Source organism: Haemaphysalis longicornis, unplaced genomic scaffold, assembly GCF_048455015.1.
Source record: "Haemaphysalis longicornis isolate Haplotype H1 unplaced genomic scaffold, Haemaphysalis longicornis Haplotype H1 scaffold_7, whole genome shotgun sequence".
Lineage (NCBI taxonomy): Eukaryota > Metazoa > Arthropoda > Arachnida > Ixodida > Ixodidae > Haemaphysalis > Haemaphysalis longicornis.
Genome location: NW_027526422.1, coordinates 42,713,455 through 42,780,491, shown reverse-complemented (window position 1 = coordinate 42,780,491; position 67,037 = coordinate 42,713,455). Strand labels below are relative to the sequence as shown.

The 67,037-nt window shown below is 45.9% G+C and overlaps 2 protein-coding genes across 13 annotated transcripts; both read left to right on the top strand.

The window, feature by feature from the left end:
- The first annotated feature begins 6,402 nt into the window (after positions 1 to 6,402).
- LOC144145371 (monocarboxylate transporter 14-like) lies at positions 6,403 to 30,847 on the top strand. Of its 5 annotated transcripts, none has more exons than XM_077676953.1 (6): positions 6,403 to 6,572; positions 8,081 to 8,184; positions 11,484 to 11,746; positions 20,523 to 20,666; positions 22,909 to 23,892; positions 24,859 to 30,847. In XM_077676953.1, exons 3-6 carry the CDS (start codon positions 11,524 to 11,526, stop codon positions 25,020 to 25,022), a joined length of 1,515 nt encoding a protein of 504 aa, XP_077533079.1. In that variant the 5' UTR covers positions 6,403 to 6,572; positions 8,081 to 8,184; positions 11,484 to 11,523; the 3' UTR covers positions 25,023 to 30,847. The 5 variants fall into 5 exon arrangements, with proteins under 5 accessions (XP_077533079.1, XP_077533077.1, XP_077533078.1 ...); XM_077676951.1 differs by having other exon boundaries at positions 8,081 to 8,196; XM_077676952.1 differs by lacking the exon at positions 8,081 to 8,184 and having other exon boundaries at positions 6,404 to 6,572; positions 24,859 to 30,846.
- A 5,386-nt stretch (positions 30,848 to 36,233) lies between these two features.
- LOC144145369 (monocarboxylate transporter 14-like) lies at positions 36,234 to 61,340 on the top strand. 8 transcript variants are annotated; one of them, XM_077676944.1, is made up of 6 exons: positions 36,244 to 37,826; positions 44,154 to 44,407; positions 45,525 to 45,668; positions 50,416 to 51,393; positions 55,710 to 55,807; positions 59,253 to 61,339. In XM_077676944.1, the coding sequence occupies exons 2-6, from the start codon at positions 44,185 to 44,187 to the stop codon at positions 59,307 to 59,309; spliced, it is 1,500 nt and encodes a 499-aa protein (XP_077533070.1). In that variant the 5' UTR covers positions 36,244 to 37,826; positions 44,154 to 44,184; the 3' UTR covers positions 59,310 to 61,339. The 8 variants fall into 8 exon arrangements, 4 of the variants coding, with proteins under 4 accessions (XP_077533071.1, XP_077533069.1, XP_077533070.1 ...); XR_013317486.1 differs by lacking the exon at positions 55,710 to 55,807 and having other exon boundaries at positions 36,245 to 37,826; positions 50,416 to 51,172; positions 51,256 to 51,389; positions 59,253 to 59,387; XR_013317485.1 differs by lacking the exon at positions 55,710 to 55,807 and having other exon boundaries at positions 36,246 to 37,826; positions 50,416 to 51,172; positions 51,256 to 51,393; positions 59,253 to 59,390.
- The last annotated feature ends 5,697 nt before the right edge of the window (positions 61,341 to 67,037 follow it).

Here is a 67,037-nt window from a genome sequence, read left to right as displayed (position 1 = left end):
TTTCCAGGTTCGTGTCCAGAGTTGGCCCGCAAGTCAATAACATCAAATTCTATTACTTACGTTTGCTTTTTTGCTATTGTAATTTTTTGCGTTTATTTCTATGTATAATGAACCGAATGAAAGTGCGTTACAAAATATTTTTGTATTTGCGCATTCTTGGGACTTAGGAGGATAAGCGACAGCTCGTGTTGGCTCGTTGGTGGGGTAACCTCCATCATGTTTAATGAGTCCCGCACGATGCGTAGCGAAGCTACGTTGCCTTGGATGAGGCTCACCCGCATAGCATCTTTGAACAACAGCGTGAAAACAAAGACACTAGGGGAAGAAAATGACAAGACGTCCTGTCGTCTCCTTCCCCTTGTGTCTGTGTTTTTACGCTGTTGTTCGAAGATGTTCAACCAATACCAACTCGCTCAAATGTCGAGCCTTCTGTCACCTGCATAGGCTGGCGCTGACCTTTCAAAGTCGTTCGTGGCTGCCCCGCATGAATCGTAAGGAGGAAATTGCGCCCCGTGTCGCCGGCTTCCAACCTGTTTGCGGCTCGTCGCGTCTGCATGAATTGTGTGCGCTTCTCTCGTTTAGATACTTGTTCTGGTACACTATCGCGTCATTCGACATCGTCACTTCGTTTCTTTCGCGTAGCTGCTTGTTTCGCAAACAAGGCCTTAGAAGTCAACGTGCAGCCGAATAAGCCACGAGTGGAGATGTGTTGTCGTTTCGGCCAAGGTGCGCGGAAAGATATGATAACGTCTTGAAGTGTTCCCATTCCCAGTCGTTGCCAATACTTGGTTCTACTTTGCAAGCTACGAATGCATCTCGTCAGCCGTTCGTGGGCTGTTGCGCAGCTGTATGCCAAATCTGGGCACGCATGAGGAAAGGAGGTGGACAGGAGATAAGGGATGCTCGCTAACCATTTACAGCCTGCGATCTCCAAGTCCACAGCCTGCACATATATGCGTCATGCTACCATCTTTCGCCCATCTCGCAAGAGCTTTTTTAGTGGAACAAGTTACGCCTTCCCTCGGTTCAGCACAGGGTGTGCCTTGGGTATCTCAGTTCCACGATGGGCTCGCGTAGGTTAGCGGGTCTTTATAGCCCGGTGCGCTCTACACTCTAAGGAAGTCCCGTGGTATTGCTTCACCACAATTGCTCTCGATAGACCAATTCACGTAGCCAACGACAACATTTGGGCGAATGACGATGTCGAACGTAAGCTTAAACTCACAACTTGGGTCTGCGCTGTGTCATCCCGCTATAGAAGCATGACGTTCTGCATTGCGCAGCGCAGATCACACTGCTGAGTCAAATGGTTACCGGGTTGCTGTCATTTGCTGAGTTTGCTTCATTGGAGTCATGGATTAGTTACTCGAGTGCGCTATGTTGAAGCTTAACCAGGCGATTTTCTTAGAATGCAGGGCGTTTTGTGCTGCCTTTTGGTTCGGCTTGCAGCACTGTTTTAATGCAGTAGCATTCTTTCCCCGGTACCCCTGCGCACCAACTTGCCGCTGTAGAAACGAAGAGCAACAGCCGTGTGTCGTCCCAAAAATGCATAATTTGGGAAGTTGAGACCATCAGACGTCATAACAGGCGAAAATTTTGTAGCGTGGCTACACTGGCCGAGGTTGAGCAGTTTTGCGCGGCGGCTACTGGAGAGCCGTGCTGCGCAAGCGCGGCACATGGTGGCCCGGTCCACTTGATGATCATGCGAGGGGTGGTCGGGTGTGGACCCGATGGCTCGTGCGTCGCAGCAACACGGGCGTGCGCCTGTGGAACCAGCTTAGTTCTGGGGCGATTGGTGACGCTGCGCCGGAGCCGCTTGATAAATATACATGTGTCACAATGCGTATGCCATGTGTGTGTCAATGAAACAGCAGTAAGCATGATAATCAAGCTAATTCTAGACAACCAGGAAAGCTAAGAATGACCAGCTGAACCTTAAATCACGCTACGTATATCCTGGCATAGCCGGTCTAAGTCACGGCTAATTCTTTACCATTGGTTTCAAGAAAGAAATGTGACGAAATGAAACGTGCAATAGAGTCTAATCTAAGTCGCCCAATAAAGCCTAATCTAACACGCAACAGCCAAATTTAGCCCAATCCTTAACCGCCCTATGGAACCCAACTGGAACAAAAAATGGCAAAACTAGTCTATTTTGGCTTTCAGAGCTAAATCTGGCTACCAAAAAAACTGAAAATCAAGAGAAGCTGCATAAGAATGCGTGCGTACCAGTAGAAGTGTCTAGCAATTTCCGTGTAATTCTTTAAATGGTATACCGAAGGTCTATCGTCTTACGATATTTGCAGCGAAGCAAGTACATACGCAGCCAACGGCCAGGTTAAAGCATAACTTAACAATAATCCATTTTCTTGCGCCGAGTAGTATACATATTTTTAGTTGTTGTTATCGTTATCGCGATCAGGTGACTTTTACAGATCATCGCCCCTCCTCTTATTCTTTAAAAGAACCATGATGATAAAATACTGAGTTGCTTCATTCGAGATAGCGCCACATCAGAAAAGCACGCATATCGCGTTTAACGCAACATTTTAAAAGTTTGCAACATTAAAAAGAATTAAAGCCGTTCCACTAAACGTGAAAGCTGTCAACGTGGAGCAGTGAATCGCCATTGGGGCTGTGGCGCCATGTCATGATTGTTCAACAAAAGCCTGACGTTGATACCGCAAGTAGTCACGAGAAGGTGCCGAGTCCCCTGAAAATGCCCGTAAAGAGACACTGGATTGAGTTTTTAATAATGTTGGGTAATTAATGCGTTAATTCTTTTTTTTCGCTATTATATATTGCCGCGAACTTGCGTTCGGCTCAGCAACGACAGCCTCCGTGGCAACGGCGCAGCGCGAAGATCACTCCAACCAACATGCCCCAACACTTTGCACAAGGGGAACGTGTGTCGAGGGGAAAGACGATAGTCGAGTGGTGCTCCTGGCAAGTAAATGCCTCCCTTATGTTTTCCGCTGACCTCTCATGCTGTTTCTCTTCCGTCTCCTTCCTCCCAGGATAACACGCTGGAGGTTTGCTGAAGTCAATTTAAATTTACCGCGTTCCACTGCTCCGAGTCGGGTCAGCGATGGCAGCGCTACCGTATGGCGGAGACGCGGGTGAATCGAGGCACCCTACTACAACGTTTATTGAACCACGCTGCCCAGCTCCACGAGCGTGCCAAGCGGAACGTGGAAGCTCCCCAGTGGTACCTTTCGTTGCTGTTGCCGTTTGGTTTATTAATGCCGCCAGGTAGTGCGAGCAACAGCAGGCGACGGTTTTCTGCAGTTGATGTAGCATTTCATTTGCTATCGCAAAAACGAAGCATCCGTGATTTTTTTTAAATAAAAGAACACTGCAAATATCACTCATGTAGTGATTTTGTGCTTATATTTGCGTAATTTCCTGTTCTTGTTCAACAATGTTCAGAAGTATGAACATTAACACCGAACTTGCACGTTTCGGTTTGGCTGTGGGGATATAAGACTATTGCGAAATTTCTGTTTCACTTCGGCCGGGTGGCTGAATCGAGTCACAGACAGACCGACAGACTGACAGACATACAGACAGACCGAAATTTCTGCTTTTAATTAGCCCAAGAAAGACTCCAAATTGGCTCCAATCCACGCTGCGAAGGTGGTTGGACGGCGAAGCTGTAAACGACACCCACAACGATTACCCATGAGACGTCACTTGAATTCACACACGTGGCTCTACAAAAAGTGAAACCAGAGGCTCTGCCAACCGTTACTTGGGGTTCACGGGGGCGGCGTTCTAACGCAGCAGCGTCGGCAGAAACAAAAATGGAGATGAGCGTCTTTCGAACGATGAGGATGAGGGCGGCACGCGCAGCTATGGCATATCACTCACTACCACTCTTTTTTAATGTGTCGCCTCCGAAAAGCCCTCACCCTCCTCAGACGCTCAATCCAAACCACAGACTGTCTCCCCTGTCTGTGGCCGTAGCTTATTCGGCAAGACGACGGGCTCTCGCGCCGCTTCTCTTCGGGCCCAAGTTCGATCCCTGAAGGTGCGAGTAGTTTGTTTGTGTAGGCTGGCTGTAGCCAGTAGCCAGTAGTAGCCTGGAAGTTTTCTGCTGACGCGGACACGAAAATTTTCCTGGTTGCTTAGGGGTATACTGCTTCGCAGTAAAAAGGAACAAAACAGTGTTGACGCAACAGGTACCTTCTCGGACAGCCCCCATGACGTCACACAGCACAGTTTGATTGGCGGTCAAAAACAAAAGCTACCGTCAATAAACATTACTGTGCAACTGTCGCGGGGCTTCTGTCTAAGTTTGATCAAGCCTCTTGCGTGCTTGCGTAGAGTTACCCAGTTATAATTCTGTTCGAGTACCTCCCAATGACTTTACTGCTGCCAGTGCAGCAAAAAAATATGAAACCTGGTGAATGTTAGCGACATATTTTGGCGAAGAAAACTGTCTTCGGCGACGCAATTAAGTTGAGGGTGTTATAAAAGTCTTAAAAAAACAAGATTTTAGGTTGCTTTGCCGGTTATTGTGCTGTTGTAATTTTAGGGCTGTTAGGTGTAGATGTAATGTTTCAAGTTAATGTTACTTTGGTTGTTATTAAAACTTTGTCAAGCACGACCACGGCGCCTCTTTTGTTTCTTGTCATTCTGGATTAGCTCTTTTATAGATGTACCCAATTTCGCCGCCTTATCCTCTCTCTATACAGCGCGAACATTGCGTGTTTGGACTGATAAAGTTGCTCAGAGATTGTTCTCGGGCTCCTAATTGTTTTTTCCTGTGGGTTCAGAGCGAAGAAATAACCGGTGCTGCCAAACGTGACCGAAGGCGGCCGACAAAACGTTTTGTTGCTCAAATTAAAGCCGACTTCATTAGGATTAGCCGGTTATAGAGTTATAGCTGGAATACTCGATTAAACACAAGTTCCCTAGAAGTGGGGCAGAGTAGGGGACCTTATGCATCCATCCAGGACGTCTGGCTGCATAATCTTCATAGCAATACCAAATACTTCGACGGGGAAATCATAAAGTAGTGGCGTGTGAGGCGAACAGACTTTCAGTTCTCCCGCCATTCACGCTATTAACGGTACAGTAATCCGGTGCCACAAGTGGTGTGTAAATCCTCTGTATATAATTGGTAGCCGGACCACGACTCCCCCCTAGGTTGTCGAAAACATACGTAACGACGCTTGAACGCGAGCGGAGGAAGGTAAACTTTATGCTAGTCCCTGGGCCTGAGGGGGGCTCGTTGGTCCAGAAGTCCCTGTGCGGTGGCGGCGAGGCGGGCGCAGTTGACGAGGTGAAGCTGGTCAGTTGGATCCGAGCGGGCCCAACAATTATTTTACAGGTTAATAATTAGTCTTACCATGGAAAATCTCGAGGTCATTAGTGTCACTATAAAAAATTGGCCGCGTATCTGCTCCTTTCGTTGCAAATGTCGAGAAAAGACGATTGTCTGTCAAAATTTACCAAGTGAATGCCTCCCTTTGCTTTCCCGCTCACCTCTCCTACTGTTCCTGTTCCGTCGCGCTCCTCCCAAGGTAAACACACTGAGGGTCTTCTCAAGTCAATTTAAGTTTACCGCGTTCCACTGCTGCAGGCCGCATTCCTCGATGCCAGCGCTGCAATACGGCGGAGACACGCCTGTATTGAGCCGCCTTACTACAACGTTGATAGAACCACGTTGCCCTTTTTTACGTTCGTTCCAAGCGGAACGTGGAACCTATCTAGAGGAACGTTTCGGTGCTGTTGCCGTTTGATTTCTTAACTACCGCTATGAACTATAGGAGCGCTGGTAACAGCAGGCGACGATTTTCTGCAATTCATGTAGTATTCATTTGCTATCGCAAAAACTAAGTATTCATGAGTATTTTAATAAGGCACACTGCAAATATCACTATTTCCTGCCTCCTATTTGCGTAATGTCTGGTTCTTGTTCATCAATGTTGACATGTTGACAAGTATCGTTAACACCGGACTTAGACGTTTAGATTTGGCTGTGAGCATATAAGACCATTGCGCACATTTTGTTTCACTTTGGCTGGGTGGCTCAGTCGAGTCGCAGACAAGCAAACAGACAGACAGACAAACAGACATACAGACAGACCAAAATTTCTGGGTTGAAGTAGCCAAGAAAGACTATCGTCTTTAAAAATAAAAAATTGTGGCGCCGGTTGACGTACAAAGTGGACGTGTTTTTCTTAAAGCTGTGGGCGGGTATAATTCACAATTGAATCCCCGATTCAGTGGTTTCCAGTGAGGCGTCGCTCTGCACTTAAACATCACCAACGCTCACGATATCGTCGATCGCATGCAACAGGGCAAGCGAGCACCGAGTCCGAAAATCTTGGGGCCCGACAACAGAGTGAGAGGGAACGTTCCGTGAGACGAAGATAACAGAACGAGAGGAAAAGTTTGCGGAGAGTGATGAGCTCCTTGGTTAACTGATAAAATAAACTCCGTCTCAGACGATAAACGGACGTGCGTCCTAAGTTTCTCCTGTTCTTCGGTTGCGTCACGTTAGGTGCAAACTCGAAAGTGGGAGTAGTGCTCTTTTGAAGGTTTTGTTGCTGATGAATACACAGGTAAGCCGTGTACCTTTCTCATTTTTTTCGGTGCTGCCTGATCGGAGGGTTTGCTTTGCTATTTCCCGGTAGTCCAAGGGGAAATGAAGTCGCGGGAAGGATGAAAGTATTGAAATGCACGGCATAAAAAGCAATCTATAAGGGTAACTTGCTTGAAAGCAATATTTTAGTCATTGCACCAACAAAACGTGCAGGTTCTTTCCCGAACAAATGCCTGCGGAACCTACTTTGAGCTGTCCAATTCCATGTTTGCTCTGTGTGGCCCACAACGTCCGGGGTGTGTTCGAAAGTGACGCATCATACATCAGAGTATCCCTTCCAAATACCGAACACGTACTTGGCCATCACACAGTGCATAAGTTTCTTGTTACAGCTCGAGTTGAAAATTCGAAATTTAGTTTTACGTGACAAGAGAGACACCCGAGCTTTGAAGCGTGCGTAGTGGAGGACACTTGGTTTATTTGGAGCTCTTAATTAATGTGCAGAAAATCTCGATACGCGGGATTGTAAGCTTTCAGCCTCAACACAAAAAGCAGCACATGGTATCGAGACTCCGTCCTTGTTCTCAGCAGTACAACACCTAGGTAGTGAGCCATGCACGGTGAGTGTGATGTTGAATTCCCTTACCATAATTGTACGTCAAAATACACTATGCACGGCCTGGTTTAGGAACATTGCCCGCATTTCCTTGCGCTGTAGGGCTGCTGTGAGGTTGATCACTTCTAATACGCCGTGTTTGCAACAAGCGTCATCTACAATTTTGGTTCAAGCAATTTAGTACGAGCAACCTTATACAAGCAATTTCATTTTTTAAGGCGGCCGTCGTTCACGGGGTATGTAAAGAAAGAATTTCTGTCTGTCTGTCTGTCTGTCTGTCTGTCTGTCTGTCTGTCTGTCTGTCTGTCTGTCTGTCTGTCTGTCTGTCTGTCTGTCTGTCTGTCTGTCTGTCTGTCTGTCCCTTGAATCAACCAGGAAATTTACTGGCGGACTCGCTTGATAGTAAAAGACTTTCCAAGTGGCGAACCCTAAGTTCCCGGTAACAAGAGCTAGTGTAAACTGTGACTAACAAATTATAATCAAGCCACCGCATATGCCCGTGACCCACAGGTCTACCACCCAGCAGTAACCCGTGGCTCCTAAATTACTAGTGAAGATACACGAAACTACGGCATACAAATGGCTAATGACCAATTCATGTGTGAGTGACAAACCAGCGGCCCGTGACCCGCTAACGGCTAGTGACACACCAGCCACCGGCTAGCGACATGGGAATGCGCCACACAGTGGACTACCTCTGCTCGGCCCCCTATTTGTGATCCGCCCAAGCGCCACACGTTTGCTATTTGAATTTTTCACAGGGCTAAAGTTGTTTGAGGTGCCCTTCAGGCCACCAAGTTCTCTGATTGCGCTAAGCTATTACGTGTCGCGAAGACATTACCTAAGGCCAGCCGCCGATATTACCGGCGCCAGTACTGGATCTCACCGGTTTTTTCGGGCTTGATTTCCAGGGCGAGAGAGGCGCTTCGACACACCCGGGTCATTAATTCTGCACTGGTTACCCCTGAAGTTCCGGGCGCCCATTTCCCCTTCGTCCTCGCACTACGTTGTTTGCGTGAGTCGAGAGGTGCGTATACGCACGCCTGTTTTTCTGCGCCGTTTGTAATATCCGGGGCCTTGAGACACTACGACCAGTGCGTGCTTTGCGGACACCATGGCCGAAGGCGCATATCTTGAGTACCGACCTTCCGTTCTGATACGTGTGACGCCTTTACTTCGCGATCTTATAAGCGTCACACGGTATCTCCCGGGCCACTATAAGCCTTGGATTACGCCGCGTGGAGTCACACCTATCACGGTGTGAGTCGTTAGAAGGCGCGCCGTGCGATTTCATACGGCAAACGGTCCTCTGGAGGGTCGACGTCGAACCACGTAACGTACAATCCCACGGAACGCAAACCTTTATTTGGCAGTGATGTTGCGCTTGTGCATCGGAACAGCGGGCTGTTTCGCTCGGGCTCAAGTTTTTTCGCTCATATGTGTAACGTAAGACGTCACGCAAGCACTTGTACTCATTTTACGTTGAGTTTTTACGAAAAGCCGTGATGCTGCGAAACAGGACACAGCAGCAACGCAGCTCCAGCTGAAGCATGCAGCCTCCGCCGCTCAACATTCGGTATGCATTGCTTAAATAATGCCCCTTCGAAATGATGCCCTTTCCGTTTTGTTCTATTAGAGCGCAGTTTTCTCGACATTTCATTGGCGACATTTGAAGAGATTTGGACCCAGTGCCAGCCTTAATTTGTACGCAACATAGTGGTCCCCGACTATACCAAAATTGGTCGTCCAGGTGCGGGTAAAACTGTATATTTCGCTACATTCGCTTTCTTATAAAGATCACGTAAACATGATTTATTGTCTAAAAATTTGTTTTTGCGAAGATATGTGGGGCAGGGAATTGAGCTGTTGAGCAAACTAAAACTATCGCGCAGAATCTCCTCTGGGAGTTATCTGAATAACGCGTAGGCACGTGATTCCGTTGTCCGACACGTTGCGCGGACGTGAAGTGAACATGTTGTTTGTGTCCACTGGAACTCCCAATATTTGACCCACGTTCCCAAACTGTCCGCAGTGCTTAGTCAAATGATGGACGTGAAAGGGATTCCAGAAATGAGGTGATTGATGGTTTCGTCCAACTGCGGCAGATGCGCAGGCAGGGGCGAACCCTCTGCTGCGGCAGAAGTGGCAAAGGGTTTCTTCGCGCAGGAACCCTTTGCACGTCGAGCAGAGCAGAGAGTTTCTCACGTAGCTTGAAGTAGCGTGTCGAAGTGGCTCCACTGTGCTTTAGTGGAGTAGTACAATGAAACCACAATGTGTCCCCGACGTCACACGAAGTCCGATATCGTAATCGATGAATTTGTTACCGAAGTGGTCATCGCGAAAGTGTTCTCGCTGTGGTTTTTGGTGACTGGTGTCAGCCCGCTGCTGAAGATGCCAATCTGTGTCTTTGTGGCGTTTTGCCTGAACTTGTTTCTCTTACAACAGAGCTCTGCGTTCCCGGGGACTTTCGTTATCCCGCGCGTGCATATATCGTCTTCGTCGTCCAAGTGGGCTCTTTGTATCATTTCTCTCGGTATCACGTGCTTGTATTTCTCGGGATCTTTCTGTATTGTGGCTTTCTCTGTCGCTTCGCCGTCTTACTTCCTTATAACACATAGTACCATTCTTCTCCCTTGGCTCAGCTGCTACAGCTGTAGTGGATGTGTGCAATCTTTCTGGGAATGCATGGAGATAAGAGAGGTGAAATCGCCGACTGGGTTTTATGCTACTGAGGCTGTCACTTCGAATACAAAGGCGTCACTCAGGGAAAGTGGCTAGACAGATGGGAAGGTCCAATGAAGCCGAATAAAACGGGATCAGTTTCCGGTGAAGAAAGATAAAAATGATCCGCACGGTATTGCCGAGTGTGCAACAGGACAGCGTTGTCGATGGCCTCAAGTGCTGTGATTCTTGTCCTGACGTAGGCCCCTTAGATATCGATTAGGGAAGACAGAAGGGAAGAGTGAACTCGGGGCTTCAAAACGGGCTTTTAACTTGATGGTGACCGTAAATTCCGACAGTGAGTAGGCGTTCGTCATCATCATCATCAGCAGCCTATCTGCGCCCACTGCAGGGCAAAGGCCTCTCCCATTAATATCCAATTATCCCGGTCCTGTGCTAACTGCGACCAATTTATCCCTGCAAACTTCTTCATCTCCTCTGCCCATCTAACATTCTCCCGCCCCCTGCCACGCTTGCCTTCTCTAGGGATCCACCCTGTTACACTTAATGAAAGTTTGAAGGAGCATACGGTAGGTCTAGCTTTCGTTGTGCACCCCCAGCCTAATTAGTACCCTTGGTCATCGCTTCGTGGCGAAAGCCTCCAGTTGCGGAAGCCTGAGGGCGTAGATTGTAATGACGGCGTCATCTACGTAGGCTCCCATGTACATGTCTCGAGGCAAGGGAATGGGCAGCATAGGAAAAGCGTAGGTTCGGAAGTCGGGCAAGAACTCGGTGCAGACGGCTTCGTATTTCACCAGTTTAGTAACGTTGCGTGTGCTTACGCAAGGCGGGAACACAGTTGTTGTGGCCGCCTTCACCGTTGATAGGAAGAGATTGAAAAAAAAGCGCAAACACAAGGGACAAGAGGCAGCCCAAGGCGCTTCGACAGCTTCGGCGCCATTAGCAACGACATGAACGCTGCGGTCTGCTTCGGTCGCTTCCCTCACTGCACCACCATCATGACGAGCGGCTGAAGGTGACTGCCCTCTATGAGCATTGCGGTTTTTTTCTGGCTGCAAGACTACTTTTTCTTGTAGCTTGGTGACGTGGTGTCTCTTTGGTCACCGTGGGTAAGGATCTTAGAACTGTTCCCACCTGGTTTTGTCGGAGAGGACACAAAACTTTGGGCAACAAAAACATAAAAGACTCCTTTCGGCAATTCTGTTGCTACGGCGGCATTTTCCACAACTGCAATTACTTGTCTCTAAAAACTACGCGTTTCACTGTCCTAACCCCAGTACGAAGCTTTCATAATGAAATCTCCGCTATGTCTGAGCTCAACTTTGGTCTCAATAAAGAGTACACCAGTGCAGAGTTTTGGGGTGTAGATCGGCAGGGCTGGACTCGCAAACCAGTTTTGTACATCCGAGGGCTTGCTGCCCTTTGTAAAAATGCAATACATGGAGCACCTCGCAAAATACTCTCGCTTCAAGCATGATCTTCTCAGGTTCCATGACTCGGCATGGTGAATCCGGACACCGCTGCAATGTAAAACATCCCAGTCGTGCCTGCTCCGTTTACATTAGCTATCCACAGTAGGAAGTTTTATCATTGAACCAGTGCACAGTATAACAAAAGGATTGCTGTTTGCAGGCACGGGAACTCAAGTCCCGTTGAGCTACCCTGCAAAACCATGGCACGACGCGACGCTCCCCTCCGGGCCGACCCGTACTTTGGGATCGACTCTACGTGGAGCTGGGTGACGGCGGCCTTCCTCAGCTGGGTGATCTGTATGGCCATGGTCGGCCAACAGGCGGTCGGCGTCCTTTTCTACGGCATCGTTGACACCTTTGGTGTCTCCAGGCAGCAGGCTTCGTGGCCGATCGTCACCAGCAGCAGCCTCATCAGCCTGGCAGGTTAAAAACTTTCCGTAAATAATTGGTCCCTTTGCAGCTCTCTGAGAAATATGGTTAGGAAAAATTCAGAAGGCTTTACGTGAGCGTTTAAGCAGGTAGAGAAAGTAGACTCCGAACTTTCTGAGATCTGTGAGAGCTATATGCTGAGCTATATGATGAATACTGCGGCTACCATTTCTGTAAATTATTTTATGTGACTGTCGGTACTAACTGTATCAGTGGCCGTGCATGCATTGAACTGTCAATTCGTCCGCCGCTCCCCCCGTCCCCATCCGTTTTTTTTGTAATCTTGTAATAAGCATTGTGTAGTAAGCGACGAATTTTCCTACCGTCTTTCTTTCTTTGCTTCTCCGCTGCTAATGAGGGTATCTTTGTATAATGGTTCTTTTGTGTGTGTGAGACTGTCTGTACAATTTGTATAAGTTTCCACTTGTTGCGACTGATAAACGGGGCCGATGGGCCAGTTAAGCGACTCTAAGGCAGCTTTTTTCCGTGGTTCCTGGCAATGCATTGCGCGGGCAAATAAACAACCGTTTAAATGTTCTTTGCAAAACGGGACGTTTAATCTCGTTCTTTTCAAAGCGGCGAGGCAAAATGAAGGGAGGCACTCATCTCCCCAGCATCTGAAAGCGCGTGCAGATCTTACTACTCGTTATCCTACCAACTCCAGGAGGCGTCTTCATCACTACTCTACCCTGATGCCACGCGGAGAGCAGCTTCGAGCTGCTTCATATGGGATCGCAAGGGTGCCGAGAGGAGAAATAAATACTGAAGTGCCCGACCGACCGACCGACTGATCGACCGACCCATCAACGCTCAGTCGAAACTGCTGGACATAGAGACTTCCGCAGTGTATTTCTCTCATGGCGTAGGGATCAGGCGGTATGTTTAAAAATTATGCCCCTAACCGACGAAAAGGGAGACATTGTATTTTCCCAAATTCGTGATTATCTCCCTCACCCGCTGAGATATCGAAGTGCTTTTTGCTGATATCTGCAGCCCGTAAGAATATCTAAAAATTTGTTTTGCAGTTTTGTCCTAACGGGAATGTCGCGAATCTGCATGCCGGAGCAAATTCGGTGGTTTCAAAGGTACCCCAATATATGTCTTATTGCTTGGTACATCCAACTAGCTTTTGATGATAAATTTTTCTCTTGGAAATTCACAAGATAAATCTTGATTTTTTTTTCTCCGGCGCTGCTCAAAAAGACCAAAGGATGTTTTTGAAAAAAAATACTAATCTTTATTTCATGTTCTAAGTAGTACATGAGGGAGCGAAAGAAAAAGCTGATCTTGGCAGCTTGACCAGCTCCCGCCCCCTGTTTGCAAGGACAGCATACAGCAACACAGCATACAGCAACACATGTTTAACGGGTAAGACTCGGTGAAGGGGTTATAAATGCTACACGATACCCGGCCGGAAACCCCTCCAAGCAATAACACAAGAGAAATAACCTGACAATGCGCATTGAAGTAAAATAATTATGCCTATTAGCGCACATGATCATTAGGCATTTCGAACAATACAGTACAGTTGAATACAGTAAAATAAGCGACAACAGTAAACAAACAAGAAAAAACCGAAAAAACTCTGAATTTCACACAGAATATACAAAATGACACCCATAAAGTTTACAAGAACAATTGATAGATCTCCTTAGCAGTAAGCTTACTTGTAAAAATCTATACCTTTTTCGTGGAAGTTCTTCAAATTCTTCGGAATTACTGTTCGTAACATTTGATCTCCATAATTAGCTCTATTTAAACCCACCTTCCAATACTCCGCACGACGTGTTTCATGGACATGTTTATTTATGACTAAATTACCCTAAATTAGGGGGCTGGAATTCCGCTTTTTTTTATGTTCAAGGCTCTGGACAAACGGTAGCTGTAGAGATTTTCTATACCAACTATACGAAAATTGTTCAACAGCGCGTCTACTTCATGATCCGATGGAACGTTAGCAATTATCCTAATTATTTTATTTTGCATCCTAGTCAACCTTGCAATATTTTTTTGCGTTGTCATGCCCCACACTAAAAACAGTATACTGTACATGAGAAAGAAATAGGGAATGGTATATAACAAGTCTGATTCGAACTGGAAGTACATCACGATTACGATACAGCAAACCCACGACTCGCGATAATTTGTGTATAACGTGATCGCCTTGCATATCCCAAAGCAAAGTGTCAGAAAATATCACGCCTAATGTTTAAAGCTCTTTACGATTTCAATTGGAGAACCGTTCATGTATAGATTCTGGCTGGCACTTGCTTGCTTGCTTGCCTTTTGCACGGAATATTACGGTTTTCGTGTTTTCTGTATTGATAACCAAGCCATTACAGGAAGCCCATTCCGTTAATTTACCTAAAATTTCATTTCCTTGGTTGATTAACTTGTCGCAGTTGTCATTTGAAATGAGCAAGGTCGTACCCTCTGCATAGATGATGAATTTTACACGGGGGTTAATCTGTACAATATCGCTTATATACATATTGAAAAGAAAAGATCATAAAATACTCCCTTGTGGGACACCACAGGCAGTCGACTTAATGGAGGAAACATACCTATTTATAGCTACATACTGACGACGATTAGACAAATAGCTTTGGATAAGCTGTAGGCCAGTCCCTCGGATCCCATAATATTGCAATTTCTGTAACAGTAGTTCACGGTTCAGAGAATAAAAAGCCCTTGTAAAGTCTACAAATATTCCGAGTACAATTTTTTTGTTTTCAATTTCTTGAAGTAAAAATTCTTTTTGTGTAAGCAATGCGAGTTCTGTTGAACGCGTCTTTCGGAAACCGTATTGGGAATCAGTCATCAGGTTGTATTTGTCTGTAAATATTGAGAGGCGTGAATGCAGAAGTTTTTCGAAGGCTTTTGAGATAACAGGTAATATTGAAATTGGTCTATAATTTCCCAAATTATTCTTATCACCTTTCGTACATATAACTGTAACCTTGGCTGATCTCTGTGCTGCGGGAAAGATACCAGTAGAGAGACAAATATTAAATACATGTGACAGCGGGCGTGCAATGATACCTGCGACAAATGTTACTGGACGTATTTGAATATCAAAGGAATCCGTACAGCTACTATTTTTTAAATGCATAATAGTTGAGTAGACCTCAGCCTCTGTTACAGCGCGCAAAAGAATCGTGTGAGAGCACGGATTTGTTAAATATCTTGAAATATCCCCAGTACCGGTTGAAAACGACAAGCTAACGAACTAATCATTCAATGCCTCTGCAAGCTCCGTCTCAGTAATCGTTTTTCCGTCAATGACCACTTCAGTGATTGTGTTTGGCGAGCTGGCTGTCAAAAACACCGAATTAATTTTTTTCCATCTAGCGGCTGTGTCTTGACTACTTGCATTAAATTGTTGGTTGAAGTACTTATTCCTGGCCTGTTTAATTTCTTTATTAAGGCGATTGCGAAAAGTTTTAAATCGTTTTAGCACGTCGGGATCACGCTCTTTCAGAAATGTATTATACATCGAACACTTTGCTTTGATTTTGCTCAGAAGCTCGTGATTAATCCAAGGTTTGCGGCTTTTTTTGGCTGGCGTAAAAGTTTCGAACGGGAAATGTTTATCGTACTAGTTCTTAAATATCTGAAGGAAATTATCAAGAGCAATGTCTGCGTCATCACTGGATAGAATATCTACCCATGACGTTGTTAATAGTTCATCACGGAATGTGGTCAGATTCACGGGGAAAATATTACGAATTGTGTAAGACGGTTTTGATGCTTTACCTTTCCGCTGAATGGTCATAAAAATTGGGAGATGGTCGCTTAAATCAGATGCTAATACACCAGATTTTACGTTTGCGATAATTGAGCTAATGAGAAAAAATATCTATAATGGTGGAACTGGTTTCGTAACCCTCGTTGGTATTTTTATGGGATTAGTAAGACCAAAACTTTGAGACATATGCACAAGTTCTTTCGCTGCATGATATTCTGATAACATATCAATATTAAAATCTCCACCACAAAGAACGTTGAGCTTGTTGTTAAGGCAATTGTGAAAAACTGTTTCCAAATGCGAGAAAAATGTGCTGTAGTTTCCAGTGGGTGGTCGATATACAACCGAAACAACATAGTTATTCAATGAAAGGGAGAAAATTTCGAAATCGTTATTTGTAGCACTGAAATCATGCAACAACTGGCAGCGATAATAATTTTTTACCAATATAGCGATACCGCCGCCACGGCGAGACGGGCGGTTCATATAGAAGTTATTGTATCCAGGCATCGAGAATGCTGGATCTTCACTGGATAGCCAAGTCTCCGACAGCATAATTATGTCAAAATCAAATCCTATCTGACTAAACAATAAGTCCAAAGATACCTGCTTGTTCCTTATTGACTGTGCATTTAAGTAAAAAACTTTTACTCCGGCGAGATACTTCTTTCCTGAGTGGTGCCTAAGCTTATCAGGGGCAATGTATGCACATGCAACTGGAAGATGCGAAGAACGCTGGTCTATGGCCTAAGCGATAGCCGACAGGTCATTTCGTGATCTGACGACCACCGCGCGCTCTCCCTCGCATCGACGCACGAGAACCTTGCCATAGCTATGCCAGGCAAAGCGAAAGCCTTTTAAATGCGAATGCATTTATTAGCCGCAGGTTGTCTTGCGTCGTTGAGCGGCGTGCGCCTAGCAACAGCTGTGGCGCGCGCCTAGCAACCGGAGCAGGTGCGGAGTAGCGGAGGTCAAGGGGAGAGGAGGAGCGCGCTCGGCGTGTGAGGGCGCTCGCATCGCGGAGCTCGGGCGGAGTAGCGGAGAGTGAGTGGAGAGGAGGAGCGCGCTCGGCGTGTGAGGGCGCTCGCATCGCGGAGCTCGGGGCGGAGAAAGAGCTCGCGCGCGGGCTGGCGCGGGTCTCTCTCTCCTCTCCGCGTACCCCTCTCCGCTCGCTGCGCATATAAATGCAGGGAGCGCGCGCCTCTCTCCGTGACGGCTTGCCGACTGGCGCCTTGATAGCGATGGAAGTCGGTGAAGTCGAATCCCTCGCGGCAACGATACCGCGAAGAAGAATTTGGTGCACCCAATGCATTCGCATTTCCGCATGATCCCCTTCGGGGAGGTGGGGGGATTTTTTTGCTCTGCCCACTTCTTCGTTTCCCATAGAAGGGTTCGCGTCTGCTTCGTCAGATTTTCTTGAATGAACACGTCCGACTTCGCTTCCACTAGTTTTTTCTTGTTCTGAAGCCACTTGTCTCTCATGGTTTGTCGAGTGAAGCGTACGATAATCCCAGGCGTCTTATCTGGCTTCGATGGCAACCGATGCACGGCTGTGACGTCACTTTCAGTTAGTTCAGTAACCTTGAGCGATGCAGCAACCGCATTGACTTTCTCAAGAAGGTTTTCATGCTCTGTTTTTTGTATGCCATGCAGCTCAAGATTCAGTTTACGGTCGTGCCACTCGAGTTCATTCATGTCTTTCTTCAGGTTGTTTATCTCTACGTTGCCTTGGCGTATTTCCATTCGCTCCACTCGGCGCCTAATGTCAGCCATTTGCTTCTGCTAGTTCGTCATATCTGTTATCACCGTGTCGTATTTGTTGGACAGCAACTGCATGCTGCTTTCGATGGCAGTGACTGTTTCAGAAAGGCTTTTCACTTTCTCAGTCAAAGCCGCGATCGCTGTGACACTGTCGTAGCCTACAGTGTTTTTTTGTTTCACTCCTCAGCACAACGGACACCGCCATCGCTTTCGGCATGAGTCACTTCGCGACCTAAAGACTTTATCTGACACGGCTGAGCAATCCCCCAGATGGTACGCGAAAAACTTTCATTGCATACCAGATAAAAGTCACCAGGCCCGATTGGCACATCACACTCATTGCATGCACAGTCGCTCATTGCTGGGCAGCAGTGCGGCAGAGATATTGTACAAAATTGAGCCGTTCAGGGGTCTACACACCTGTAAAAATACAGGATGATCCGTGAGTTGACCGGTCCGTGCCGCCGTTGCTGCCCAAGTGCCGGCCGCTCTGAATCCGTCGCTTCTTATAGAGCAAGGACGGCCTCACCGCGCAGGGAAGGGTTTCACTGCGCAGGTCCAGGGGAATCACCCAGTCAAGCTGGTGTTCCGTCAGCACAGGCTAGACGAGCAGCAGGGGAAGGGTAGTCGAAGCCTTCTCTTTTTTTTAGCCTTTACTCCAGTAGGGGCAAAAAGGTCTAAAAGGTGATTTCAAACCCAACCAAACTACTGGTTCTAGAGAACTGAAATTTCGGTAGTACATCCTATACTATTTTGTAGGAGTTTACCATTGCTGAAGTTTTTTTTTTAATGCACCCCGACAGAGTGAAAAGCGCTGACATTTTTTTCACGTTTTTTTTTATTTTTATCGCGGGCGCTTTGATACATCTAAGACGTTTTGTTGATTAGGTAACCTTTACAAATGTCGAAAAACTGATTTTTTAATATTTTCACAGCGAAGCAGTATACCTGTAACCGCCCAAGGCAATTTGCGTGTCCGCGCCAGCAGAAAACTCCCAGGCTACTTTCTGGCTACAAAAATATACATCCCTGGCTACTGGCTACACCCTGGTTACACAAACACACTACTCGCACCTTCAGGGATCGAACCTTGGCCCGAAGAGAAGAGGAGCGAGAGCCCACCATCTTGCCGACTAAGCTAGGCCCACACGTGGAGACTGCGGACACAGACGGGGGTTTGGATTCAGCATCTGGGGAGTGGGAGGGCGCTCTGGCCGCGATGCATGAAACAAGAGTGAGGGGGAAGCAGTGAGAGAGATTACACCAAAGACGCGCGTGTCGCCCTCTTACTCAACCTAACTGCATAACGTACTGATAACTCAACAAGTAATTCATTGTAGGGTTTAACGCGCCGACGCAACGCAGACGATGAGGCGCGCCGTGGTGGAGGGCTCCAGATTAATTTTGACCACCTGGGGAACTTTAACGTGCGCCGAAATCTCGTACAAACGGGCGTTTTTGCTTTTCGCCTCCATCAGAAAAGCGGCCGCCGCAACCGAGAACCGAACCCGCGACCTCGCGCTCAGCAGCGCAACGAGTTACACCCCGTTCGTGCAATTAGTATACTGGCCCATTCGGCATCGCTGCTTGCGCTGGGTACTATCGCTACTAAAAAATCGAGAAACTCTGCAGTTCGTAACGCTTGCCTCAGAAATGAGCCTACAAGAAAAGGCGCGCACCTGCGCTTTCACCTTGAGGATATAGGAAGGTCCCACTTTGCACACGAGGGGTTGCTGCCGCGCTGCTGATTTGCTAGATGACGCAAAGTGGCCCAAGCTGCGTAATTTCGACCTGGGGTGTATAAGCTCATCTTACGATATGAGTGCCGGAACTGTCAGTGCTATAGTGCCTTCGTTGTGTACACACGAATGAGGCGGCTAACACGCTTTCTCAGCACCCTTCGTAACAAGTTACCCAAAATAAGCGCTTTAGCAACGTCATCTCATCAGAATATTACAAGCCATCCTACACAAAGTTTATAGTTAGATGGCTTGATTTATCCGTGGCAGCTATTCGCGCAGCGTTAGTTCCGGTTGGAGATGGCTCGTGCTTTCTGGGTGTATCTTTTGTGGGTGGTATCCGGAGGCCCACGATCACATACCTAAGTAACGATTTAACCAAATAATGGAGGGCCAAATGAGATTATTGGTGCAATTGACCAGGCGTTATATTCGGCCGTAAAGGTTACTGATCATCTCTGTAGGTAACACTGCATGTAGTTTAAACACGTTCTTCTGGGTGGCACCGGTTCAAAAGATGACTTTGGCAGCTCGCTATCATTCAGCATCCCTTTGGCGCTGATTTGAAACAACTATGACTTTTGTTGTTTCAATAATATTCAGAGAGAAAGGCGACAGAGGAATATAAGCTGTAATTATTCATTGTAGTGAGCGTATTATATAAGCGTTTCAATGAGATAAAAAGCCACCACGACGGAAACTCGGCAGATAAATTCCGCTTAATTTACAGCAACGTGCCTCCTAAGGTCCCATTGGTGGCTAATCAGTTTCCACTGGGGATCGAAACCAACAGGAATGGGAACAAATTTTGATGCAGGTATGCCACGGCCCGACGTTAACCTGTCACGCTTTGTGGTCTTATGACATCAGTCGATATGACGTTGCTCGGTGTGTAGTTCAGCTCACGTTAAGGTTGCCCGACGTTACGCCTAACAATCGGACGTTAGGCTAAATCTAACGCTCTGGCGTCTAACGTCGCCCGGTACCCATCGGAAAAAACAACCATTGCTCCTAAAACTACGGTTACTGGATTACGACGTAAGACCTCCGAGCATATTCTTGGGTCAATATTAAATTCCGGCATATACTTGACAGTTGCCGCTGTCAGTGTAGCACAGTGTTATGCACAGAATAGCACATACCCGCAATGTGTGTATGGGCCAGCGCTTTGCACGGATTCCGTGTCTTAACTGTGAATACTGACCAATTCATGTCAACAGGATGTTCAGTTGGAACGACTGAGAAAACATAATAATCAGCACTTCGTCACTAAGGCTTTCACTAAACTACCTTTTGAGGACTTCTTAGCTGTTTGTGCAATTTTTTCCTAAACAAGCGAACCAGCTGTTGCCGGTGAACGCAAGCCAAGAGATTTCCAAGGTTTCCGACCTTTCAGTCAAAGAAAGAATGCCGTCGCAAGAAATAAAACTATTCATCTTTTATGGTTCCTTTAGTATGAAGGTAAATGTGCAGCCCTGATATCTGCAAACCAAATACACGCCACCTTTTTTCTCGTTTGCAGGTCCTGCCATGGGATATCTGTGCCGCCGTTTCTCCTGTCGGTCTGTATTGATCGTCTCAACAATTACATCGGGCACGGCGGCCAGCGTCTGTTGGTTCGCAAGGAGTATCCTGTTCCTGACCATTGTGTATGGCGTCATCCACGGTAAGCGGAAGCTGTGTTTAGGCTACCACGCATGGAGCGTCGAACGGAAGTCAGAGTGTCCGTATTCCGCAAGCCCTGCTCTGACTTGCATATTTGAAGCTCCGCCATAGTGATGACGGGGCCAAAACTTTCGTGAGGCACACCCCTCGTCCCAAGAGAACGCCTCCAGTCCCGTACCATGAACGCCTCCCGTCCTATTCCAAGACACCCTCCACTTCTCCACGTAATCCTTCCTTCATAACTTTCAACAGCGCAGCTGTTTAGGGGCTCGCAATGTCCGCCCGTGATGCCTGTCACGCCAGGCGATGGTGGTGCCCCTCACTCTAGTCGGAGGTACCCGCTGGGAAGACAGATGGCGCGATCGTCTCGGCGGTCGTGCATACGCGATCTCGGCACGCGGTGCAGGTCCACCTCCCTACGCAGTAGGACCTTGTTGACGTTCAGGGTTCATACGAATTCCCGGTAACTACGCTCTCAACTGTGAACACTAACAATGTCCCATAGTACGTTTCTTCGCATCTAGTACGTTTCCCGGATAGTACGTCTCGCCCTCACGTTTTTTTAAACGTACCAACGAGGTTGTAATGTATTTGCGCCGATGAATTACCACACCTTGGTGTGTCAGCTTCGAGTTGGTACATACCGCGGCGAGTGGCGTTGTGGCCGCCAGCGTGCTTAAGTCAGCTCCGCTGTTTCAGCAGGTTTCACAGGCGAGGAGCTGGCTTTTATTTTTTAGATGCAAAGCATCTCTTAGACGACCCTCCGTCGTCCGGCGTCTGCACCTCCCCTCTTACACTATATAAAAAAAGAGATAGTTAGCGGTGCCCGGTTTCGATACTACGACTCTCTGTCAGCAACGGGAGGTACGTGGCGCCCTTCCCACTGCGCTACAAAACCGGGACAGGGGCAAGTGCTACGAACGCGACTTATGTCCCTGACTCATTCAAAGTACGTCAAGAGGCTACTGATACAACGAAGGCACGTGAAGCTGAACGTCAACGGAAACGACGAACTGAAAACTTTAGAGGAGGATGTTGCATTTCCCGTGGGAAAGCTGTGGCGGGAAGCGCCACGTGCCTTGCAGCGCAACCAGAGAAGAGGACGGAGAGGGCGGGTTCGTGGTAGGAGCGTGAGCACGCAATAAAGAAAGACGAGAACCAGGAGGTGTTCGATCAGGTAACGCCGGGGACGGTCTCTTCGCTGTCTCTACATTTCTATACATTTCTCTGACTCTACATGGCGATTCACACTACATTCCCATTCGAGCTCCGATAAATGAAACAACATAACAGCAACACAATGAAACCTACACAGAACCCCTATAATGCTTCACATCCTCCTCATGGTTCCCCACGAGAAGATGGTGTAATTTTTTTATTCCCTCTTCTCTTTCCAGGTTCGCTAGATGGGGGATCATCTGATAGACAGTTACTTGGTGTGTTAGCACCCTCATCCGCACCCTTCAATAAGCACCTGCTCTTTTCATTTTGTCATAAAGTGTTTAATCCTACGGATAAGTTATCTGAACAAAGCTCCTAAAGCCTTCCCTGCAGGTCCACTTCATTAACAAGATGACGTCATCGCAAACCCAAAGCGGCTGAAATGTTCTCCGTCCATTGGTATGCGTGACTTGTCCTATCTTACTAAATACCTTCTTAGACCCACTTCAAACAACGTTGTTCAGGTGGTGCCTGCTTGTCTGACGTCCTTCCTAAATATATATTCTCAGTCTTCCTACCGAGGGTCATTGTTCCCATACATACATTTTACATGCCCTACAACGGCTCTAGTACGTCTTACCCCCTCCGCGTTCGCACTACGTTTTTATCTGCACGGGGTGCCTATTGAAGCAAACTCTTTTTCGCAATTTTTAAATGCCATGGATGTATATATGTGGTCGTCCACTCTGTAAGGGTGGTTCTGAGTTTTTTTCCCGGTTCCCAACAACCAATATGTAAATATCGTGGAGAAATTAGAATCACTGATTCAATATGGTAAACAGCAAGGGAATTATTGTATTGCTAGCAACGCAAAAAACAGACAACAAACACCATAAAGGGTTACAAAGAAGTTCTGTTTGTGGCGCAATTTTTAGCGCTTCTTGAGCACTTGTCTCTGTCTGCGGTCTGTTTCTTCCGCTGTTGACATTGAGGATTACGAACTAGCCGGAACCCTCGCTCTGTTTAGGCTATTGTATTGACCCTGACGCAGTTCTTTGGTGCCTTCCCCTCTGACACCCCAGGATTAGCGGTGTCTGGAGCGTTCGTCGCTGTCAACGTCCTGGCGTCGCAGCACTTCGAGAGGCGGCGGACAACTGCATGCAGTATGATCTTCACCGCCTCTGGAGCAGGCATGCTGTTGGTTCCGCCCCTTGCCGAGTACTTCCGCGTGACGTATGGCGTACGCGGCACATTTCTCCTTCTCGGTGGAGTCATCCTCAACGCCTTGCCCGCGGTCATCATCATCAAGAGTCCCGTCTGGATGCAGCGAACACCTGCTTCTTCAGGCAATCAAGATCTCGAACACACCATAAGAACCAACGCAATTCAAACTCAGGCTGCTCTGCCCATGAATGCCGTGGAAGTGGAAATGATCTCAAATTCGGGGGAAACAGAAATGACCCTGCGAAGCTCTTGCAAAGTAAGCAAGGCTAAAAGGGAATTTTTAAAATTCCGTTCACGAAACATGCTGCCTTTATGGATGCGCAGTTCCTCCTCGAAGAAGTCTAACGAAAGTGTAACTAGTCAACTGAATTCAGTGGCTGTGGCAAGATATTTCTTGACAATAGAGTTTGCCGTAAACGCCATATCTTTTTCAGCAATAATACTCGGACTGACAACATTTATGCTGGTGTCGGTGGACATCGCTACGGACAGAGGTATCACGCCTTCCCGCGCCATCTTCCTTTTGAACGCCTTTGCAGCAAGCGACATTGTGTGCAGGCCCATAAGTGGCGTAATCATTGACTCGGGATTCTTGACGCTGGAAACCGTGATGCTTGCCGGGTACGTCCTTCAAGCGCTCGCCTTTGAGCTGTTTGTTTGGTCGAGCACTTTCCCAATGATGCTGGTCAGCTCGGCGCTTATAGGTGTCAGCAACGGTTCCAGAATATTTCTGCAGGCACCGGTACTAGTACGAGACTTCGGAATCGACTTGCTGCCTCTCACAATGGGAGGAATGGCCTTCTGCATTGGCCTCGTGGGACTCACAAGACCGGTTTTAGTTGGTGGGTGCTATTTACGATCTTGTTCGTTGAAAATACTTCGTACTTGACTGCAACAATTCGAGCGACTTTCTAAATACCATTCTGGTATTTCTTTTAATTACATCCAGAAAGTCAGAAATGGCACTCGCCTTCTAATAGGTAACGAAAAATAATTACCTAATGCAGTATTTAGGTTTGTCTCATTATTTCTTCTACGAGCGGTTCTCTCACATAATGTGGGAGCATCTGATTGATACTGCTGTAACCAGGTGGCAGGCAATGTGTTAATATGTGCTTGAACACCCCCAAATCATAAGAGCATAGGCCTATCCGCATCCAATGCTACTGCCCCGTGTTCAGTGTACTGCGTAAAAAGACACACCCAATTAACACGCCGTCAGGGTGAAGCAGGTCACAAATTTGGATTTCGGAATGTAAATGAACAGTAAAATAATGGCAACACAGGACGAATTTTGAACACATTCGAACACATTCTGACGAACACATTCTGAATTAAAAGCGGTTTTATAGCGTAATACGGAAGAACTAACTGTTAGAATGGAATGTATCTCCCATTTCATGGGTCTACAGGTGAATGGGATTGTCAAGATGCAATTTTTCGGTTTTTTATACGCGTTATCAACCCTAAGAACTAAAGATGGCACTGAACATTGCTTGCAGACCCGGTCTGTTCAAAATGCGTGGTTGTTTTTCATTTGGAGCTTTACTTTCAACGCGGTAGCCATGCGATTGGCAGTAGTTTTTGTTACCTTGCAGTCACAGACCATCCGAGGTCAGAGTTTGCATGATTGCAGATCGGCTAAATTAACACCACGTTTACAGCAACGATCCCTTATAACGTCAATTATGGGCTGCTTGCATTCAGCTATAGAGAATTTTATCGTAACTCTTCCTTCTAACGCCAGCATAGAATCGGTCAGTTCAACCACAGTTGCAATCATTTACGCACTCATTACGTTTTTCCAGGTTACTTCCGGGATCATCATGGGTCCTACGACGGCCTCCTCCACATCCTGGCGGTGATAAACGGGGTCCTTGTTGTCACTTGGGCAGTCAGGCTTGTTGTAAGGAAGCGGAAGGAGCACTCATTTAAAGAGAAGCTGAAGAAAACAGCATCAACTTTTTCGTAGATCTCCTCCAAAATTTTGGGAACCACTTGTGAATGTGTTACCATGATAACACCCATGCAGCCCTATGAGGCAGAACTGCAACTAAAATCACCGGACAACATTCGAAAGCTCTGCTAGATCTCCTCGAGCGCCCAAGAAAAATTCGACGGCGCCTAACAGTGTTGCCCATCCATAACAATGGAGCCCACAGTGTTGTCTACCAATAGCAGCGACGTGAACGAGTGATGTGCACCAGTAACGATGGTGTCTACAAGGACTACATGGTCTACGAATGCGGGACTACTGTGACCGCCGTTATGACAGAAGTCGCCGGCATTGAAAACTGCTCACCTGCATTGTACTTCTGAAAGTGTTGACCGTAGACGTGACAATCACTATCAGTTGCCTTTCATTTATCACATGAAGCTGTTATCACATGTCATTTATCACATGTCACATGTCATTTATCACATTCCATTTATCACATGGTGCAGAAATAGTAATGCGGATTGATTTTTTCTGAATTACTGCTTGCATGAGGAATAACGCCATAGATATGTAAGCCTCCAAGAGCATTGAAGTGTCACTAATTAATTGGCTCTTTGGTTTGTTTTTATTGGCCGCGAAACGTGCGTGCATGTTTTTATTGGCCGCGAAAACATGCGTACATACATACATGCAAACATACGTACATACATACATACATACATGCATACATACATACATACATACATACATACATACATACATACATACATACATACATACATACATACATACATACATACATACATACATACATACATACATACATAAACAAACGTAATAGCTGGCTCAATGGCCATCGTGTAGAATTCAAGAATCAAATCAGCTCACGACACAGACATATGTTTTTAATAGTTCCCTTCTGTGTCGTTTTTATGCTAAGTACAGGGGCGACCACCCTACCACACTCTCTCCAACACATGGTATAAGGTCTTTTACTTATTCTTATGGTAGGCGAGTTCATGTAAATAAACAGGTAATTGGAATCCTATGCTGAAGAGCATGATAAGTAGCGCCAATGTACGATCGACACAGGAGAAAGGGGACACGGACAAGCTCTATACTTCAACCGTTTATTATCAAAGACTAGCCCCGTACATTTATGCCAACAGTCTTTGCTAATAAACAGTTGCAAGTGTTGCGCCTGTCAGCGTCCCGTTTCTCGTGTGTCGATCGTTCATTTTCTCTACTTACCATGTTCTTAGACAGTAACAAATGTGCCAAGCAACAAGTTCTTCTGTGCTATAAGAGTTCGCCTGTGCGTGAAAATACACCCAACCATAAAGACCAAACTTAACTAGAACCGAGTTAGCAGGACAATTCAGTAACATTAGGACGACGCTAAATGACAAACACTTTTCCAATAAATGACATATCCTGTGTTTTTTAGGTTTCTCAGCTATTTTTCTTGGACAAACGGTTGAGTCTTTAATAGGAAATAAACGGAGATTATACTACTTTCTCGGGACCAAAAAAAGAAACGTTGTAACACTAGGGCATCGTAAAAGCCCAACAACAATCATTACGCCTATAAATAGTTTTGCGCAACGTATTTGCAAGAAACCTTAATGTGAACTACAAACTAATGTTTTGCAAGACTTGGAAACCAAAATCCCTAAAAAAGGCAACGCGAAAAGCATAATGCACTTCAGGTGCAAATCACGCTGTATTGAAACAAACATTGTATCGCAGTCTAGTACCGCGATTCCCTGCAGCCAGTACGAATCATGGCACACATGATCATGACATACACGACATACGCCCAAGCCTGTGAGCGTAACCGTGTTGTTGATTCGCTTCACAAATGGGATAAATGGGAGAGCTGCGCAACAACAGGAGACGCCAGCGAGGGAGGGGGAAAGCGATTGGGCAGGGGAGCACCTCAACAAGTCGAATTCAAGTGTGCTCTTATGTTAGCCCAATAATATCCTTGGTGGAACATGGCTTTCTTGTTTCCGAATAAAACACCTACTACCTTTCGTCCGCCAGTCACTCGCGCGCTGCACGTGGGTCGTCGGATAACACGGGTGAGGCATGAAATCGCGTCGGGTGACCCAGGTTTCTAATACCTTGTTTCTGCGGGGACTTAACCGGGACTCGACTAGGCTGCCGTAAAACCCCGGGTTGTCGCAAGACCCGGGAACATATAACCAGAGTTACACTATACTTATTAATACTCATGTCCCTTTCCAATCTTCCTTCCGTTTGTGTCGTCACTAAGAACTGCTTGCGTCACTAGAAATAATGTGGGGACAATATGTCGTTCCTACCTCTCCGGCCACATGACGGTGCGTTTTCTCTCCCCTCTAACACTATTTTTCTCCACAATGCCTGCTTCATTCACTTCCTCTTCGTCCTTTCCCCTCTCTTTACCCCCAGTGACTCAATCCGACGTTTTCGACAAGTTCCTTCCGATACTCTTCCCCGCGACACCCTTCTCCTCTTCCTCTCTCCTCTCTCTCATCACCCTCCCTTTTGTCTCTTTCACTTTTCTGACCCCTTTCTCACATTTACTTTTCCCTCTCCCAGAATCTATCCCTCTATTTTTCTCTTTTCTCCTCCAAATTTCCTCCTTAGCATGTCCTTACCCGTTAACTCCCTTCCGCCCCTATACTCCCGTACCCTTTCCCTCTTGCTCCCCTCCCGTTGTTTTGTTCTGACTTGTTTCTCCTCGCTACTCCCATCCCCCCTTTCTTTCTCCTATCCTCTGCCTCTTCCCATTCCGCAAACTATCTTAAATTCTTCCTGTTGTTCCTGTGTACATCCTCACCCGCCACGTTCTTTTTATTTATCCTGTTACACAGACTGGAAAGCTATACTAGGCGACAACAGATAATCTGATAACAGTAATGGCACTCGAACGTAAATGCTTCCATCGGTGGCCCACAAAGCTTTTGTCACAGAAGGCATAAACTGGATCGAGAAGAGTATTGCATATTACAAGACTTCAAGGTCAACGCGTCGATGGGTGTTGCAAGTGAAATGATACAATGCTAATTTTTACATGGCTCTCAAACAGCTGGAACAAAAAAATTACAAATGCCACTGCGGTCTAGGTTGATAGCGCCTTTAGATTTAAAAAGGGCCGATGGCTTTTAAAGTTGGACCTTTCAGGCAACAAACACGAGCAGGACACGATATCAGCTCGTGGCCAAAATAAGAGTTTTCAAAGTTCGGGAGTAAATAACCACTTATCAGAGGAGCTCAATGAGGGGCCATTTTTAGTATGCTTTCCAAACAGTAAAACGAATTCCCATTTACACTGAGAGCAACAGATAGCCCGCGAAAAGTTTGGCTTTGCTTCAAAGGGTATTCTGTCTACATTCTTCTACGGACGTTATACACGGAAGCCGTAAACGACTGAACCATTGAAGAGGGGTACATGCGTTAAGTTCTTCCGAAAATTCTTGATAATTTCGCACGGCTGTTCATACTTCAAAAACGGGGAAGTCGCCAGAAAAGTCCTGTAGCGTTTCAGTATGGTGCCCACTGAAACCCCCAGAGTGGAAGGCGCTACAACAGCAGATAGAGAAGGAGCAGGAGGAAAACGTTTCACTGCTCGGATAGTTTTGAAGTGATGCGAACGGGGTCGGATAACACTATCAAGCTGCACGCTTTAAGGGAAAGCTTAAGCGTCCTCTATTTTTGCCATATGAGCAACGCTTGCCAACGTCTACAAGCTAATATCAGGGTATCTCAAACGATACCGAATACCACGAATGTGGATTTGCGGACAAATTACGCGCTTTACGTTTTAGGCTCAGTATGTATTACACCTTTTGTTATACTCATCGCCGGGTATTAGGGCTAGCAGGTGCAAGTACACAAACACTCATGAAATTAACGGTACCTCATGATCCAAAAAATGCCAGCGTTGTGAGTGATAAGCAAACATAACAGCTATTCCATGATTCAGTACACGTATGTACGTATGGCGGTAGTGACCTGATAATATATTCGGTGTACAGGGTTGTACTATTAGGGCAAGATAATGTCGTATGGGGGGAATTGGGTGTGAGAGCTGTGAAAATTTCGGGAGATGCTTCGAACTTCTACGAATGTAAGGCGAAAGCCTACTTCTGTTGAACTTTGCGGCCGCCCTTAACCAGAACCGTGGACAGCCCGCTCCCTATCTATGTGCCGCTAGCTTTCCCCCGCCAGGAGCCTCCTGTTCCCCCCCTCCCCCATTTCCACCTTCACGACTCAAGGCGGCTCGAACTGCTAAGGCAGAAAGTCGGGCTAGTTGGTTATCTGACTGCATTTTATTAGTGAAAAAGAGACGCGGACGAAGAAGTACACAGGACACTCGCTAGACTACAACTGAAATTTTACTTAGCGTCCGTGAAACAAAGAAACATAACATATCACCATGCCCTTCCCCTACACAACCCCACACACGCCAGCCTATGTCTCGCACATGCGCCCTCGTAGGTAGCCTATCTCCTTATCTGTAAGGGTGATTGAAGGAGTGCCCTAACTATTTCCCTGTAGATATAAAATGCCTCGTTAATCTCGCGACTAGTTTGGTCACGTCCAGATCCTAAAACTAATGTTTTATCGAACGCCGGCGTACAACTAGGACAGCGCTTGCAATGATCGGTCAGATGGCCTCCGGCTGCGGCTCGCAGTGCACGTGCGAAAGCTGCCTACCCTCCCGCTGCTTCAATTCCCCAGCGTGGTCCGTCACCTTTCTTCAGAACACTGCTCCGGCCTCCTCCGAAACCGCTGTTTCCCTTTCCCGACTTGCGCTACTATTTATAAATGCGGATGCATTTCTTAGCCGGGGGTTGTCTTGCTCCATTGGCCGGCGTGCGCCTGCATTCCTCCAGCGCGAGCGCACGTGAGCGCGCGCCTCGTAGTTCTGCCTTCGTCGTCGTCGTCGTCGTAAATGCGAATGCATTTCTTAGTCGGGGGTTGTCGTGCTCCGTCGGCGTGCGCCCGCAGGTGTTATCTCTCCACGCTCCTCCTCGCCCCTAGCCCAACCTCGCTCGAGACGCCGTTGCCGCGCAGCTGGACGCGGCTATGGAAAGTGTGCGGGTGCGCTCCAAACCCTCTGACCCCATAGTCTTGGTTGACGACTTCAACGTTGACGTGCGCAAGAAGAGTGGCGAGTGGCTGGTCGAGTACATGCACACCAGGCACTCTATGCATTGTCTCTCTGCCGGCTTCGACACGTGCCCCACTACCATTCACAGGAGTTGCATTGATCTGGTCTTCACGCGAAACTGTGACGTGGTTATGCTTCTCAAAGACCCTTTGACCGTGCACTTTAGCGATCACAAGGCAGGGATTGTGGCCGTCAGGTACAACGATAACACAAACAGGTGCTGATGAATAAATGATTACGTTCACACTCTCGTCATTAATTACGCCATTACTCGCCACACACTCATCGGTGCACCCAATGCATTCGCATTTCTGCACGATTCCCTTCGGGGAGATGCGGGGGAATTTTTTTTGTACCTTCACAGATTTGTTTCGTTTATTTAAAACACACTGTAGGCCTCAAGATAGCCCAGGCGGAATTTGTGGTGTTAAAAAACCAATAAACATACCCAAATGGGTAACAATACAGACATCGCAAAAAAACAGACAAAATATGCAATACAGTAAGACACAAGATCAAAATCACACTTTACATGCTCACAAACATGCGTAGCTATTTGTCGAAAAAGGAGGCTGTGGAGGGCCTTCTGGGGGATAACGGCACAGACCTCCCTTTTTTCATCAAATCTTGGTTGACCCTCGATGTCGACAATCATGAGATGTCGTGATGTCGACAATCATGTCGACACTGCACTTCTTTGTTTACTACGTTCCGACGTTGCAGGATTGGTCGGAGACATGCTGGCGCTTTCGTGCTTGTGAAATCCAGTACAGACACCAATCTCTGCACTACCCGCTATGAGCACGAAATTTTTTGCATCCGTTTATCTCGCCCTACACGCACGAATATTCTGATCGCCTGCTACCGGGCACCCGACTGCGAGCGTTCTTTCGTTGAAGATATTTTATCCGTCATCCTTGAGTTGGTAACCCGCTTCCCACGAGCAAACTTTTATACTTTGCAGAGATCTTAATTTCTCTGCTTTTGTCTGGACTAATTTCATAGACAACACCCAGCAGTCAGAAGATTTCCTAGAACTCACCCTTCTTTACAATTTTACTCAGTTAGACAATGAATCACTAGAGGTTTGAATACGCTTAACCTTATCCCCAGTTCAAACCTGGAACTTTTCCAACCTCTGTCGTGTGCTAACGGCTAAGCGATCATAACACAGTACTGTTTAACATTACAAGTCACATACGTAGGCGCCAACCTGTCAAAAAGTACATCCGTAACTACAATTAAGCTGACTTCTTTCTTATTAACGAACAACTTCTACATTTAATTCAACCAGACAGCGTTCATTGGATCGGTCAACGATAACTGGCTGTTGTTTAAAGGTAAAAGTTTAACTCTAATTGACCACTCTGTCCCCCTCGCCTGCATTTGCGGTTAAGCAGATAGGTCCTGGTACTCTAATACAATACGAAGACTATCACGCAAAAAAACGCCTCGTCTGGTCGGCAAAGAAATCTCACTCTTCCTCAAAATGGGAATAATATTTTTGCCTGCTTGAACGAAATGCTTCAAAAAGAAATACTTCCACAATGGCCTCTTGGATATCCTACGCACAAAACCGAAGAACATATGGTGATTACTTAGCGTGCAAAACAGTCACTCCAACAGCCTCCCCCTTGGTAACTCGAACGGCTCGCACAACCCACTCGACCAGTGTCCTAATATCCTATCCCCTACTTTTCATCTGTATTCCCGTGTGAACCTAGCCAGGATACTCTAACTTTACGATATGCTCACAGAAGGTATGAAACTCATCAACAACCTGCTGCCATCTAGTGCTCCCGGTCCAGACAATATCCCCGCAAAGCTATTGAAGGCTACCAACGCGGTATCAAGCCGCTTTCTCCAAAGTATTTCACCCCGTATATTTCTGGAAGCCCTATTCCAGATGAACGGAAACTGAACGAAGTTGCACCAGTCTTCAATTCCGGCAACAAATCTGACCCATCCAACTATCGCCTCGTTGTCTGCATCACGTGCCAGCTACTATAGCGCATAATGTATTCCCATACATCTGCTCACTTCGATAATAATTTCTTTTTTTCCAAACCAGCACCAATTCGTCGAAGTTTTTTATGTGAAAACCCAGCTTTTCCAGCTCACTACAGTCTTAATCTCGATTCTTCTTCCAGACAGATGCCATCTTTAATGACTTTTCCAAAGCATTCGACCGCCACCCTCAGCAAAGACTAATTAGTAAACTACCGTGGCTTTGCCTGCACCCGCCGATATTAGCTTGGATTAGATGCTTTTTTAAAAGTTCACTACCAGTTCACAAGCATCTCCGGACTTCCTTCACGCACTGCAGTAACGTCCGGGGTAGGCTGAGTTCTCGGCCCCCTTTTATTTTAATCTATAGTAACGATCTAATATCAGATATTTCCTCATACATTCGGTTATTCGCAGACAACTGCAGTTCTCTACAGAAAAATATTATGTAAAAATGATCAGCTGCTTCTCCAAAATGACCTAACCCACTCAGAAAACTAGAGAACGCTTTTAATTATGAAACTAAACGTTTCGAAATGTAAATTTCTGCAAGTCTCGAGGAAACACTCTCACCTTACTTTACATACTCGGTTAACTCAACCGATTAATTACGCATGGAGACCTCCCGGTACCACGGTGTCCTTATAAACAGCAAATTAATCTAGTCTGACCTTATCCAAAAACTTGCAACCGATGCCTCTGAAATCCTGGGGTAAATTGATATTCGATCACTACCATGCTCACCTGTTAGAGTTTGTTGTATGCGCTACGATTGATTACGCTTCAGCAATATGGAACCCCCCAAACCTTATTTGATAAATCCTCTTGAGTCAATACAAAATCGTGCAGCCCGTTTTATTCCTGCGACATACGGATTTCCTTCGAGCATCTCCGTAATAAAATCGTCCCTCGGTCTCACCAACATTGTTTATAGACGGAAAATAGCAAGGCTCCATATTTTTCAAAAACTATATTATACATTCCCTGATTTGCACAGCTCATTATTGCAACCTCCATCCCACTCTTCCCGAATCCTATATAACTTAATGAGCAAGCAGCATCTTCATGGTACCACAAATGCACTCAAAAATTCCCCCGCACTTCCCCGAGGGGGAGAGTGTGTAAGTGCGAATGCACGGTTGTTAATTTGTGGATTAAAGAGTCGAGGACGCGCCAACGCTAGCAGTCACTGCGAGGAGAGAGGAGGAGGAGAGCAGCGCCCGCAGTTTACGGCGAGGAGAGAGGGGAGAGGAGGAGCGCACCACCGCGAGGCCGCCGCGGCTGCCCGCGCGCCGGCCCGCGCTCACCGCCGGAGCGCCGTCGATGCGCGCGCCATCACGTGGCCTGCTCCGTTACTTCACGCGCGCGCCGTTGCTATGCACACGCTCCCCTCCGCTCCGCGCCGTTGCTAGGGGCGAGGAGGCGCGCGATAACACCTGTGCTGCGGACGGACGGCGGTCGACGGAATTCAGGGTCGCTTATGAAGTGCATTCGCACTTAAAAATCTTTTCTTCCTGTTGCCATAAAAGAGTGTAATAACCTGCCTCAATCAATAGTAACTATACGTAATCGAATAAATTGAAGATGTCATTAACAGTACAGATGTACAACTAGATCCCCTGACCTAACAGCGTGAAGTACAATCAAACTCCGATTTCAGTGTATAATTCCCATGTATATTATCGCTTGTTCTCCTTGCTTTTTTAAACAAAGCTTTCTAGTTCTACCAGCCAACAATTATCTGGTGGCATGCGGGACAACAAACTCCCAACGCGTCGGAGGCGGCAGCACGGGGAGGAAGGTGTAGCGGAGGGTTTCACTCACGGAGCACCCTAGAGATGGCGCGGCGAGTTTACCCAGCGTACCCTGCGCAGAAGTGCCTGCTTGCCGGCGTCGGCGGTACGGCTTTGTCGTCTGCTTTAGCGACAGTTGTTTCGGGCCCGTTTTGGTGCAGCTTCGCGTCCATTGCTCGGTGCCTACGCACGGCTTGATTAACTTGCTCGACAGCACCTACAGTGTAATCCGCACGTGACGGAATTCAGTGATCGCACGGCGATGATACTTTATAGACTGGTTTGTAGGGCGGGAAAACAAAATCTACAAACCATGGACCGACATTTGGCCGCTAGAGAAACGCTACCTTTTCCGCACTGCTTCACACGAATTGGACTCCGTTGTCTAAATTGGTGATGACCAATTCGGTTGTGTTTTAAGAGGTATTACAAAAGGCGAAAGTAGCAACTGGTTCTGATAAATAGCGATTATAAAAGTTCCCATATCTTTCTCGCAATTCTCAACGAGTTTAAATTGGTATAAATGGAAGTCACTAAGGTCACATGCCGAATTGTTTCGGTGTCTACGCTTGTGTGGCGCTGTGGTGTAGCCTCGAGCTAGCACATCAGGGTGGCTAAGTTTCGCTGTCTCACCCTTCGAAAGACCCTCCTCTCCGGTTTCTTTTTGCGGACGCACGGCCGGGCTACGGAGTCAGCGTCAGCCGCTCGAGTCCGACCGTGGCCTACGCTGCTGCTGCGTTCGGGACGCCGCCCCCGCGAATTCCAGGTAACGGCTGGTAGAATTTCTGGTTTCCCTCTTTGTAGAGCCACGTGTCTGAATTCAAGAGACGTCACATGGGCAATTGTTGTGGGTGTCATTTAAAGCATTGCTTTCCAACCACCTTCAAAGCGTGGATTGGAGCCAATTTTTTTATTATCTGTGATTCCATGCGCTAAACTGATTTGCTGAAACATTCTCCCCTTATTGATGCCTCATTCGTTGTTTCCTTCCGATTTCTTCTTGTGATTACACGCGCTCAAACTGCTGCATTGATCACTTTAACCTTTTTGTGCGCCAATATTTCTTGTTTACCTTCCATACTGCTGTCTCACCCTTTTATTAATGGTGTTATATCTGTTCTTGTACTGTCCCCGATCGTTTTTTTTTCTCTTCTTTTATGCCCTCGTTACCCCATGTGGTCAAAGGGCTAGTAGGATGAGTCTTTTCTTGACTCTTCCTCCATAATTCTTAACCCTGCTTTACTTGTTGGCTCATCTGTTTCTCTTTGGTGTTCCATCTGTTTATTCCTCCTGTTTTGTTTATTTTTGTTTCAACGAACATGTATACGCTGCCATGTTTTCGCTTTTCCCCATTTATGTAATCTTCTTGTTATTGCTGTTGTGTTTTTTTTCCCTCAGTTATCATGACCATTCGCAAGCTCTCGTTTCCGTCACCCCCCCCCCCCCCCTTTTGTAATGCCGGAGATATGATCGTCAAGGGGCCCTATTCTCGACTCCACCAATTGCCGGCAATTCGCCCATGTTTTTTTTGCGTAAGCACGACGTAAGCAATCAGTGACGTGCTGCACCTATAGCTATGACGACATGCAGTGTAATTTAATTTGACGAGTCACTCATAAAGATCGCTACTAAGGTATCAAACATTGTGCAAGAAAGATATAAAAACACTTGCACGTACTATAAAAATTAAGACGGTAGCTGAAGCTGACAAAAGAACACATTTCTGGAGGTCAAATTTGGCGTCAACACCACAAGGCGATCGAGTAACGTTGATCCAAAAGCGAGCGAAAGGCGGATGTCGAGCTAAAGAACATCGCACAATTTTTTTACCGGGTCTATTTATTTCTTTCAAACGCTTTTAGTAACATAGCTGGGCTCTCTGCTTCAATGCAAGATTTGTTGCGTTATCACCTTCCCTGCCGCCACCGCCGCCACGCCATCGTCTGCTGCTATGTTACAAGTTTATGGCGTGATCACAGAAAAAGACGGCCGAGACCATTGCTTCTATGATACATAAGAGCAGCGAAGCGCTGCGCCTGATAACCGCGGAGCGCACCGATGTCACCGATTCACTCATTCGTCAAGCTCGACTTCAATCGGCGCTGTAATGAACCAAATAGTCACTTTTCTTTGTTATTTTCTCTTGACTTCGATCATGTGGTCCAACAGCTTACTAGGGCGAGTATGGACAAATGCCATGCATTGGGTTTTCTTTGTCATGGAGAGGATTGTACTGCTTATGTTGCTGTTACGGAAAACAAATAATTTTTATTTTATTGCCAAACATCAAAGCAAAATACTGCACGTTATTTGTATGCTCCATGATCGCTGACATGGAAGCAGTTGAAACTATAATTTGTTTCGGTAGGAAACATGCTTTAAACAGCGCGCATGCGAAACTGCGCCGCTGCAAATTGCCGCAAATTTCGCGGCGCCGTAAGTCGGGGCAATTTTTACCCTATTTTGCTTGTATTTTGCGACAAAAACAGTCGCAATTTTTAAGCTGTTAAGTAGCATTACGTCACTTTTACGCAGGCTGAAGTTGCCAATGCGTAAGGTAATCGTTCCCGCCAACTGTTTAAATTACGTCCCGCCTTCTCAGCCAATCACAAAGGGGGTGTGTATTACAAGCAGTATTGTTGTTGAATAGCAAAGACAGGCTTACGTTGTCATGTCCGCTGCATTTAGTCTGGTTTTTCATTGCCCGCTAAGAATTAAGCGCCTTTAGTAACGAGAAATAAGGCAAACTTTAGAATTGGTGTCCGTAGACGTCATAAAACGTCAAAATGACGACAGCACACACAACCACTTTGTCAACCGGAAGCACGTGACCAAAATTGAAAGCCAATCAGAAAAGACTTCCGGCAAATTGCCTGAATTGCCGGCAATTTGTGCAGTCGAGAATAGGGCCCAAGGGTAAATAAATAATGAATGATGATGATGATACTTTTCAATTCATTTTATAACGTTACCAGACTCAAAGATTTGGTGTAACAGTTCGCTACAATTTTTTATTGTGCGAGAAAAAAAGAGAGTATTGGGTTAGTGCGGACAGGGATGGGGGCGGAGTTGTATCAATGCTATCATCTTGTCGGACGCTAGGATAGGGGAGCAAGGACGTTTGATAGGTCTAGTATATAAACATGTAGAAATTACAACACGCGTAGTTGAAACAGATATGCAAGGTTTTCGCCTCAATATTCTTCAAATGACCATTGCCTAATGCTGGCGCTTCCGCAGAAACCATCGAAAGGCCTTGCTCAATAATTTCTTTGACGTACTTTCTATTGCAGGGAAGACATTATTACTGTTTTCATTGATCACACACACACGGAACAGAACACTGACACAACAAGGGTAAACACAAGTCTCTTTGATAACGGCTGCGGCACTCGACTGCAAGCCCTTGAGTCGGCGGCCCGTACCTCTCTGGTTTGCCAATGCCGGGGAGCGATACCCGGGAACGTAGGTTACACAGCAAGGTCTTGACAAGCTTCTCAAACAGAAGTGAATATTCCCGTTATCAATCGTGCCGCGATGCTAGAGTGGCGTCCCATCTTTACTACGCCGGTACTGAACGAATGCTGCGACGGAAGCGTGTTATCTTGACCTCCGCACAAGCCTTTCACACGTCGCGATCACAACTTCGGTGCGGTAAGCGACGAACTATCGTACGTTAGTCGCAGCCTGCTTTTACGAGCAACATTGACGTTTCAACTTCCAGCCACCGAGTGTGTGTTTTATGCTGAAGGCTTAGTACAATTGCCTTCCGGGTGACGGGGATTCGGAAGCCTGGATTTAACTGCTGCAACTCCGCCACGACGTGCCTCCTACACCGGGTGTTTGTCTCCAAGACGGTCAACGCCCAATCACGTGCGTATTTGCACCGCGGCGCTCGCTTCTCTCTGGTAGCCACCTTCGCGACGGTGCTGACTAGTCAAAAACTGGAGTCTTCTACGTTCAGCCGAGGTGTTTTTAGGATAGCAGATATTTTATTGTATAGAGAATGTTACATGGGCGTGTAATCGTGGCTTTGCGCTCATCACCGTGTGTGCTTCACCATGTGTCTACGGCTGGTATATACGCATGGCTAAGCCCATTTCTCAAAAAACAGGGGGGTAGGAGGGAGGAACCTTACCGTGAAGCAGAGTAATCGAGGTCAGGTGGGCATGGGCGTAGAAGACAGGGGTGTTTCGATCCGTCAACATCTTGAGCTGCGTATAAATGTTGTAGTTTTAGTCTGCTGTGCTCTTGGTAGCGCGGTGTGAGATTTCCGAGATCGAAGTAAGGAGAAGGGTGCAGGGCTATGAGGCTCGACAAATGCCTTTACCTGTTCTGAAATTTTGGACGTCGAAACGAGGCCCCATGACTTTCTGAAGCGGCAATGTCACTTCTTTGGGGAAAATGTATACTTCAGTGTTTTGCATTCCCGTTAAGCGGCGGCGAGGTATCAGATGATAAACTCACGCAGATGTCGGCTCAGCCAGAAACTAAAGAACGAGAAATGCAGGCTGCTGCGCAGGTGCGCCTGACCCATGACAGGTACCCTTATTGGGTATTGACAAAAGTGCCAACGCCAATACCTGGATACTACACCTGCCGGGTCATTTGTGCAGCACCTAATATCCACAAGAACACCTACTTTCCACATGTCCATGTTCGGGATATTTTTCTTGGTTTAAATCGACTTGTTTTTGATACAGGGTATGAAAGATTATCTTCGATAAGTCACCGTAATCGCAAAACATTAGACGACGAACGTCGCTGTAGGTTCCATAGTGTTGGGTGGTCATCAGGGATCCGTTGTGAATATTATTTGCTGTAATTTTGTTTTATGGGCGAAGCCCTTTAAGGGCTAGGGGTGTCGGCGTGTCATGTCGTCGTAGTATCACGCAGTCACGGTCCTAAAACATCGGGACACTCGTTTTACAAAGCCTCGCGCTGGAACGCAAAGCGAACTAAAAGAACACACCTGGACACTCATTTTCAACGCCTCGCGCTAGAACGCTTCGTGCTTCAAAGACACAAGACTTACAGCAAAGCTGTATGCCTCTACCCGAAAAACAGTTTCATCTCAGTGAGCGAAAATGCCAACGCACCAAGAATACACTTATACGCTGCATGCTTCGGCCTTCCCCCGGTTTTACGTTAGTAGAGATAGCCCGGGATCTCATTGTCTACTCTTTCGCAAAAGCTCGCATATCAGTGCCACTTTAGAAGTGGTTTTTTATTTAATGAGGCGCAGCAATATAAGCAAACTGCTTATAAGCAAACTGCGGAGCAATATAAGCAATATAAGCAAACTTCCCGTACCGACACCGTTTGTAAATGTTCGACTCGCTGTGGCATACAGCGCTTTGTGAAATGTTTACTGCTGGCTACCAGTTGATGACAATCCGGGTTTCCCTTCAAAGTATAGTAGTTATGCTGTTATGGGAGTTTTGTAATAATGCGACTGTTAACGCTTTAATGGTGTAATTTTTAATGCTCAAAACAAGGAATACAAACATCTAAATCTGAGATGTTAATGCCCAAGCCCGAGCGGTTCATGTAGAAAATCTGGACGCTGCTTGAAGCTGCACGATTAATCTAGAAAAGCCGTGGTGGTGTATTGCGAACACGGTATTCGCCCACGGGCGTCTTAGGCAGGATAATTCAAAGTGATTGAAAAATAAACTAGAAAGCTTTTTGCTTTATTTCGTGGCAGCCGCTGTATTCCGTGAAGCATAGTGTGTGTCTACGTCGAATTCTGGACGTTTTCCGGAGTGCTCTTCCTATTTTTGGAATGTTTTACAAATTCTGCCGGCTACTCGGCGTGTGCAACTGCGTCACGGCTGCTCGGAATGCGCAGCTGCGAGTCGTTACATATTTTCAAGCGCAGACCACGCCTTCGTAAACGCTCCGCCCGTGAAGTTCGAGCTCGCCGTTTTCAGTGCGATAATTGCTTCGAGACCTGCCTGAAACATCTGGTGTCAGGACTGTTTACAGCGCTGCCACCACGGCACCTTTATGATAAACGACTCTGATTGACAGTGCCTGCTCTACCGCGGGTTAACCGATGCGCAAAAAAGCGATCTGAAGTGTTGCTTTTGCCGTAACAACGCCTATACGATGAGTCATTAATTTTTTGAAGTCGACACATTCTTTTGTGTAGACGCCGTACAAAATGAGCAATGATGCAGATGATTTTTTATTTTTTTTTCACCGGCACTTCCTTTGTGCATTAAATTGTCATTGCGGTATTTTTTGTCGCGGTGCTTCCTTGTTTTATTCTTTCTAGATAGTGTGTACATTTTGTATGCATTGTCGTTTACACGCTGTTTTTGAGAGTTATATGCATGTACTGAATGTGATTTGTTTTTCATGTTTGACTTGTACTTTACTTGTCTCCTAAACCTACTCCCCTCTATAATGATATATTCCCTGAGGGTACAATAAATAAATAAATAAATATGACAATATAATTCATGCCGGCTGGAGGATTTCAAAAAAATTCCCCGCATTTCCCCGAGGGGAAGAATGTGAAAGTGCGAATGCACGAGTTGAATTTGCGCGGTTCGGTAATGTTCGCGAAAGAGAGATCACACGCACACACACAACTACAAAGAAAGAAATATGCATTTATTCACAGACACCTATTTGTGTTGTCGTTGTACTTGATTGCTAGAGCGGATCTCAGCTTTGAAATTTCGTGTCAGTACTCCTTTAAGCGGGTGCATTAGCCCTTCTCACGCCCGATTCCTGGCCAATCCCCCACGTGGGTATGTGCCATGCATGTCGTTGTACTTGATTGCTAGAGCGGATCTCAGCTTTGAAATTTCGTGTCAGTACTCCTTTAAGCGGGTGCATTAGCCCTTCTCACGCCCGATTCCTGGCCAATCCCCCACGTGGGTATGTGCAATGTCAGCGGCCAGGCAGCGCGCGCCCATCTCCCCCCGTTGCCAAGGAAGACGAGGAGATTCCTGGCCAATCCCCCACGTGGGTATGTGCCATGTCAGCGGCCAGGCAGCACGCGCCCATCTCCCCCCGTTGCCAAGGAAGACGAGGAGCGCGCGCACCCGCAGCTGTTGCTATGTGGACGGACGGCGGTCGCCGGAATTCAGGGTCGCTTATAAAGTGCATTCGCACTTAAAATTTATTGACAGTAGGCGACTAAAAAAATGTGTTTATGAAATCGAGAACTTGCGGAGCGCTCCATTTCTTCACCGACAAGCAAACTGAGGCAATATAGACTTAACTCCGCAACACGTGCAAACCAGTAACACATCAGGTGTTTGCACTGGTAAGAACAAAAAAAAAAAAAAAAAAGAAAGAGTGGAGAAGAAAGTTGCCGTGTTTAAGGGCACAGGGTAAGCCCTATACTTCCCATGCATTTTTGGCCATATTCAGGTACATTTTCTTCGGCATCTAAGAAAGGTATCTACATAACTTATATATCATTTTCTTTCAAATTTTGTGCTCTTTTAACTATACTAGAATTATGAACGTTCTTAAAAAATTCAGTTTTTTATAATTTTTTGTCCGTTAGTACCTAAATTTTGGCATTATTTTAGTATTAAAAGTTGTGTACCAAAAAAACTGTTACGTGCAAATTTTCAATTCTAGTACAGCAGGTGTGACAAGTTATGTAGATGACAGGGAAAAAAATAACTCGTTGTCTTGGAATATATAGGAAATAATGGTACCTATGTAAGAAAAAACATTGTTTTGAGATAATTGAGTTTAAAGTAAAAAAAAGGTGAAAAACAATACTTTTTTGCCATAAACACCACTGGAGCCATTTATTTAAAAAGCACCAGCTTCATAATCACTGTCAAAATCATTATTTTGCTTTTCACCCGGTCGTCTGTCCTTCCTTGACTATTTTGTGCACCATCCGTACAGATCTGTTCACAAAGTATTTTGCTTGTGGTCAACCTCTTTAAGCCACTTGATGGTGGTGTTGTGTTCAGGTTTTGTTCTGAATGATTTCAAAATGCTGGCTCATGCATTGCTTCATCATTTAATGAAAGAACAGCATCTAATGTTGCAATCATTAGAGTGTGAAGCCCAAAAAAGATGTTTTTTTGTGCGCAGCTTCGAAGGGCAAAGCAATTTCCTAATACAGCTGGTTCCAGAAAACCATTTTGATCTAAAACGGGAAGTAGTTTGATGAAAAAAAAATGACAATAAACCCCTGAGAACATTCTTCAGAGGATGTGGGCACTTACTACTTGCTTACGGGAAAACTGGTTTTTAGCGAGAAATAAGACTTTTTAAGGCAAGTGTGAATATGGAAAATGTGCACAAGGAATTGAACTTCCCTAATTGCGAAGAAAAACAAAAAGTCATTTTTTCAAAATTTCGCCTTACCCTGTGCCCTTAACGACTTCGAAGTCGTCGGAGTGGTAGCGAATTTCCTTGGTTGCATTTCTCTGTTTCTCCAATTAATATTTCTAATAGTTTCTACATTGCAGCAACAATGAAACAAAAGAGTGAAAACTAAGTAAAATGAGGGACAACAGAGACACTGGACTGACTCTCAGCAGGACTTTATTTGAGGAAAATGATGCACTTACACTCGTACGTCATGAAAACAAAACAGAAAAAATGGCCGCGTATCTGCTCCTTTTGTTGCAAATGTCGACAACATACGATCCTCTTTGTCGACATTTGCCAAGCAAATGCCTCCGTTCCCTTTCCGGCTCACCTCTCATGCTGTTCCTCTTCAGTCGCGCTACTCCAAGGTAAACACGCTAAAGGTTTTGTCAAGCCGATTTAAATTTACCACATTCGAATCCTCCAGGCCGGTGCCTGGATGCCAGCGCGGCCGTACGGCGGAGACGCGCGTGAATCGAGGCGCCGTACTTCAACATTTATAAAACCACGTTGCCCTAGTCCACGTGCGTTCCAAGCAAAACGTGGAAACTATCTAGTGGAACCTTGCGTAACTGTTGCTACTTGATTTTTTTTTAAATGCTGCCAAAAGCTGCAGTGGCGTGGGCGACTGTGTGAATTTTTTTCTCTGCAGTGGATGTTGCAATTCATTTCGCAAAAGTCAAGTATCTATGATTTTTTATAAAGAAACACTGCAAATATCTTTTATGTATTAATTTGCTGTCTTATATTTGCGTAATGTCTTGTTCTTGTTCAACAATGTTGACAAGTATGAACATTACACCGGACTAGGACGTTTAGATTTGGCTGTGAGTATATGAGACGACCTTGCTTCACTTTGGCCGGGTCGCTGAATCGAGTCACAGACAGGCAGACAGACAGACCAAAATTTCGGCGTTTGAGTAGCCCAACGAAGACTATCGTCTTTAAAAGTGCAATCAGAAAACAAGCTGGCAAAAAATTGCACGTATTACATCGCTAAGAAAGCTCTCAGCCTCACGTGCAGTGCTGATACGCAACCATTCTTGGGAACGGTGTGGCAGAATATAAACTGAACATTTATCGCGACGTTCACCAATTACACGAACTTCCATATTTTTTCGTGTGATTCCATCACGACTAAAATGGTGGTTTTATAAAAATCTTGGATGCAACGCACGTGCTGGTATGTGATTGGAGTCAAGGGGTCGTGTTACAAGCAGTTCCTGTTACCTGCCGCAAAATTAACACGCATTCGAGTTCCGCCCACATACCGTTTATCCCGGGTCAAACGTTGATTACAAATCTGAGGATGCGTTTTACGCCACGGCCCTTCTAGGGCGCATTCGCAAACCCAATAGCCATCCTGTGCTATTAGGCACGAATGATCCGCTATATTCTGGGAGCGCAGTCGATAGACGGGTCGTAACAGTCAAGTTCATCGTCATCCTCGTCGCCGATTAACGTTCAATGCTTAACCGTCTCGATCTTTACTATTGTTATTAACATTCTCCGAGCCCTTCTTCCTGTGTCTGGTCGGTAACGTCCTAACCCTTTCCCTTGGCGGGGCATCAAGCTGCTCTTAGCATCGTACAGTGTGGATAATTGAGGGAGGGAAGCATTGCAATTTTATTTTTCAAACGAGATGTATGGAGGTAGTGGAAGCTAAATAGAAAAACAGGCAAGAAAACACATTTGTTACACTACTGAAGGAATTTCAGTAGCATAACCTCGACTGCCATCGCAGATGGCTCATGTCTGATTTTTAATGCAAGTAGCCCAGGTATGAAGTACCATCAGGGAAGCACTACAGAGTTTCGGCGCCACAATGCTTGACGTGCGCAGGCGCGACCAGGTTGGGCGTACCTGCGGACGCATGGCGAGAAGCCGAGAGACCCTCAAGGCTGACCCATCCTTCGGGCTCGATTCGACCTGGAGCTGGGTGACGGCGGCCTTCCTGAGCTGGGTATTTTGCGTGGCCATGATTGCCCAGCAAGCCATGGGTGTTCTCTTCTACGGCATCCTCGACTCGTTTGGCGTCAACAGGCAGAAAGCTTCTTGGCCAGTCGTCCTGAGTGGAAGCCTCCTCAACCTAGCAGGTTCGAAAAGCAGTCTTCTGACATGAGCTTGACGTTAAACCCTTGCTTAAATTTTGCCCAATATGGTGACCTGTTTTAACGCCAAAAGCTCTTCGGCTAGTTTGTTCTTAAATTTGCCTGTGCTGGCGATGGAGGCCGCGCTGAAGCATCACTCTTTGGTTTTCCGTAAAAGCAACCGTGCCGCCCGTATCGTGACAATGCGCGCCTCAGCTAAGATGAGAGGAAAGGAGGATCCTCGATAGCCCCCAATTGACGTCATATATCCAACTGGTTACACTCAGTCAGTTTTCAGACAACAAAGCAAAGAAGACAAGTTCTTGTTTCACTCTTGCAAGGGGCTGGGTTAGCGCAGTTGGTACACACTTGGCTCTATGCTTCGACAGATAAACGTGTTTTGCTATTTCTTTACAGCGGCGGTCATTTTTGCACCATTCTTGTTGACGCCGATGACAACGGGCACTTCTCGCCTTTGATGAGGCATCTAGATTTCCAATTAAAATATCCTGGCAGAGCGCTGATGTTACTTAAATTACTCCAATTTTCAGCGTACAGTGGATAAAGTTTCTAAGGGAATTAGCTTCTAGTTTTTCTTATCCCAAACGCTAACAGGGAATCTAAATCTGCTTACTTTGTTTCTCCGCTTGACGCCTGAATCCGCTCGAAAGCCCTGTACTCCATCGATGGAGCGAAGTTCTATTTTATTTGCTCCAGACTCCGCATTCAAAACACACGAATCGATGGGAAACTTTGCTCTTAATGGGTTAATGTCTTCTCGGTACACTTCCTCACAGCAAAATTCGTCGTAACACTTCAAGTTGAAACTGTATACGTGAAAAGTTCCCCCGTGACAATGTTATTTATACGACGTCGAATAGCTTTTTTAGACGGGAAGCTATGTGCATCAGGACACAAGGGGGGTGGGGTCGAATTGAAGGTTGTGTATGGCGTAAGGCACCCTAAATTCTATCATTACCCACGAGTTATTTTCGCCGAAAATTCAGGGTTTTGTTTGGAAGCAATGACGTGTCGATGAGCGGACGCTTCAGAAGAGAACACTGCGCTCCTGGCGCCCACGAATCCGATTTTCTGCAATGTGCCTTACTTGTATTCATTGCAGGTCCCCTGTTTGGATATCTGTGCCAGCGTTTCTCCTCGCGGTCGGTGTTGTTCGTCTCAACTTTCGTGGCGGGCGCATCGACAAGCATCTGTTGGTACGCTACAAGCGTGCTGTTTCTCACCATCGCGTATGGCATCGTCCACGGTAAGGTCAAGTTGGACTCGGAGTGCTCTGAGAACAGCTCTAATAGAAACTAACAAATATGGCTTATGGGGGCGACACGTATGACTAGGCAAACGTGCTTCAGATCACATTTTAACTCCACAATAATGCTAAAGACCGAGTTCGTTTTACTAGTTTTCTAGTAACTTCGCAGTCATCCGCCACATTAAAACACGGATAATTTTTAAACCAATTCTTGTTCCTATCTAAACTTGGAAACCTTGGCTACTTTCCGCAGTCCGAAATTAACGTTGCACAATTTACTGCCTAAAATCTAAAGTGTGCTTCAGGGCGTTAGATCTCAGCGTCAGCATTCGTGCATACGAGTACATGGCATTCGAGTACATCGAATGCATCGCCCGATAGTTGCACTGTAAAGCGTACTTGAAATTAGCCTGACTGTCGCCAAGGCATTGTGCGGTGCTTACGACTACAATTAAACGATGCACTGCGACGCCGAATGAAAGAGCCTTTAGTAGTACCAGAGTCCTTCAAAAAGCATTGAAGGACTCTGGTAGTACCCTAGTTTCTTTTCGTACGTCCGTGCACACAGATGGGTGATTTCAGATAAGATCGAAGAATGGGTGGCTGGTCGATTCTTCAATTTGCTTGAAAATGTTTGTATCATCTTGGTCATTCTAATGTCGAAGTTCGGAAATATTTTCCACGCGAAAAATTTGCGTTACTGTAAAACATTTTGGAACGCAAAAAGGTGGGTCTCCCCTGCAACATGCGCGTGCGCCTCGGCCAACTTTAGCGACGTCTTTCTACGAAAATATCTATGAGGGGCAATTCGTAAATTTTATGTTCAATTTACTTCTGGTGTACATTTCTTGAGAAAGAGATGTCGCTGTCAAGAGTATAAAAGGTTCAGAGGGAAATGTCGAATTCGGCTCAGAGCGCAATTTAGTTCGAAATTTCAGTTTAAATATTACAAAACTTTTTTTAGTTACAACCTTCACATTTTTCAACGGGTGCTCCACGCAGTTGTAATCGAACAAACAAACAGAAATATTATAATTGCAAAAAGTATGGTTAAAATGCAACGAGCACGCACGTTTGAAGAAAAACTTAATAACATACATTTCATATGCTAATATAACAACTTCGATTTTCTTTCTCAAATTCTCCCCCCATGGAGGCATTTACATGTACTCGCATTATCAGCAAAAACATGTTGCATAATTTTCTTCCTGGAGCGTGTACAGCGCGAGAGAGGAGCCCTATCCGCCCCGCTCTCCACGACGTACTGTAGTGATCGCGACGTCCCACAGATTCGTATAAATTACGCATGTTTTGTGTAAAAGGCAAATGATCCCTTTGCGGACACAGTAAGTGAGAATGTAACAGGCATTTTAACAGGTGAGAAAAAAAAAAGCATTTTAATGTCCACGTTGGCACCATAACAACCAATCTGCGCCCAATTTAAAGACTGCAGATTGGGGGATAAAAACCACAGAACTCTTAGGCTCAGCCCCATGTTTAAAAAAGTGTTCTATCAATTTTTCGAACCTCTGCCAAGATGTTGACCACTAAATTTACTTTGGTTAGAGGTAGAAACACCCTGCATTCACAAAGTTTAAATTGGGCGCAGATTGGTCGTTATGGTGCGAAAGTGAACATTAAAAATTCATTTTTTTTTCTGTTCCATGCGCACTTAAAGAGATCATTTTACTTTTATTTAAAAAATACACAATTTATACAAATCTCAGGGGAGTTCTATCACTACAGTACGTCGTGGAGGGCCGGGAGGACGGGGCTCCTCGCTCGCGCTGTACGCGCTCAAGAAAGAAAATGGTGCAACATGTTTTTGATGATAATGCAAGTACACGTAAAGGCCTACCCCTGAAGAGAATGCCCAAAAAATCGAAGGTGTGTTTTAATGGTGTGTCAACTTTGTGTTTCCAATTTTTTTCTTCGAATGCAATTATAGTATTCGGCGTGTTTGTTTACAACTGTAAGAAGCACACGCGACTAAAATTTAAAAGTAGTAACTTCACTACTGTTATGGTCCCTAGAAATATTTGCTAGTCTGCCGTCTGCGCGCCCATAGAGTTTCTTATTAAGTATATTGTAAGAAACGCTATGCCCGCGCCTTCTCTATGGGAGGCGTGTCCACGCCGCTGATGCACGCACAGCGCTGCGCAGAGGGCACTGCGAGCAATCGGTGCGCCCGAGGGATCCGGCCGGTCGGAGCGAGAGCGGCCGTCGGCCGGCCTGTGCCGCACGCTACTGCCAGGGGTACCAGGCGCGCATCGTGGTTTGTCGGCCACTTAGAGCGGTGAAATTCAATGGCTCGAGGTACATAAGCTCACAATTGAAGCTGCGATAGAACTACTATCAGACCCTTTAATTTCGCCTCCCGAATTATTCGTTAATCGGGCTGAGGAGTCTATTTGCGGCCGCTGACCTTCGGGAGGGAGACCGAAGGATAAAACCGCAGCAACTAGAGTAGCCGTATCGCTGCCGCCGCTGGAACCATTATTTCACCTAATGTTGAGACAGTGAGATCACGTTCAAAGAGAGCCCGGTGGCGCCAGGCGCAGTGTTTGTTCCAATCAATTGTGAAAACTACTGAGTTATCCCCGAACGTCAATCATTCAAGGTGGTCGGCATGCATGTAGCCGGCCAGTCTAGCTCGAGAAAAAGGGGAAAAAAGCTGTAGTGAAATGCTTTCCCCCCGAAAAAAACCCGTTCCTAAATACTTCAGGCAGAGCCCCAGGGGGGGGGGGGGGGTAAAGCAAGGCATATGGTACTTGGACTGTGGCCATAACACAAATATTCTCCTTTGTTGCTTTCCCCACGTGCGTCTCGCGATTCTTCACTTCGAGTATGCGGGCGATCAAAAAAAAAAAGCTATCTGCAATGAGGAACGCAAGAGTTAGTGTTTAACAACCTGATTTTGTTAAAAATAGGTTTCGCGTGCCCCTCCAGCTAGCACATTTCCCAAATCGTGGAATTCACAAAAATTACACGCGCGCAAAATAAAACGTTTGATATAGCACAGTTTCTGCCTGTTGATTAAAAGTGCCAAGAAAACATCGTATGCATGCGTACACACGTAATATTTTTCTTCGGCATTTACATTCAACAGATATTCCAACTAAGGAAGCAGCGAAGACGTGCGGTGGTGCCTAATTAATGAACGACGCGAATTGGTTAGATCCCATTCAAGCTTCAAAGCATATATTGGAATCGCAAACAGAGATAAGTCAGGATGGTTCCAAAGGGCCGCAAAAGAATTTGCGGAGCGCCCACACAAGTATTTTCACGCGTTTACATATCCATGGTAGTGTACGGCGGGGGTATACACAAAACGCTTCTTTGTTAGGTAACGGATTCAAAATTCCGCGTGATGTGCCCCAGCTAGCAGAAGATGCCGTGCCGACAGTGTTTCCGATGCCCCGGAGTAAGTGTCGAAACCTTTGAGGATAGAGCGCAGCGACACGATTCCGTGGTTTGCCTCGATCGTTCATAATACGCGAAAGCGTACTCCCATTAACTCATGCTTCGGTAAAAAAACTCTTCCTATTCGTAGGAACCAATTTATTCCGCTAATCTATTTTGTAGACAGAAACGAATAGAGGACGAAAGCGCGCAGTCAAAATCGGCTGAAACCGCCCAGACCTACTTACGCAGCACGTCGGAGCGCCGTCCGCCGCACTTCTCGCGGCGACACACTGGCCGGCCGCGCTTCGATTCCCTGCAGAGCCGCCGCTGCATGCATCACGGAGGAGTCCCTTTTGCGGCCGGCGGACGGCAGACTAGCAAATATTTAGGTTCGAAGAAAATTGCGCTCTGAGCCAAATTTGACGTTATTGCGAAAAAATTATATTCTTGATGGAAGAAAAACTTTTTTTCAGAAAAATGTGCACTAGGCTTTTAGGATAAATTTAGCATAAAATTTACCAATTGCCCTTCATAAATATTTTTGTAGATAGACATCGCTAAGTTGGCTGAGGCGCACGGGCATGCAGCAGCGGTGGTCCACTTTGTGCCGCTTTTTTTTTTTCACACTTAGACAACATTTTCCCCCGGGAAAATATTGCTGAATCTCGTGTTTGGAATAATGAGGGAATTATATCAAAATTTTCAAAACAAATCGAAGACTACTACCAGCCACCCTTTTTTCGTTCTTATCTGAAATCACCCAGATGTGAAAAATGCAATGCTGCAGTAAGTTTGCAAGTTCTGGAGGTTGAAATCAGGCGCCACCGCTTCCAACAAGGTATTCACGACTAGTTGGCCACAATTATTCGCTGACAAAATAGTATAACTTTCCGGTTTCCAGCATAAGTTGTTTTCGTAGCTGCAGGAAGTCCAAAACATTCATCATGGCCTGTGGATGTAGATAGACACCACTGGAAAGAGCAACGTTAATGAACATGCCATTGCTGCCCGAAATCCGCGATTCCGTACTCCAACAGGGCACACAATTTCGTTGAAAGAAATGGCAAGTCCCATGCCTGGCCGAATGATCTCGAGGTTGATCTGCCCCAGTCCATATTGATGTCTTCGTACATTGCATATGTTCAAGCCTGGGATTTATGAACAATGGGTAGAATCTACGCCGTTTTCCATAAAACGATTTGTTTCCTCGCTTATTACGTTTTTTGTTTACCCACCTGGGGCATTCATACTATATATCATTTAGTGCACTAGACGGCTTTCTCATGGGAAAGCCTACTGTCATTTGTCTGCCTCCACGACTTCCTCTTTTGTGTTGCAGGGCTGGCAAGCTCGGGCACGACGGTCGCTGTGAACGTCCTAGCTTCGCAACACTTCGAGCGGCGACGGACAACTGCCTGCAGCATAATATTCACAGTTTGTGGACTGGGAATCCTATTTGTACCGCCTCTAGCAGAGTTTTTTCGTGAGGAGTATGGTGTCCGTGGCACATTTCTTCTCCTTGGAGGTCTCATCTTCAACGCCTGTCCAGCGGTTATTGTTCTTCGAAGCCCCGTATGGATGCAGCTTTCGACCACGGCACCTGACACCAGGAACCCCGAACTTCCGGAAGGAACTACGGATGTTACGACTACGCGGCTTCTGCCTGTACATAGTGTCGACGGGGAGATTATTTCCGAAGAAACTGGAACGAACTCACGCGGTGCTTCTAAGGTAGGCGCCGCCGAAACTAACGTCGCTGAAAGTGGTGCACAAAATTTAAAATTTCTTCAGGCGGGGCGCCCTCCAACAAACCACGCCAAAATAAAAGTAAGTAATCAATCAAGCTTCACGGCCGTGGCGGGCCAACTTTTCAAAACGTTGTTTATTGTCAACAGCTTATCGTTTTCAGTGGTAGTAGTATCACTGATAACATTTATGCTGGTATCTGTGGACATTGCTACAGACAGAGGTGTCACTCCTTCACGTGCTGTGTTTCTTTTGAACGCCTTTGCAGCGAGCGACATTGTGTTCAGGCCCATAAGTGGCATGGTCATTGACTCGGGACTACTTAAACTGGAAACTGTGATGCTTGCCGGGTACGTTCTTCAAGCACTCGCCTTCGAACTGTTTGTGTGGGTTCGCAGTTTTCCTATGATGTTGGTGTGCTCCACGCTAATAGGTGTCAGCAACGGAGCTAGAGTCTTTCTCCAAGCACCAGTCCTGGTACGGGACTTCGGGATCGAGTCACTACCGCTCACGATGGGCGTAATGTCCTTCTGCATCGGCATCGCGGGTTTGGCAAGACCGCTTTTGGTTGGTAGGTGGTTTCTTTCCAGTATTATGTTATTTTGACGTTCTGTCGTTAAAAAATTAGAAATTCTCAGAGGAAGTCCACCAACGCTGGCAAAAAAGAAAGAGGAAAAGTAGAAAAAGTCCTAGTGAAAGTTTCAGAATTCCTGGTAATCACGTGAGACCAGTATTTGAATAACAATATAGGAAACACATAATGCGAGGCACAGTTATGCTATTTAGCTCTTTTTTGTCTTTCTTACAACAATTCTCAAAAAGTGCCTAAACTAGACGCTTGTTGTGGAGGGATCAAAGCTTATGGTATCATATAATTCTATGCACTCGATCTCGTGAACGCTACCATTTTTATACAGTGAACATACCAATTCGGGTAGTATTCCCAGCTAACATGACAGGCCACACATATCGTAATGAAAAGAGCCATTTCACAAAGGCCTTGGCGTCCAGGAAAACAAAAAGGCAAACGCAATGGTCTAAAAGTAAAAGGTGCAAGAGAAGCCTCTAATTTTCGCAGACGTGTAGAGCAAACAAGAGAAGCCTGTAATTGGTGAAAACGCGTATCGCGTACAGTAAACCAGACACACATATCTACAAAACACTAAGGTAACATTATAAATATTCCGATGACTACGTTAGTACTATCTTACCTACTGGTGATCTCTGTCACTAAGCTAACTGGGAAAAATACTTTTGGTTATTATAAAACATCAAAACTAAACAATGTGCATTTTTGGTTAAATGAACGCGTTATGAAAACACGGCGTAACACTGTTTCGTCGTGCCCTTTTACTCGGGATACTCTAAATTGCGTTCTCTATCTGCAAGCTAAGGTGCTATTTTTTTTTCTACTCCGGACTACCAAAGCTGGAGTGGTAGTTAACTTTTTGTGCTATTGCGTAGATTGCTTATAGAGTTAACCATTGGCAGCCATCGACCTCTAAACTTTCTATTTGTCCTTACGATTTGCTTTCTGAAAAACAAAGGCGGTAAAAGACTAAAGGTTCAAAGTCTGAGGAAGACCTCGCTCAGGATGAGAATCCACATGATAGCGAATTCCTATGCATTGCGAACAGCCCCACTCTTAAAAAAAGGTCGTGGCACTTACTAACAGAACACTAACCAGCTACTTGTCCATGTATTAACTAGGTAATTAGTGGATAACCTAGTAAAAAGCTGAGCGCGACAATGTCAGCGCGACATACACACATTCAAGACGTACATATCACACTTAGACAACCAACAAATAAACTGAGCAAGAAAACGAAAGGAATACCGGAGAGTGAGTACAACTTAGTTACCTTAGAAATACACATGCTCATCTTGCTTTTATAGCCAGCAGCGGAAAGTCATTTGATAAAGTTGGTGGACTTGTCGGAAAAATAAAATATTTTAACGATAATTTCAGAAATATGGATTTTAATTTGAGCATATACAAGTGAACATGCGGATTTGCAAAAACTTTTTAATAGTGATTTTAAGTGGGAAAAGTGCTGTAGTTATTACGTTGAATAATTCATAGAATTTTGTTACTGTCAGTGAATCTTAGTATTGTAGGAAAGGGAGCCGTGGACTCGGTTATGCGCTGTGGCTCTCCTACATTTATTCAGGTCTGCAGCATTGCTTACGCTGGCCAGGCACCGCTGATGATGATTGTGGCGCTGATGATTACGATGACGATGGTGTCGCTACAGTATCAAACAAGCAGCGGTTACTAAGTGCACGTCTAGACTAGTAACGGTTCCACACTTAGTGGCAGGACCGACGTATCGTTCTGGGGGGTAGTAAAGTTCGTAAGGAGTTAATAAATGCAGCCGTTACTACACTTTTACGAGATTTTTTTTATGGGTGCCTGATTTAAAGGAAGAACATAGGAAAGCAGCTGCATGCTTACCATTTCTGCAGTACAAAACACAACGTTCATGCACGAACAAATATTTGCAGAAAACCTAGTAGGTATAATGAATTAGTTCCACATAATACATGAAGAACAAAAAACTCCGCAAGGCTTTTGTTTGCCCGTTGTTCCAGTAAACACTGACTAAAAAAATTAAGACATTTTAATCAACGTGAATTCTGTCGGAAGTGCGGAGCCATGGCGAGAAAGACGGGCTTTTGGCAGTCTGCATTCATAGGACCATCCTACCAACGCCGCTTGTATTACATTTCCTGACACAGGAGGCGTTGCCCCTACTCTCCCGCGAAGAGTGTCTGTGGCACCCTTTCTTGACTAATTTCAGTATCACCCTGGCGTTGGTACAGAAAGTAGTTCAGAGAGGGTGCCGCAGCCACTGAAAAGAACTATAAAGAGACACTTGCCTAGCAACGGCAGCGTCCATGGCAACAGCGCAGCGCGATCACCCAAATACTTTGCATATGAGTAGCGTGTGCCTCTGTGGTGCAATAAGAAAGACATTAGGTGCGTAACCCCAGGGACCCATGCTAGGGGAAGCGGTTTTCTTTTCGGAACCTCCGTTTGGGGGAGTTACACCGTGACTCAGGCTGAGCTATGACGACAAGACGGGCACTAAGATGCTCCGCACTTAATATTTTGGGTAGAATGGCATGAGCGTAATTAACCAAGCATGTTTTGCGGGAATATTACTGGCTAAAATGGTTGAATAAAAAAGGGATCTGATCCTTCCTGCGCATTCGTTACAAATGTGTCCTCGTAAAAGGCGGCCACTCAATTATTTTGCGAAGTATGTGTTGATGTATGTCAGTATAAGGCCACCCATGAAAAGTTTATTACTTTTGGTACGTACAGAGTAGTCAGAAGTCATTCATTTGATCACTTTTACATAGGGATGTTTTATTAATATATGCTGCAACAGAAACCTTTGACCTGCGGCTGTGTTACTAAAATACTCTCAACAATTGCTTCCGTAAATAAATATATTTACTGTAGTCAGTCGTAATAGATGTTCCCAAGATAAGATATTAAAACTTAGAGTAAAATGCTCTGCATGGTTAAATAACGATGTTTATTTACGCAAAAAAGGGTCAACATCACGATTTTCTTCTAGAAAACACTGTTTTGCTGAAATGAGCTATTGATAGGATTATTTCAAGATGAACTGCAATACATTAACTCCCAGAAAAGATTTTATTCGCTTTCTCCCTTGTTAAACTGTTTTGACAAAAACGGAGCATGTATATGGAACCTGCATGACAATAATACTGCTTGCACTTCAGCTGAGCACACTTCTTTTTCTACATCCCTTTTCGTGACATAATTTTAGAAGCAAAGGTTTCAGTCCAAGACTCACTCCTTTGCTATTGTAGCAACTGCCAAAAGGGTTCCTAAGATTAGTGCACGTCCAAGCCTTGTTGTTCTGCGTTTTCGATTAGTAAACTAACCTTAGCCTAGCAAAATGTACAGCATTATAAACTACTTTCAACCACAGTCACATGCACAGCACTGTTCATTGACACAGGCAACGCCACCGGAAGTCAGAGAAAGCACTGATAGGCTTGCAAAGTCTGTAACATGGACTGTCGCCGATGCCATCTTGGCGATGACTCGATCAGAATGTTATCTTTCGGCAGGAAACTCAGCACCGAGTAACTTCTGTGCTATAGGCCTGTGATTGCACATGGCTATGGGGCACTCACGTCATTCGATAACTGTGGCAATACGTTAGAAAGTATTAACATCAAATTCTTTGCGAAAAGGGGAAACATAGCTTGATATGCGAATGTCACAGATTGTTTAACTTTAAACGCTCGCAGACGTGAAAGCGATAAGTAAATACGTCTCTAAAATCGCCATTGCACCAAATGCGTTCACCTAGAAGTGGTTTAGGATAAAGGAAAGTTGACTTAAAGCTTAACTGCAGTACTCTGCACCAGCAGTTTATATTCTTTATTTAGTATATTTATTAGGGAGGACGAGTCGACGTTGTTTGTTATACGAGTTATGAATTTTTAGTATAAACGTCTTCAGCTAGATTTTTGTCTACGATGCACTGTCAACAGCAGTTACAAGCATAGAACTTTGTGCTGACTTGACGATGTATCTGGCTGTACAACATTTCTAACCCCAAATAACCCTCACATACCCCAAAGCGCTAAATCAAGGGCATATGAGATGTTTATGTCAAGAGAATTACAGTGATATTCGAACAAAATGTGTGCACTTGGAAGTTGCGCTTCTAAGTGTGGCATCCTTAGAGCTTCAATTGACGATTTGAAGATCCAGGTCATTTCTTTACGGGTCTACTGACGGTATACTGCTCTGTCACTGATTCAAACGAACAGTGCAAGCGCTGACGAGCATCTACAATATCCTGAATGCTCGCTTCTCTTTTTTCTTACTTTTTTCAGGTTACTTTCGAGATTACCATGGGTCGTACGACGGACTTTTTCACATCTTGGCCGCCGTAAACGCTCTGCTAGTTGTCATCTGGGCAGTCAGGCTTGCTGTAAGAAAGAGAAAAAACCGTCATCGCTCTAAGTAAAACTAAAGCAATTAACAGCAAATTTTTCGCACATATCTTTTATGAAAACGAGGTGACTCGGCGTGGATACGCTTGGACTGAATCTGGGTGCCAAGCTGCAAAGCCTGACTGGGAGAAAAAAAGAAAGAACAAACATATGTGAACAACTTGCTGTGCGTTCACACGCCGGCTTTTCATACTGTCCTCGCCTATTGCTTGTTAAAGTCTATTTCGTAAAGAACGTTAAGAATATGAGTTGCTTGATTTACGAGGAAAATATCAGAATTGTGTGACCCCTTAGCCAGTTGCAAAATTTGCCTGCCTTTAGCGTGTTCTTGAAAAAAGGAATCTCGCAGAGGAAAGTAAGGCTGTGACTCATTTCCATGAGGTAAGGGCTGCCGGCCTATCGTCCTCATTTGCTCGGAAGCGAAAGCGCTGATGTCGTTAGAGGTTTTATGGCGATGGTACGGCAAGAGGCGGAGCCGCAGTGACTGTGCAAAGAAAACTAATAAAGACTAAAAGGGCCTATTTGCTGGCCCTGTTTTTTCTTGTGCTGCTTTTGTGTGCACTTGCGCGCGCGCGCGCGCGCGCGCGTGCGTGCGTGCGTGCGTGCGTGCGTGCGTGCGTGCGTGCGTGCGTGTGTGCGTGCGCGCGCGCGCGCGTGTGTGTGTGTGTGTGTGTGTGTGTGTGTGTGTGGGGGGGGGGGGGGGTAAATGGGTGGGTGGGTGGGTGAGCGTGTGAGTTTCTTTTTGTCTTTGTGTGCGTGCGTGCGTGCGTTTGTACGTGTGTGTGTGCGTGTGTCACTGTGTGTATATGTGCGTGTGTGCGAGCGTGCGTGTGTACGCGTGTCTGTGTGTGTGCGTGCGTTTGTATGTGTGTGCGTGCATCTCTATCTCTCTCTCTTTCTCACTCTCTCTCTCTCTCTTTCTCTCTCTCTGTGTATGTGTATGTGTGTGTGTGCGTGTGTGGGCACGTGCGCGTATGTGCGCTTTCGAGTTGACAGCGCTGCCGCAGTTATTTCGAAAATGAAGCGTTCTCTGTTAAAAATTTGCGTCGCATTGGGTTTACGAAAAAAAAATACCCGGTTAAAAATATGGCCTCAGGGGCTACATAAAAGGAACGACAAAAGCACGACAAAAAATCGTCGCAAACGCTGATGTTAACAGCGAAGCTGTCTAACGTTCCCTAATCGTATAAGGCTGAGCTTTATAAAACTTCTCGAAGCCAGCAGATCGATTTCCAGAAGCTGAGGGTGGCTAAGTGGTTCTCCGAACAGTTCAGAAACTATCGCCAAGCGCACTCGTCTGTACTCCGTTTCATACATAGCGTGCAAAGCTGCCAAGAATAGAACCGTTATTGGCCTTTGAGGAACGTAAGGTGCAAGGCTTCCCAGAGCAATAAACGGACAAGTGCTGTGAACTGAATTATTATAATTACGATTTTTCTAGTGTTATCTGGACAGACAAAGTTTACGTACCTGTACTGCTGCTTTCAGTGTTTGCTAAAAGACGAACTCAGGGATAGCGCCTTGTGTCCAAGCTGAATGCGGCGAGACGAGCACGTCTGAACCAACACCGGCTTTAGATAGCGACCTGTCCAGGCTCGCCGATTCCGCATGCCGAATTTGTTATTGGCTGTTTGGGTTTTTTTAGTTATCCCCGACATTACTGCGCCTAGTGGCGCCGCATTTGGCCCCCATTTCTGCGCTGCATACGCGCTTGCTCTGCCTCCCATAGTTGTTATTCCGTCTTTTAAGGACTAAGCCCTTCAGGGATGGGCTGTTGGCATCTCCTGTCGTCGTCGTAATTGTCGTCAGATGTAGTCACGGTACTACAATACCAGGTAACTCATTTAGGCCTCGCGCTAGAACGTAACGCCGACTAATAAATTAACCGCGTATCTGCTCCTTTCGCTGCAAATGTCGACTAAAGACGATAATCGACTGGCGACCCTGCAAATTAAAATGCTTCACTTCTCTTTCCCGCTCACCTCTCATGCCGCTCCTCTTCCGTGTGGTTCCTCCCAAGATAACACGCTAGAGGTTTGCTCAAGTCAATTTAAATTTACCGCGTTCCACACAGCTCCAAGTCGGGTGTCTTGATGACAGCGCTACCGTACGGCAGACATGCGCATGAATTGAGGAACCCTACTGCAACGTTTATAAAACCAGTTTGCCCTACCTAAAAAGCGTTCCGAGCGGAACGTAGATCCTATATAGTGGAACCTCTAGTTGCTGTTGCCATTTGATTTCGTAAAGGCCGCCAGTAGGTGGTACGAGCAACAGCAGGCGACGGTTTGAAGAAATTGGCCGGGAACAGGCCACTCTTGATTTTGGGCGATTTCAACGTGCCACACACCCTATGGGGATAAAAATTTCAATCCAAAAGGGGAAAGGCTTTGATCAAAACTATGGAAGAGCTGGACGTTTCTCTAATCAACGATCCCGGAGTACCCACAAGAAGAGGCAACAGCGTCTCCAGAGATACACCACCAGATCTGTCATGGCTCAGCGGAAGGCTGGATATCTCGTGGAAGTGTGAGGACAAGGATTTGGGCTCTAAATACTAAATACCATTCTGGTATTTCTCTTAATTATATTCAGAAAGTCAGAAATGGCACCCGTCTTGTAATATGTAAAGAAAAATGATTACCTAATGCAGTATTTAGGTTTGTTGCATTATTTATTCTACGAGAGGTTCTCTCACATAATGTGGGAGCGTCTGATTGATACTGCAGTAACCAGGTGGCAGGCAATGTGTTAATGCGTGCTTGAGCAAACCCAAATCATAAGAGCATATCCGCATCCAATGCTATTGCCCGGTGTTCAGTGTACTGCGTAAAGAGACACACCCAATTAACACTCCGTTGCCGTCAAGCAGGTCAGAAATCCGGATGTCGGAATGTAAATGAACAGTAAAATAATAGCAACTCAAGACGAATCACTTTATTCTGAATTAAAAGCGGTTTTATACCGTAATACGGAAGAACTAACTGTTAGAATAGAATGTATCTCCCATTTCATGGGTCTACAGGGGAATGGGGTTGTCAAGATGCAATTTTTCGGTTTTTTATACGCGTTATCAACCATAAGAACTAAAGATGGCACTGAACATTGCTCAGAACCGATCTGTTCAAAATGCATGGTTATTTATTTTTAATCAGGAGCTTTACTTTGCACTCGGTAGGCACGCGATTGGCAGTAGTTTTTGTTACCTTGCAGTCACAGGCCATCCGAGGTCAGATTTTGCATGTTTGCAGATCGGCTAAATTAACACCACGTTTACAGCAACGATCCCTTATAACCTCAATTATGGGCTGCTTGCGTTCAGCTATAGAGAATTTTATCGTAACTCTTCGTTCTAACGCCACCATAGAATTGGTCAGTTCAGCCACAGTTGCAGTCATTTACGCACTCATTTCTATTTTCCAGGTTACTTCCGGGATCATCATGGGTCCTACGACGGCCTCGTCCGCATCTTGGCGGTGATAAACGGGGTCCTTGTTGTCACTTGGGCAGTCAGGCTTGTTGTAAGGAAGCGGAAAGAGCACTCACTTAAAGAGAAGCTGAAGAAAGCAGCATCAACTTTTTCGTAGATCTCCTCCGAAATTTTGGGAACCACTTGTGAATGTGTTACCATGACAGTCATGCAGCACTATGAGGCAACACTGCAATTAAATCACCGGACACCATTTGAATGCTCTGGTAGATCTCCTCGAGCGCCCAAGAAAAATTCGACAGCGACTAACAGTGTTGCCCACCCATAACAATGGAGCCTACAGTGTTGTCCACCAATAGCAGCGACGTGATCCAGTGATGTGAACCAGTAACAATGGTGTCTACAAGGACTACATTGTCTACGAATGCGGGACTATTGCGACCGCCGTTATGACAAGTCGCCGGCAGCTGATCACCTGCATTGTACTTCTGAAAGTGTTGACCCTATACGTGACAATCACTATCAGTTGCCTTTCATTTATCACATAAAGGTGTTGTGGTGCAAAAATAGTAATGCGGACTGATTTTTTGTGAATTAGTGTTTCCATGAGAAATAATGCTATAGACATGTAAGCCTCCAAGAGCATTGAAATGTCACTAATTGTCTCTTTGGTTTGTTTTTATTAGCCGCGAAACATGCGTGCATACATACATACGTAAGTACATACATACATACATACATACATACATACATACATACATACATACATACATACATACATACATACATACAAACATACATACATACATACATACATACATACATACATACATACATACATACATACATACATACATACATACATACATACATACATACATACATACATACATACATAAACAAACGTAATAGCAGACTCAATGGCTTCGCGTAGAAATCAAGTACCAAATCAGCTCGCAACAGAGACATACGTTTCTAATAGTTCCCTTCTGTGTCGTTTTTGTACTAAGCACAGGGGCGACCACCCTACCACACTCTCCCTAACACGTGGTATGAGGTATTTTATTTATTCTTATGGTAGGCAAGTTCATGTATATAAACTGGCAAGCGGAATCCTATGCTCAAGAGCATGATAAGTAGCGCCAATGCACGATCGACGCAGGACAAAGGGGACACCGACAAGCTCTATACTTCAACCGTTTATTATCAAAGACTAGCCCCGTGCATTTATTCCAACAGTCTTTGCTAATAAACAGTTGAAAGTGTCGCGCCTGTCAGTGTCCCCTTTTTCGTGTGTCGATCGTTCATTTTCTCTACTTACCATGTTCTTAGACTGTAACAAATCTGCCAATCAACAAGTGCTTCTGTGCTATAAGTGTTCACATGTGTGTAAAAATACACCCAACCATAAAGACCAAACTTAACTATAACCGAGTTAGCAGGACAATTCAGTAATATTAGGACGACGCTAAATGACAAACACTTTCCCCATAATTGACATATCACGTGTTTTTTAGGTGTTTGAGCTATTATTCTTGGACAAACGATGGTGTCTTCAATAGGAAATAGAGCCGAGATTATACTACTTTCTGGGGACCGAAAAAAAACGTCGTAACATTAGGGCATCCTAAAATGCCAACAGCAATCAATACGCCTATAAATAGTTTTCCGCAACGTATTTGCAACAAACCTTACTGTGAACTACTAACTAATGTTTTGCAAGACTTGGAAACCGAAATCACTAAAAAAGGCAACGCGAAAAAAATAATGCACTCCAGGTGCAAGTCACGCTGTATTGAAACAAACATTTTATCGCAGTCTAGTACCGCGATTCCCTGCAGCCAGTACGAATCATGGCACACATGATCACGACATAGACGACATTCGCCCGAGCCTGTCAGCGTAACCGTGTTGGCGATTCGCTGCAGAGTGGGATAAATGAACACTTGCTGGGTACTACCCCTGCGACAGTGGCGCAGCGAGAGGAGACGCCGGCGAGGCAGGGGGAAAGCAAAGGGGCAGGGGAGCACCTCAACAAGTCGAATTCAATTGTGCTCGTATGTTAGTACAATAATATCCTTGGTGGAACGTGCCTTTCTTGTTTCCGAATAAAAAACTTACTACCTTTCGTCTGCCGGTCGTTCATGCGCTGCACGTGGGTCGTCGGATAACGCGGGTCAGGCATGAAATCGCGTCGGGTAGCCCAGGTTTCTAATAGTTTGTATGTGCGGGGACTTCACCGGGCCTAGACTAGGCTGCTCTAAAAACTCTGGTTGTTGCAAGACCCGGGAACATAAAACCGGAGTTACACTGTACTTATTAACACTCATGTACCTTTTAAGTCTTCCTGTCGTTTGTGTCGTCACTAAGAACTGCTTGCGCCGCTGGAAATGATGTGGGGACAATATGTCGTTCCTACCACTCCGGCCACATGACGGTGCCTTTTCTCTCCCCTCAAACACTATTTTTCTCCACAATGCCTGCTTCATTCACTTCCTCTTCGTCCTTTCTCTCTCTTTACCCCCAGTGACTCAATCCTACCTTTGTCCCTCTCCGCTCTTCCCCTTCCCTAGCGATACTCATTTCCACACTCGACGTTTTCTACAATTTTCTTCCGATGCTCTTCCCCGCGACACCCTTCTCCTCTCCCTCTCTCCTCTCTCTCATCACCCTCCCTTTTGTCTCTTTCACTTTTCTGACCCCTTTCTCACATTTAATTTTACCTCTCCCAGAATCTATCCCTCTGCTTTGCTTCTCTCTTCTTCAAGTTTCCTCCTTAGCATGTCCTTACCTGTTAACATCCCCCCCCTATACTCCCATACCCTTTCCCTCTTGCTCCCTTACCCCCATTCCCCCCTTTCCTTCTCCTATCATCTGCCTCTTCCCGTTCCGCAAACTATGTTAAATTCTTCCTGTTGTTTCTCTGTACATCCTCCTCCGCCCCGTTCTTTTCATTTATGGTGTTACACAGATTGGAAATCTATAGTAGGCGACAACAGATAATCTGATAACAGTAATGGCACTCGAACGCAAATGCTTCCATCGGTGGCCCACAAAGCTTTTGTCAGAGAAGGAATAAAGTGGATAGAAAAAGAGTATTGCATATTACAAGACTTCAAGGCCAACGCCTCGAGGGGTGTTGCAAGTGAAATGATGCAATGGTAATTTTTTACATGGCTCTCAAACAGCTGGAACAAAAAATTACAAATGCCTCTGCGGTCTAGGTTGACAGCGCCTTTAGATTTAAAAAGGGCCCTTGGCTTTTAAAGTTGGACCTTTAAGCCAACAAACACGAGCAGGACGCGATATCAGCTCGTAGTCAAATTCAGAGTTTTAAAAGTTCGGGAGTAAATTCCCACTTATCAGAGGACCTCAATGAGGGGTCATTTTTAGTATGCTTACCAAAAAGTAAAACGAATTGCCATTTACACTGAGAGCAACAGATAGCCAGCGAGAAAGTTGGCTTCGCTTCAAAGGGTGTTTTGTCTACATTCTTCTACGGACGTTATACACGGAAGCCGTATACGACTGAACCATTGAAGAGGGGTACATGCGTTAAGTTTCGCTTTAGAAGGCTAGTGTCTTCAGAAAATTTTTGATAATTTGGCAGGGCCGTTCATATTTCAAAAACGGGGAACTCGCCAGAAAAGTCCTGTAGCGTTTCAATACGGTGCCCTCTGAAACCCCCAGATTGGAAGGCGCTACAACAGCAGATAGAGAAGGAGCAGGAGGAAAACGTTTCACTGCTCGGATAGTTTTGAAGCGATGCGAACGGGGTCGGATAACACTATCAAGCCCCACGCTTTAAGGGAAAGCTGAAGCGTCCTCTTTTTTGCCATATGAGCAACGCTTGCCAACGTCTACAAACTAATATCAGGGTATCTCGAACGATACCGAATCCCACGAATGTGGATTTGCGGACAAATTACGCGCTTTACGGTTTAGGCTCAGTATGTATTACACCTTTTGTTATACTCATCGCCGGGTATTACGGCTAGCAGGTGCATGTACACAAACACTCATGAACTTAACGGTACCTCATGATACAAAAAATGCCAGTGTGGTGAGTGATAAGCAAACATAACAGTTATTCCATGATTCAGTACACGTATGTACGTGTGGCGGTAGTCACCTGATAATATATTGGGTGTACAGGGTTGCACTATTAGTACAGGAATGTAAGGCGAAAGCCTACTTCTGTCGAACTTTGCGGCCGCCTTTAACCAGGTCCCTGGACAGCCCCCTCCCTATCTGTGTTCCATTAGCTTTCCCCCGCCAGGAGCCTCCTGTCCCCCCTCCCCAATCTACACCTTCAGGACTCAAGGCGGCTCGCACTGCTAAGGCAGAAAGTTGGACTTGTTGGTTATCTCACTGCATTTTATTATAAAAAAAAGAGACGCGGACGAAGAAGAAGTACACAGGACACTCGCTAGACTACAACTGAAATTTTACTTAGCGTCCGTGAAACAAAGAAAGATAGCATATCACCATGCCCTTCCCTACACAACCCCACACACGCCAGCCTATGTCTCGCACATGCGCCCTTGTAGGTAGCCTATCTCATTTTATGTAAGAGTGATTGAAGGAGTGCCCACACAATTAACTCCTTCCCTGTAGATATAAAATGCCTACTTAATCTCGCGACTAGTCTGGTCACGTCCAGATCCTAAAACTAATGTTTTATCGAACGCCGGCGTACAACCAGGACAGCGCTTGCAATGATCGGTCAGATGGCCTCCGGCCGCGGTTCGCAGTGCACGTGCGAAAGCTGCCTACCCTCCCGCTGCTTCAACTCCCCAGCGTGGTCCGTCACCTTTCTTCAGAACACTGCTCCGGCCTCCTCCGAAACCGCTGTTTCCCTTTCCCGACCATTACAGATTTGTTTCGTTTATTTAAAACACACTGTAGGCCTCAAGATGGCCCAGGCGGGAGTTGAGGTGTTGCAAAACCAATAAACATAACCAAATGGATAACAATACAGACATGGCAAAAAAAACAGACGAAATATTCAATACAGTAAGACACACGATAAAAATCACACTTCACATGCTCACAAACGTGCGTAGCTATTTTCCGAAAAAGGAGGCTGTGGAGGGCCTTCTGGAGGATAACGGCAGAGACATACCTGTTTTCATCGAATTTTTGTTGACCCTCGATGTCGACAATCATGAACTTTTATACTTTGCAGAGATCTTGATTTCACTGATTTTGACTGGACTAATTGCCTAGTCCACACCCAGCAGTCAGAGGATTTCCTAGAACTCGCCCGTCTTTACAATTTTACTCAGTCAGACAATAAACCAACTAGAGGTTTGAATACGCTTAACCTTATCCCCAGTTCAAACCCCGAACTTTTCCAACCTCTGTCGTGTGCTAACGGCTAAGCGATCATAACACAGTACTGTTTAACATTACAAGTCACATACGTAGGCGCCAACCTGTCAAAAAGTACATCCGTAACTACAATAAAGCTGACTTCTTTCTTATTAACGAACAACTTGAACCATTCTACATTTAGTTCAGCCAGACAGCGTTCATTAGATCGGTCAACTAGAACTGGCTGTTATTTAAAGATAAAATTTTAACCCTAATTGACCACTGTGTCCCCCTCGCCTGCATTTGCGGTTAAGCAGATAGGTCCTGGTACTCTAATACAATACGAAGACTATCACGCAAAAAAACGCCTCTTCTGGTCGGCAAAGAAATCTCCCTCTTCCTCAATAAGGGAATAATATTTTTGCCTGCTTAAACGACACGCTCCAAAAAGAAATGTTTCCACAATGGCCTCTTGGATATCCTACGCACACAACCGAAGAATATAGGGTCCTTACTTAGCGTGCAAAACAGTCACTCCAACAGCCTCCCCCTTGGTAACTCGAACGGCTCGCCTAATTCACTCGAACAGTGTCCTAAAAAATTCCCCCGCATTTCCCCGAGGGGGAGAATGTGAAAGTGCGAATGCACGGTTGTCGGCCCGCTTGCGGCGCTTGCGCTCGGCCCCCGCAGCCCACCGCCTCGCCGCCTTCTCTTCCATCTCTTCCATCGGGTTTGTAGTATCACGTGTACACCACGCAGTTATCAAGCCGCTATAACGCCGCTGAGTCGCCAACGCACGCCGCTGACGACGTAGTTTGAATGCGTTAAAGATATAAGGCGCGTCACTAACACTGATATCACCGTCGCGTCCGTGGCTTGGTCGGTAGAGCGTCGCGCTGCGGCCGCAAAGTCCGCGGATCGAAACCTGGCGCCGGATGCTGTTTCTTTTTTAAATATAGAGGAGCACTGCGGACGCCGCCGCCGCCGCCGCCGGCGGTGGATGGTTTGGGGTCGCTTATAAAGTGCATTCGCACTTAAAACTCCCACCTCCCCTCGCGGGAACCCCTGTGTAGATGCGACGCATAGGGGGTTCACGTTTCAGCGTTGGACAGCGGAGGAACGGTGCTGGAACGATGCAGCGGAGCGGCGCAGGCACCGCGTTTTGTAGCGCGCATAACGGTGAGGGGACGCGCCGGTGCCAGTGCGTCTGCCGCGGCTATGACGCAACACAATCCAACACAATCCACTTTAATCCAATCCAATCCAATCCAATCCAATCCAATCCAATGCCCCTCGCGAGAGAGTGTTCGCTATCGGAGAGGAGAGAAGGTGAGCGGCGGAGAGCGCAGCTGGCGCGGCGAGGAAATGGGGGAGGGGCGGACGCCGACGACGACAACGCCGGATGCAGGGACAAGGCGGGTGAATGAGATGCGTTGCATCTAATATCCTTATCCCCTACTTTTCATCTGTCTTCACGTCTGAACTTAGCCAGGATACTCTAACTTTACGATATGCTCACAGATGGTATGAAACACATCAACAACCTGCTGCCATCTAGTGCTCCCGGTCCAGACAATATCCCAGCAAAGCTATTGAAGGCTGCCAACGCGGTATCAAGCCACTTTCTTCGAAGTATTTCACCCAGTCTATTTCTGAAAGCCCTATTCCAGATGATTGGAAACTGAACGAAGTTGCACCAGTCTTCAATTCCGGCAACAAATATGACCCATCCAACTATCGCCTCATTGCCTGCATCGCGTGCCGGCTACTACAGCGCATAATTTATTCCCATACCTGTGTCACTTCGATAATAACAATTTCTTCTTCCGAAACCAGCACCGATTCGTCGGGGTCTTTTATGTGAAACCCAGCTTTTCCGGCTCACTATAGTCTTAATCTCGATTCTTTTTCCAGACAGATGCCATCTTTATTGACTTTTCCAAAGTATTCGACTACCTCCCTCAGCAAAGAATAATTAGTAAACTCGCGTGGCTTTCCCTGCGCCCGCCGATATTATATTGGATTAGATGCTTTTTAAAAGTTCCCTACCAGTTCGCAAGCATCTCCGGACTTCATTCACGCACTACAGTAACGTCCTGGGTAGGCTGAGTTCTCGGCCCCCTTTTAGTTTAATCTATAGTAACGATCTATTATCAGATATTTCCTCATCCATTCGGCTATTCGCAGACGACTGTGCTCTCTCTCTACAGAAAAATTGTATGTAAAAATGATCATCTGCTTCTCCAAAATGACCTAACCCACTCAGAAAACTAGTGCGCGCTTTTAATTATGAAACTAAACGTTTCGAAATGTAAATGTATGCAAGTCTCGAGGAAACACTCTCACCTTACTTGGCATACTCGGTTAACTCAACCGGTTAATGGTGAGTGGAGACCTCCCGGTACCACGGTGTCCTTAGGATCGTAGAAAAAAGTCCCGCCTTGATTTTCTGTCTCTTTTAT

Bases quoted from the DNA above. Each gene is read 5' to 3' on its own strand.
- LOC144145371 (XM_077676950.1), top strand. From the start codon at position 8,720: ATGCAGCCTCCGCCGCTCAACATTCG. The intron at 11,747-20,522 runs GTTAAAAACTTT...TCTCGTTTGCAG, and splicing joins CAGCCTCATCAGCCTGGCAG to GTCCTGCCATGGGATATCTG. The intron at 20,667-22,908 runs GTAAGCGGAAGC...CTGACACCCCAG, and splicing joins TGTGTATGGCGTCATCCACG to GATTAGCGGTGTCTGGAGCG.
- LOC144145369 (XM_077676943.1), top strand. From the start codon at position 44,185: ATGGCGAGAAGCCGAGAGACCCTCAAGGCTGACCCATCCTTCGGGCTC. The intron at 44,408-45,524 runs GTTCGAAAAGCA...TATTCATTGCAG, and splicing joins AAGCCTCCTCAACCTAGCAG to GTCCCCTGTTTGGATATCTG. The intron at 45,669-50,415 runs GTAAGGTCAAGT...TTTGTGTTGCAG, and splicing joins CGCGTATGGCATCGTCCACG to GGCTGGCAAGCTCGGGCACG.